A 72089-nucleotide genomic window follows, 5' to 3' on the forward strand; every position below is an offset into this window, starting at 1 on the left:
GCGAATTCTTCAGGCAGATTTCACTCAGGATGCATCTGTATTTGTTTTCTTTGTGTTAGGGGTGCATTTTAAAAGCCACTCTCCCAACTGGCTCAACTTTCTGTGTCCCAGAGCAGTGTCGATGCACTGAGGGTCTCACAGAAATGACACAAAACTGAGAGATGTTCTTCTACTGCCTGCTACCAGCCAGCCCAGCGACCAGCATGGAGCTAGCCCCAAATGCGCAGCAGCTGGCCATGGGGGGCTCCATGCCATCTTTCTGCTTGAGGGATCTAGTGCTTCTATGCACTGCCTGACCTGGTAATCTAGACTTAGTCTCAGCTCTTCCAGCAGAGGTGCAGCCATTTTTTGGGCGCAGCCCTGGTTCATGCACCTGGGATGTGCTACTCTAGCAAGGATGTGCAGAAACACTAGATGTACTCAAAACAACCAGCTTCTGTAAATGGCTTAGGCTGAGATTTGAATGCCTGAATAAAAGAGAGGTGACTTCAGGCAAGGATAGGTGTGGCTGTTGTCAAGGGCTGGAATGGTATTAAAAACCTGCTTCCAGTCCTCTATGGACACAGAGGCCAGTTGTTCCCCGTCTGCTAGGACCCTGCAGCCAGATGGTATCTCAGGACCCTACAAGGATCTGCAAAGCTCAATCACCCTCTACCATTCCTCCCTCCCTTTCTGTCTTGACCTCTCCTTCCCCACTTGGCTCACCGGCACAAGCAGCACCACCCCTGTTGGCCACAACTGGTCCAATCAATATTTATTTGGCTGCCTTTTATGGGGACCTGTTGAATTAAGGAAGAACTTACCTCAGTATAGGAAATGTCTGGGATCAAGTGGTCATACGGTCTTAGGGCCAAGTGACCATCTCTACCCTGGCCGTGCATGCATGTGCACCAGGCGAGGAATCCTGTACCCCGAGGGAAGGGAGAACATGGGTCATCTAGTCAGCAGAAGGAATGACTGCCTACCTTGTGCTGCTGCTGAAGCTCAGTTACTGCACACAACACTGCTGCCCCCACAGGATAATATTCCGTGGGGGAACAGCTGGTCCCCAAGACCACACAAACCTTTCTGAGCCCCATTCCCTTTGATCCCCCATAAATCCACTTACTTGCACAGTATCACCCCTATATCTTTGGATACCCTGCAACTCCACAGGTTCCCTTTTGCTCCCAGGGAGCCTGTCTCCCTTCCGCAAAGCAGAACATCGATGCTACTGGCAAGAGGGAAAAATAAAATACATTAGGATGGTAAAATTCAGTTTTGTTGACTCTCCTGGGAAACTGTAACCAGCTCCAGAGGTTCTTCCATGGCCCAGTAGCCAAACGTTAGTCTATAAAGCAGTCCAACAGGGGTATTTTTCTTAAAGACTACAAAATTCCTTTTGTACATACAAAATTTGTTGCTGATACGGTTTTACAGCTTGACTTAAATCTACTACTGAGCAAATAAGGGCACATTAAAATTTAAGCCACCGAATGAAAGCTTTGCTACAGACATGGCCCTTACTTTTATTCATACAGTGGCAACTCATTATCTTGGACTAATAATGGAGACAGCACAGAATGGATCCCTGAGAGCTGTAAATTAGCAAGGGCCAGATCCTCCAGATATTCCCAGTGGTCACCAGTCTGACCCACTGAAAAGGCTGCATTTCATTTTCTGCACTGCCATTTTAAGACAAACTGATACAACAAATGCCATAGCTGATCACATTCCTAACCTTTATCTATTCGAACGTCTCCCTCTCTTGCTTAACTCTACTGCTAATCTTTAGTAACCATCATCTGTAATACTGATGTTCTTCATGCATTGGTAGAATGCTAGGGGTGAGAGAGAAAATTTTCCCTATATAAAGTGGAAGGAACAAAGCTGATAATTTTATATAACATGTTAAAGCACCAAATGGGGTGATACTAATGCTCTGAGCATGTGTTGATGGAGATTTCCTACTGTTTGTTATTCTATTTCTAGTCTAGTATACTTTCACAGAGACTGCATCTGAGTTGAGTGTGTTCTCTGATTAAGCTAAATATCCAAGTGAAGAAATTAATTAACTTTTTGAAAAGCTGATTCTTACTTACAGATATTTGAAATATTGCTTCTAAGCAAGACTTCAACTTCTAAACTGGTATCTATATCAACTTAGACACTAGTAGCCTCATTTCTCAGAGACTGATTTCTGAAAACAGTTTACCTCTGCTCACAAAACTTGTGAAACCGTGGCACTACATCAGTGGAAGTCAAATACTAATGAACAAAGTCCTGAGACTTCAGACAATGAATTACAGCAGTACCAAAGTTGTTTTTTATTTTTGCATCTTTTGATTTTTTTTCTAAGTTTTTTTTCTGGAATTAGTTCTGCTAATACCTATTTAATGAACAAATATACCATAGTTTCCGTCCTTTGAATTCTCTGGGAAACCATTACATTTCTATGTGAAACACAGTGTGCACATTCGTGTGTGAGTATTAATCATTATAAATTCATACAATGTATTCTGCAAGGTTTATCACGACCTTGCTTTAGCACGGCCACTGGGATGCAGGTGTGACCAACTCTAACAGGTATATAGCTATTTTACTATATGACACTGGATCTGCTTCTGTCATGTTCAGAAGCCATTCAAACAGTGATGAACTTCTGTGAATGTGTCACTGTTTGGACCTTTGGCCCAAGGTAACCATGCCAAACTCCTCCCGATGACAGCTTCTCAGAAAGGAGTCTGACCCTTTGCAGCTGGCGGCTGGCTGGGAAACACACCAAAAGCATGTGCACAATTGCAACGGTGTGCTCCAGGACTTCTTGAACTGGGGTTCTGGCAGGATTTACACAAAGCATGGTAGTTTTAATTTATACATTTTCAACTTTTTGAGTTTCAGTGCAAGTTATGGGAAAATAACTTGCTTTTTGGTTTTTTTTTTTTGTTTGTTTGTTTTTTTTTTTAAATTAAAAATTAGACTAAACATTGCCCCTGCCCCCTGCTTCTGACAAGGGAAGGAATATAAAACCAACTCCAGGTCAAAGAGAGCTTTTTCTGTTCTCTGAGCTATTCTATTTTATCAGTTGAGTACACTTTTTCAACCTGTCTCCTTTATTGCCTGGCCCTGCACTCACCATCAAGGTTAGTACTCACTCATCACTGTACATAGGATGACTACGAGTAAAGCACTGCAGGATTTGGCCACTATTCCTGTATTTGATTAGTTTTACAACCAAGTCTTGGATACCAACATGAAGCCCTAAATTCTGAAAACACTTCTGGCTTTGCATTTCTGATGTTTAGTTCAATAGAGTTACCAGGTAAATGTCATTTTAAAATTGATTAAGTTAATGGCAATATTTTACAATTAACAATAAAAAACCCCCTCCAAACCCAACTCCTTTTGCAAAGACTATTTTAATAAAGGGATTATAAAATACAAAAGAGAGAGAGACAGGTAACCTGAGATGCAATTTTGGAATGCAAACTTTTAGTTCAAATGTGCAAGCTTGAACTTAACAAATGTTTAAAATATTTGAGTTTTTCAAATGCTGCCAAAATAAACCATGTCTTTTCTAAAGACTACATATTTAGCTAGGCACTGGCAATGTAAATCTTTCAACCATTTCAAGTATTTGTTTAAAAGCCTCCCAGAACACGTGTGCTCCCAACAAAACTGAAGAATGAAATGTTTAGACCACTGAAGCTCAACAGCTGACTTGTAATAAACCTAATATGAGAACACCACTTCGGTTTTCTGGACTTATGAATACATTTTATTTACCAATGCATGAGAAGAACAAACAGAGAAAGTCCAGTTCTGCAGAACCTGATGTGAAACGGTACAGCGATAAGACTCAGTACATGTAACGCTGCGATCATAGCAAGCACGGCATCAGAGAAACTGCTGGTCAGTGATTTCATGTGCCTCATGGTTTATTCTTGCACAGAAGGAAAAACTTATGGGGTACAAATTAAAGACAAAAAAACAACAAACCTAACAGCCTTCATCTGGAGTTACTATAAATGAAGAAAGTAAAGGCACTGACAAATCCTGACATTTAGATAGCAAGTTCATTTGTATATGTGGATTAAAGATGTTACAACTTTTGATCACCTGATAAGAATAGTTGTAAAGCCATTTAATTTGAAAATTAAGGTATCTTGTAAAATGTCCCATGATTTGGAATAAATAAATAAATAAATCCGCCTGTAAGAACATATTGATATTACTAAACTATTTCAATGTGATGGCTTATTTATAAAGGCAGTTTTAATATTCCCCTATCTTAATGATTAACTAATGAATCTTACTTTCTTGTGACTATATTTAAAGAGGAATCAAACCGATTTCATCTACAGGATTCCACTAACAAAACTGAGCTGGCTCTGAACTTTTCAAATACCAGCAGTTTTCCCAACATTAGTACAGAAAACCATACCACCACTTTTGGGCTGTGGGCTGAATGAAAAACAGTCCTGAATGACTAAAGGTCCACAGTTCTTTCTGTTAAAGTTGATTTGTCACAATATTGTTAATTAGTGAGGGCTTAGGGAAGGCTTACTATGAATATAATTACAGTGCTGAAAAGCATTAATAACGCTCTTATCCCGAGCCAACATGATGCTATTTACATATTTTACCTTGGCATATACCAGAAATGTCTTCCAATGCATAATGTGCTGCAGGATCATCAAGAGAAACACACAAAATCTCACAGGGGAAGGACGTTTCTGAGTATCTCGGTGTTCTTCAAGGCAGCAGGGACACTAATTTGACCAGTAATTACAACTGTCACCATAAGCATTGCCTATGGTGAGCCACCTTTCATCATGAACTGCTGTTCCATCGGGAGGCAAATGAATTGCTACCCCTGGTACATAATCTGACGCAATCTCATCCTTCTCTCATAAATTAGGACAGAAGTGACAATTGCATTTGTCTGCTGTATATGGCAGGAGCTCTGCGCAGACATCAATCAGTTCTCAATGAATAAACTATATGATAAAAGCCAATTAACCCGCGTTATCATTATCGCCTATTTCGACATGCTAGACCGCAATTCCTGCCCTCGTTACACTGAAATGTAAAACTCAGACTGGGTTCAACAGGGCCAGAAATTCACCCGAGGGCACTAAAGGCTGGGCCTGCGTTACTGGCCCTGTGTGACTTTTGCCGTTCATTTCAGCGGGTGAAGGAGTGAAAGTGTTTTGACGTCATGCTTTTGCAAACTCCCCCAAGGAGCCCACGCACTTCTTCAGGGGCTGCATACCTTTTATGACTCTCACTAAGGGATTTGCCAAAGACCACACACCAGGTTGTTAGCAAGGAAGAGTGAGAACCCAATCGTTTCCAAATCTTCGCCTCTCAGCACAGTAAACTTCCCAAGGTCCTTTTCAAAGAAGACAAACATTTCTAGCTGAATTTTAAAAATTAACGCCGAATTTAATCATGATTCAAAGTCAATTATCTACAGGATGAGAAAAACCCCTAACTAAAAAGCTCACTGAATTTCAGGCTACTTGATACAAGACAAAAGACAGAGTCAGGAAATATTTTTTCACCTTATTTTTTCACAACCTTTCACGTTGTAACGTGTCAAAAGGAAAATTATGAAGAAAATTATCACCTAATTTTACTGAATCAAGTATTACCCACAACCAGACGTATCTGATATTAAGCTTGCTAGATGGCTTTTGCCTGGCCGATCCTACTTTCCTAAACAAAGCCAGCGGACACAAGAGGCTGGAGGTCAAACAGTCTTGCTGTATGAAGCCTGCAGTCACAAGACTATTCACTCAAAGGTGGAAAGATGTGGGAGAAAGTGAGGAGGTCTCGATGCTCCTAGGGGAAGGAGGAACTTAGCACATTCATGCATAGAAAACAAGCCCTCATTTAGTAGACTTGCATTTCCAAAGTAGCAAACAAGCTTCCTCATCAAAGCTGCAAAGGAGGAAGAGGGAAGATCATTGCATGGAGAAATAAGTAGTTCAATGGGTAAGAATAAACATATCATTTTCACAGTGAAGGCAAGTTACCTTACTGTCCTACAGGGACCTTTGCCCCAGAATGCACGCTGTTCAACTTAACTAAGAAATCACCTTGAAATAAGGATTAATTTGGAGATGGTAGTATTTCATATCACCATATTCAGCATGGAGATGCTGATGATACTACGTTAGTGTGAGTAGTAAAGACGAGCTGTGAGAAGAGATGGAGTAGGAGCTCATGGTCACCAGGGAATGCACGGTAAAACAACAGATGACATTCAGTATCCATAAATGCAAAGTTATGCATTCAGAAAACAGTTTTGACTTCATACACCCTATGATGAACTCTGAGCTGAATATTATAGTGGAGAAATAAGATCTAGAGTTGTTATAATTATTATAATAGAATGCCAACAATGATTACAAACAGCACAGAGAATAAAAGAGACAACATAATTATGAAAACAGATAAAGTCACAATTTGTCCATATCTTGAATACCAGGTTCTATCTCAGTAAAAACACTGCAGAACTGGAAAAGAAATAGATAAGCATGACAAGGCAAATTAAAAACATGAGGCAGCTTCTTTACAAGAGACTAGGGATTCTCTCTGGAAAAGAGGTGGTGGGGGAAGGATGCCAAATACACAAAATCACAAGGGACATCGAAAAAATATGAACAGGGAATGGTTGTTCACCGTTTCTCTAATACAAAAAACAGGTTAAAGCAAATTAATAGCCCTGGTTTGTAACAGAGAAAAATATTTCTTCACTCAACGCATCATTAACTGCGTTAAGTCCTTGTGACAGGAAGAAGCACATACTAAAAGTATGTAGCAGCTGGTATAGTGCTGTGTTTTGGGCTTAGGATGAGAACAATGTTAATAACAAACTGATGTTTTAGTTGTTGCTGAGCAGCGTCTACACTAAGTCAGGGACTTGTCAGCTTCTTATGCTGTCCTGCTGGCGAGGAGGCTGGGGGGGGCAGAAGAAGCTAGGAGGGGACACAGCTGGGACAGCTGACCCAAACTGGCCACAGGGATATTCCCTACCATATGACATCATGCTGGACAATAAAACTGGGGGTACGTGGCTGAGGCATGGTGGCCGCTGCTCAGGGACTGGCTGGGCATCAGCCAGTGGGTGGTGAGCAATTGTGCATCACTTATTTTGTATATTCTTTTATCATTATTATTATTTTCCCTTCCTTTTCTGTCCTGTGAAATTGTCTTTATCTCAACCCACGTGTTTTACCTTTTTTCTGATTCTCTCTCCCATCCCACTGAGGGGGTAGTGACCGAATGGCTGTGTGGTCTTTAGCTGCCTGCCAGGTTAAACCACAACACCTGACTTTAGACCCTTTCCTAGGCATCTTCTACTAGTTACTGCCAAAGGCAGTCTTTGGGCTAGGTGGACCTTTGGTCTAGCACAGTACAGTAGTCCTTACATTTTTATCTTTATTCCTTCCTCACCACTTCCTTAGAGCAGAAATGGTTCAACAGCACTGACAGCTCAGGAGATCTTGTCTTTCACTTTTAGTGCACTAAAGCTCAATGAGGACAGTAGGAAAAAGTGCAGCTGAGTTGCCCAAGCACTGGACAGCAGCACATGGGAGATGGTGAAGGGGCTGGGAGCTGGGGGGTGACAGTCCTCCGGTCTGGAAGCATTAAACTTTCTTCCCGCTGAATAGGTGTGGGTGTCCTGATTTTGTCTGGGACAGAGTTAATTTTCTTCCTAATAGCTGTATAGTGCTGTGTCTTGGGTTTTGTATGAGAATAATGTTGACAACACACTGACGTTTTAGTTATGGCTAAGTAGTTGTAGTGCTTATACTGTCAAGGACGTTTCAGCTCCCCACGCTTTGCCAGCGGGGAGGTGCACAAGGAGCTGGGACGGGGCACAACCAGGACAGCTGACCCAGACTGGCCAAAGGGATATTCCTTACCATGTAACGTCACACTCAGTATAGAAACTGGAGTTGGCCAGGGCGGGAATCACTGCTTGGGGATGGGCTATTGATCATCAGGTGGTGAGCAGTTGTTGCATTGTGCGTCACTTGGTTTTGTATATTCCATTACCATTATCATTACCATTATCATTATCATTTCCTCTTTCTTTGCTGTCCTATTAAACCCTTTTTATCTCAACCTGTAAGTTTTTTTTTTCCAATTCTCTCCCCCATCCCACCTGGGGAGGTGGGGGCAAGGTAACGGCTGCCTGGTGTTTAGTTTTTGGCTGGGGCTAAACCATGACAGTGGGGGAGAGACTCCAGCGTCACTGGCTATCTCAGGATTGACTAAACGTCAAAAAGGAGCGCTTCAGAAGTTTCTAGAAGTGACTTGGGTAAATTTGGCTTGGAGGAATGCTACTCATCTCCTTGCAAGGGGTTAGGTTTGGTCAACTGAAACTTGGAGGAGCTTAGGTCTACAGATGATGAAGGTTTAACATGGAAGTGCTTGAAAGGAAAAACAGGCACTGAAATGTCTCCCCCTATCTAAAATTAAAATTTGATTTTGTTCAGCTAGACTGCCCTATTATGACACCTGTACAAGCAAACTTTAAGAGGGAAGACAACATAACATTAAACATAAAGCAGAGTAGGCAAGTGGAAGCCTTATGAGCTACATCCACCCTGCCTGAGCTGTCTGGTCCTGGGAGTAGCTTAAAGCCCACCGTGCTCCTGAGATTCATTACTGAATTTGGGCTGCTTAGAGATTAGAGCTGCCTTCTTGAGCAGGTTTCTGTGAGTACCGAGCTGTCCCTTTTGGTCACCTTTGGTAATGTGACAAAGACATATCGAATATGGGGAGATGTCTGGGTCACAGACACAACTCTAGGTCCAACTCTACTGTATCTGTAAGGTGTACAATGTCTGTGTACCCCAAATTTTCATCCTCACCCTTCAATTTCTCCCCTCCCTGTAGGAGCCTATCCTTCAGCTTTTAAGTTCAGTCCCAGGGCATTTCAGGAGTACACAAAACAGAGGGTTGGCAGTCTGGCCTCAATCCCAACCTGGATGGTACTCCTGCACTGCAGAGCAATCAGAGGTCTAGAAGCAGCAGGCAAAAAGTCTTGTAGGAAAGGGGTGAGGGACCCACGTTACACTGGAAAGGAAAATTCTGAGGTGGTTTCTGAATGTTTGAGAGATTTTCCCTCATAGGAAAGGACAGAGGACTGACTATAAACAATGCAGGAAACCTTCCCCACTATCCGAGATACTGTACCATGTCACAAGGCTTTCATGTTGCAATATATTAAACTGCACCTCCAGTGAAACCTAACTGTACAGCTCTTTTTAATGTATGCTGAAAATGCCATGTACTAGCAGTAGCTATTCAACCGCTGCGTAACGCTACACACGTATCCTTCCCTTAGACGTAGCCACAGTCACTAGTGGCAGTTCAATGGGCTATGAGTAAGGAGGAAAAAATCTCCAATATTCTAGCCAGAGATATTTCTTGAATGTGAACCTACTTTATCAATTATAATAATTATTTAACATACAAATACAGGACTGTTTGCAGTCTCAGAAATAACATAAGGGATTTAAATTTTGAAACTGCTTTGCAGGATTCTGCACCTGAAGCCTGCAGTATTTGAAAACATGACCAAGCTGCGCCTTGCAGCAGACTATAGTCTAGCAACACCGAGAGGACAGACTGTTAAAATAAGCATCTACATCATTTTTCACAGTGCACAGTGCCACAATGCATCTGCTTAAAAACAAATATATGTTTGCAGTGAAACATTTCAACAAATCACAGAACTCAGCAGCAAAGTAGTTAAACATTTATGATTTGATTTTATCTCAGCTTGGAATGTCGCTGGAGTGTCCCACTTCTAACAACTGTTTGCTAAGTTAAGGCTTTAGTGTTTACACAGTGCTGAATGAAGCAGCCTGGTCACCAGATGTGAATGCTTCCTTAGACTAGAGCTTTCAATCAGATCACGGTCCTAATGGTCCCTGCTCCAACCTTCTTCCTCAGGACGTCCACCAGCCTTTCCAACCTGAGAGGGGGCAGGGGAGAGGGAGAGGAGAGAAAAAAAAAGGAAGCTAACGTTAGGAATGTTCTGGCTGAAAGAGACAGTGTTTGCACTGAACCAAGCTGTCCTGGTGGTGGTCACGCTCAGAAACAAAGCACTACTGTAAAAGACAGACATTCAGGGAAAATGCAGACAACTTATGGAAAACTTTTTAACCTACAACCCAACCCATTGGCAGTCAGTGATATATATCAACTCACTTTTCTTTTGTAGAATATGTAGTATCTGAGGTGCCCATAAGGCATTAACACAAAACCCTGTGCAGCAGTCCTGTGGCACATACACGCTTTGGTGTAAGCGGGACATTCAATTCCTGCACTTTTAAAAATATGAGTGGTCCATGGTTCTTGTTAAATGTAACACTTAGCTGTTGTTTCCCCTTAAAAAATACCCTGCCCATTATCCAACAAATACTTTTATTGTCCAGTTTATAAATTTATGCCTAAAACCCCATGTGTTTTATGTCAAAAACCTTTTCAAAATACTCAACAAGCCAAGTTTCTGAGGATGTGGACAATGATATTTTGAAGGTGGCCCGTATGATTATTATGTCGACACAACTACAGAAAAATTAACAGTCTAAATAAGTAGGACAGAGAGCCGCCTAATCCTCTCTTAGTGTTAAGGCACAGGCTATAAGCATGGCCAACATCTCACTGGCTTAATTTGTTCTTTCCTTTTGTTAAAGTATGTAGGCAAATGCAAAGGGCTAAATTTGTTCAGCGTTTTCCATTTGCACACATTTATCTTTAGCACTCCAGTAATCATGCATTCAAGCTATTTCTTCAATTTATCTGTATTTTATGGAATCCTTCAATGAAAGCTCTCTCCCAAATAAACTAACTATACAAAAGCAGACACTGTGTGTAGTAGAACACTTTCAGAGCCATGTCCAGCATATTATACACACAACTTGCAAAATGGATCAAAAGAGTTGCAGGTTCAAACAGCTGTATTCACTGCGGCAAAGTTGACCGCTTTTTCTTACCTGAAAAGACAGTTGTTATTTTTTAAAATGTATTATACAGCATGAGGAATGCAGATAGGAAATAAAAATAACACAGCTTTATCAAAACTGCAAAATCCATTTTATCTCATGGATGCATTAGTAACTTCAGTGCAGGAAAACTAGTTAACACGTCTTGGAGTTATTGCCACAAATCATGACTAATGTACATGGTACGTATTGAAACACTCTTGTTTTCCAGGAACCACCAAGCACCATGAAGCTACACCTTTTATTGTACTCACCAGGTGACTTAATTCCTGAAACAAGATTAAGAATTCACCACCCTAATGTAATTATGAGACACCAGGAAATGTATATGGAAAGTTCAGCTGTTCCACAGGGACTCTAAAGGAGTGAAAGCACAGGTGAAAAACTACTGCTTAGCTACTCCTCTCCTTTCAGTTTTACAAGTATCACTTTTCTTTTTTAACCAACTAGTGCATTTTTGTAACACACATCTACTGCACTTCTTCGTCTTTATGGAGGCAGCACCCAGACAGTCACAACCCAGTGCAGTCAGTCCATGCAGGTATCAAGTCAGGGCTGTCACAAGTTATTTGCTCCTCCAAGTTTTCTCACAGTGGATAAATCAATGTTTTCTGGGTTCTATGGGTTTTAACTCAGTTACTGATAGGACACAGTTTCCTCAGCCTCTCTTACTGAGAAGCTTCCCTGTTAAATCAGTTAGTCCATGTGCAATTTCAGAAAGCAATGGCATATCAGTCCTCACTTTTAAAAGCATGTATGTTCAGAAGCATTGCAGCTTTCTCAGCCACGTTGACTATCACTGGAGGTCTCTCTCTCTCTCACGCTAGCACCCTCTCTAAAGTGCTTCAGCGACATAAAGTGCAGGAGAAACATTTCAAGCTGTCTGGACAAACAGAAGGTCTGGGCTGCAAATTGTCTTCTGGGAGACAGCAGAAAAATAGTAAAATCTGAGATCATGGCTTATTTAAATCACTGCTCAGTTAAAAATACTGCACGGCTTATACAAGTGGGGCAACATGACTTCAATAATTGAGGTTTCTTTTTGGGAGACATAGGTTGGAGGTCACTGCTTACACACTGTCTTGCATCTGCACTACTCTGTGACCAAGCAATGACACTGCACACCACAGCAGAACAAGTTAGCGAAGAGCTGCCCGTGTTTGAAGAGAAATACCACTGGGATGAAAGTAGCTGTCTTCTGTTTAACCTTGAAACTGTCAGGCTTCATTGAAAATAATGAGGCTTAACAATCATAGCTTCTGCTTTTCAAATGAATGATGACTGAAATCATGAAAATGAGGTATCTTGCACCAAATATGAACCGTGCAGGGCTTATTTGCCTTTTGTTTCAGTCATGTGTGGATTTGCAAATTTATTTATTCTTTATTAGAAGAAAGAAAAAAAAAGCAGCAGGGGATTAAGAAACCATACCTTCGAAAGATATTTTAACAATAATGTAAAAGAGAATCTGTAACAGCTATTTATAAGATAAAATAACAGAGGGCAAAATTCACCCCTACACAGACACAAGGCCCAATATACCACTGAAATCCCACTTAAGCCTACAAAATAATGCTACGGGCTGAATCAGTGGTTAATAACTCTTGATACAGGCCTCAGGGGGCTTTTCGGAACGATAATCCTGGACTCTTTGTTCACCCAGGGCCCAACTCTGCCATCCTGACTCACACTAAGCAACATTTTTCTTTGTCAGCAATAAAAGGCAGCTAACAAGGCCGTTTGCCAATGGGGTACTACCTGCAAGGGGTGAGGGCGGCAGAACCGCCCCTGGTCCATAAGGCTCTGTACCCAGCCCGGGGGGATGCTGCAGGCAGCTCTTTTTGGAGGCTGAGCATTTTAATCTGCGGTAAACTGAAGGAATAGTCTTACACCGCAAGATCAAAGTAAACTTAAATATCTAAACAGACAAATGGTGCTGGGAACTACCCTAAGAGTCTCAGTGTTTGCAGAGTTTTATTCAAAATATGGAAGACACTGACCTGAAGAAAGCAACTTTTATCACTTTGTGCAATTATGATATATCTGCCAGTATAATCTCACCATATTTTACTTAACTGAAAGCAGTACCGACTAAGTTTGCCTGTATCCTAAGCCACAGATCTAACAAATTACATTTGTCTTTTTGCTGGTGAAGGAGACAGTCCTCACAGTATAAATTAAATGCGCAGTATGACACCATCTTCTCCTGAGATGTAAGCACAGACACTCACTGAATTTGCATCTCATGAAGCAACCAAACAAGTCATTCAAGAAGAAAGTATTTGGGTTCGTATTTTAGGTCAGACAGAAGAATGATATGGTGGGCAACTCTGCTGCAGTGCTGAAGGTCCAAACGTGCAAGGACAGGCAGACACCTTTAGGAATGTTCAACAAAGCCTCTTAAGGTCTCACTCCTCGTTCTCACAGATTTCAATTTCTTGCTTAGAGATTTTGGAAAAACCCAGTAGGTGACCGTAGCTATTTCTCGGTACTTAAAGAATTCTAGAAAACCTGTCCCTTGAATGAATTCTCTTAGCAAATGCCACTTCAGCATTCTCTACACAATTACTTATGTGTGCATGCAAAATGAGTACAAAATGGCATATAAAATACAGGAACAAACTATGTATTCAGATGGATAGGTATAACTTTGGTTTTATTTATACTGACTTGCACATAGCCAAAGACAAAAAGTGCTGTGTTTTTCAGGATAGATGGAATTTGCGTCCATGAAAAGCACAAAGATGAGAGCTACAAATATTCTTTATCTACACTACCTATTTCTGCTCATCTCAGTGCTTCCATGAAATGGAAAAATAAAAAAAATCACAAAGTAGGAAAGGGGCATCTGATCCATCATTATTTTTAAGTTAGCAACAGACACATGATTGTGAAGAGTCTTGAACTGCAGTGGCTTCATGCTTCCTCAATACAAACTTGGAATTAAGCAGGTAAATCCGTGTTTTAATACAGAAATAAAAAGATTTCTTTGAGGGGCTTGCTGCTATGATATTACCAGTTTGAATATGTACTTTTAAAAGTGTTGCTAAGCTTTAAGAAGGTCCTCATCTTCAGAGGTAGGCTACCTAAACAAGAACATTGCTAGGCGTGTCTTCCCCAGGGCAAATTCGCAACTATTTTCAACTCCTTTTCCAGATATTTCAAATTGTGTTCTCTTACAACCTATGCATACATCTGACAAAATGCCTGTATAGATTGTATGTTGTTATACGGAGTGTTCTTACATAGCTCCTGAACTGTTTGACAATCTGCTGTGATTTTTAGCAAAGCCTTACAGAGCTTTACTCCCTTGAGTATAAATCATTCTAGTTTTACAATCAGTCTCCATAAAGCAGACTTAAAATCCTTAGGGACAGAGAAGTTTGTTCTGGGAGCCCAGGAGCTGGACGGATAGTTGCAAAAATGTTACCTACTGGTCTCTGCCGCTGAGTCTTAGGCGCATTTTTGGCTTGCTCTCCTCTTACATGTATTCTGCTGAAGAAGTCTAGCGCTTCTAGCTCTGGGTCTAAACTGTAGCTTCGGATCAGTAAAAGCTCTGTAACTGCGTAAAGCCACATAGATCAGTACGTTCTCCCACACTGCTCCATCTCTGGCCAAAGGAACTCACCCCAAAAGAGGAGCAGTGGCCTTTATCCACAAGTTCTGAATATGACAGAGTTATACAGTCACAGAGTGATCTTCGAGGGCATCATGCCCCCGAAATAGCCAAAACGGGTACCCAACTGAAAGAAAAGGGCACCCTTCAAGTAGCCTATGTCCTAATCTGCAAAGCAATATATAGACTAGCCGAAAACAATAGCTTCTACCTGCAGATGGAGGAGTTAAGTGATAAAAAGAAAACCCTCCTGGATTTTGAAATGCTATATAAAGGTTTATAAACCTAAACTATAACCCTTGGTTATCTTTCCAGTAGATAAGATTAGGCTCAGGCTATGAAGATGGCCTTACTTGCATGATTTCTGTCTCCTTGTGGAATGTGTTTTGCTAACACTAATTCCCTCTAGAAACCAAGCATTTGAAAATATATTAGGGCAACAAAATGCATTGGACAACAGCATTATAAGCAGTTTAGCAGTAGAGCTCAGTGAACGACTGTTCGGTGAGTGGTCATACAAGCAAATTCACTTAATTTCATCTCAGAATTAAAATTTTCTTTCCCTCTCCTTCCCTTCAGTCTTCCTCTTGGATATATTTCATCAAATCCTAAATGGAGTACTCATTTTCAGGTGTTTTCTAGAAAAGTCAAAGAAACAAATGACACAGAGAAGACAGACTGCTGTGCTACTAGTCTTGCCCAGAAACCAGTCACTTGGACAGGTTCATTTACTCAAGAGGCTGGAGGAAACTGGTTCAGCTCTATTATCTGTATGAGGGAACTGGACCCCAGCTGCTTCCCATTCAAGGGAGTAGCACTGTGCTAACACCAGGTGCTGGGGTGTCTTGTTCTCAGTTTCAAATGTTGAGGCTGCTCCAATTGAATAAAATGCTTAAATATTCACTGGATCGAAGCCTGGAATGTAAGGGTATGACCTCGCAGTGAATGAGCCTATCTACCATGCTACAGAGGCACTGCCCTCTTACCTCTGGGTGGTTCAGTGAATCTTTAATTATTCTTATTCCTCAATTCAGGTATTATTTTTGCCACTTCAAAAACCTGCCTTTCAAATAATAATAATTTTTGATCGACTCACTTAAAAAACATTGCCAGTTGCGTTTGATGGTCAAACACCAGTCTCTAACAACTCCTTCATAAATCATCACAGCAGTAAAGACTACCTGTGGTTCAGATGCACCAGGCTGCCTCTCTCTGCTTAACAAAGTTCCCTCTGCATCTTTGGGATGGGAGACTGGGCGTCTTTCTAAATGACACGCTGGAGTTCAGCAGTGGTTTTGAACCTGATGCAGGAATTGCTGAGTAAAATTCGGTGCCCTGTGTTAGACAGGTGGCTGGACTGACTGGTATTAATAGTCCTTTCTGGTCTTAAAACGCAAGTCTTAGAGACTGATTTAGCAGCATGAGCAAGCTCTAAACCGTGGTAGACCACAGTGTTGAATGTAATCACTCCAGGCACCGCCGCCAATTCCTGCCTGGCCAACACTGTTTGTAATGTCACTCCAAAAAGTATGTTCCATTAAACTTACAGGCCTTAAATTTGGCAGGGCAAACCATTCTGCCTCTGAAAAGCACTGTCACAAAAAAAGCATTCCTATTAAATCCCTTTCAGCGTCTTCTCAACCCAAAAGAGTAATTCTGTATATGATTAAACTTAGAAGTAAATACAGCCAGTTGGGCTCCTGACAGCAGACATATTTCAAAATAAACCTGGCTTACACAGGCCTTGGCTAAAATATTAAGCCTTTATCTGTGGTCCACAATAACTAATCTTGTCAAATTGTTTGCTCTCTACCTTCTGTTTGGAAGATTATGAGCTAGCTCACCATTACTATTCACCTTGTGCCATCACCAGCAGCAGGAAAAGTGAGTGGTAAACACAGTTGGTCTGTTCTGACAGCATTTCACCTTACTTCGCACTGATGTAGGTTGCTCCATGGTACAGGATAATACAAAATCAGGACTTTGCATCTATGCTGGATTTAATGCTACCTTGTGAAAGGTACTGCTCCTTTGCTTTCAAATGCTTTCTCAGAACAGCATGCACTGATTGCCTAAAATAAATGAGCTTATAAGAAAGAAAAATAAACCCTGAAACAACTATGCTGTAACCTCATCTGTATTTTAGTACACTGAGATCTACATCAGGCTTATCATAGGCTCTTAGTATTGAATGGACCATCCACATCTGAGCATGTGGCTGATATTGAAGAGTTAAAAAATTAACAACAACTAAAATGGAGGACATATTGGCATATTGAAGGCCAAATGATATTCATCAGATTATATAATCAGATCATAGAATTTCACCTAATTACTCCAGATTAAGTCCAACAGTTTTTATACCAATTTCTATGCAAAGTTTACTACTCCTATTTGTGCAAGTAAAAGCTTTTCTGTATCTCCTTCCATAAGCTTGAATTAGTTTTAGCACTGACAATTACTGTTTCTTTCCATGCATTTGGAGAAATCCTGACATCGCAGCCTACTCCTTACAGTAACAGCATGTCCACAGAGTTTGTGCCGATATGAACAGGTAAGGGTCTCCGGGATTGTCTTGCCAAATACTTCCTGGAAGTCTCTGTCATCCGCTTAGGAAAAGCTCGCAGTTTCAGCATACGCTATTATATCTTCCCCATAGAAAGTATTCTGCTATAGTGCTTATACATTTGAAGAGGGAAAAAGACTACTTTCTACCAACTCCCAATGAACACTAGTCCTTCTCCTTGGTAACGATGTTTGGTATCATTAGATCGCCACGAATCATGGGCAAGCTTATTCTCTCTCTGAACTGTTTCCCACCTTCTTCTTGAGAGCAAGACAATCTCAGAAAAGCAAATACTCTTGGCTTCGAATGCTCACAACATGAACGGATGGTCAGAACTTTTATGTAAAGTCTTTAAAAGGCAGAACTCAGGTCTGTTTTGCATTATGTGTATTATGTGTCAAGACAGCAAACAGAGAAGTGAAATGACTTGCTGAAGCTCAACATCCAAGAAGACTGAAAAGCTCCACAGGTTTAATTGTATGTATAAGTAATCTTGAGCTGAACTGGGTTCCTCAGGTGCACACACACAAAAAAAATATCCTGCATAATTTGAGCCTAAAATTGCTGGATACAGAGCCAGCCCTTCTCTCCCAGCTTCTCAATCTGTGCTCCAAACCATGTCAAGTGGCAACAACTAGCCAGTTCTCTTTTCTATATGCAGCTGAGATGTATTTCAGAAGATGGAAAAAGGACCTACTTTTTAGAGGATTTTGATTTGTTCTAAATCCCTCTTCAGGAATATTTAAAAGCAATGTCAAAAATCGATTATCTAAAACAAACAGTATTTCAAACCTGCTCAAAGCAAACTGTTAGACAGGATTCCTCTCGAGGAAAATATTCAGGATGCAGGACCAGCAGATTGATATACATTTACGGATCTGTAGAGAATGGGGTTACTAAGAGACTCCAAACTTTAGAAGTACCAGTTTGAAACCACCACATTACACCTTTCTACATGTTTCAAACAAGCCTTCCTTGTAAGGCCAGGTCTGAACTTCTCAGCTGCTTATTCCAAGCCAGTCTCACCTCTTTTGGGCATGTTCTGGTCAAGTCCTGTTTACAATGAGTTTGTAAAATCATAAATACTGATGTACTGCTCAGGCCATTTTCCAAGTACATCCCATCAAAGCACCGTTTTGGCAGACTACCCTCGATATCATAAACAATAAAGACAACATGAGCCTCTTCCTTGATTCCACAAATATTTTACAAAACCTGATTGCAGACTTGCTGGCTTTAGGCAGCTCCCAGTTATGTTCCACCTCCCTGAGGTAGTTCCACCCTCGTGATCAAGAGTAATCTGGAGCTTCTGGAGAGAAAATTCCTTCCTATAAACCACAACCAAATCCCTCCAATTTACATAAAAAAAAAAAAAATTACATAGGTTTGATGCATTTCAATAGCTTTGCCATCCTGGCAGAACTGATGTGGTACCGCCCAAGCTGGAATGACTTCTACATTACTGAGATCAAGTAACGATGGAAATGGGTTTGGATTAAGAGGAAAGCACTTAATTAAGCTCCCACTTGTGATAAGTCCTTCGTAATGGGTTTAGACTGGTAGGTGAACTCCCCACCCTTCCGGTGTAATCCAACGGTGCCCATACACTTCTCCTGGTTTCAGGGCGACTCATACTTAGTCATACTTCTGAAAAGTATTTCTAGAAAAAATAAGAGCAGTCTTCCCTCAGTAGTGGACTAACAAAAAACCCATGGATGAAACATTCTGTCCTCCTTTTAATGTTTGCAGTATATTATAGATAGATGTTATCAGCATGAAGCTTGTCTATTATGGTGATGTTGTGATGGGGTCCCGTATCCAGGGACAAAACCAGAAGAGATGCCTAACTGCTCACTTACACACAGAAAAGGTTTTTTTAAAATACCACCTGAGACTTAGCATCACAAACTAAAGTCTCTTCTACACGTGGGTAGTGCTCCTTAAGATATTTCACAGGCTTTTTACTAAGTTGTCAGCCATGTAAGGACATTAAGGTAAAACCAAGCCTTCCCACTTCTAAGCTTCAGTAACCTCCTTCCAGTAGCTGTCAGTCAGACTGTCTCCAACTGTCTTCTGCACTATTCTAGCAAGACAATTCACATGAGATTTTTTTTCACTGGCCTCCTGGGCCTATTTTGCTCATGCTCCTGCCATCCGACTGGGAATGAGCTTCTCCTCCTGCTCCTGGGAGGCCAGCGAATTCCTGCGCAAGGCTGACTCGGGAGAGAAGCAGCGGGACCTTTGGCTCATTTTGAGGACAGCTTTAATTCTTCTGAACCGGTGAGCTTGCTGACTCAGGCCTTGGTGACAATTCTGCACGGTGGTGACATGAATGGGACTGATTGTAGGAGAAAAAAATTTAATTTCTGCTGATGTAAGCATAAATTCTTCAAAAGCATAGAGTAAAATATTTTCTCAGTGTTTAAAATAGGAGATATGTGAAAGGTCTTTTGTCTGGAGTTCACCACTTAGATATCCCTTTCATCAGATGTTGATGTGCATCGTGTACATCCTTCAAATAATTCATGATTATGTTACCAAAAATTGAGGTGATAGAAATGGATATATTATGAGGCAGAAAATAATGTGCTAAATACAGTAATTTTATTATACATGTCTCCAATACCTGCAGTACGTTCCATTCAAAGGCTGAATTCTAATACTTTCTATGGGCAAAAATTCCATAATCTGAAGCTGAAGTGACAAAATTTTGTCCTAAAGATTTGTGCCTTCCAACAACTCAGTGTTTAATTCTATATCCTTATACTCACATCACATACAGCAAAAATGTAGAACAGGAAAGCTGAGCAACTTGCCAATAAAACAGCAGTGGCAATGATGGGGTTAAAGCTGTTGTTAGCTCTCATAAATACAATTGATGCTGTCTTTCTACAAAATCTTGTTAAAAAAATTAAAAGCCTTATGGAAAAATCTGACTATTAATTAATGACTCAGTATTAGATTAGAAACACGAGCTGGAATTTTTTCTTCTGAGAACTAGCTCCTGCTTCGGTAAAGGTACACTTAATTTTAAGCAGTGGAAAAATTTAAATGATTTCAAGTTTCCTTAAAATTAAATACCTTGCTGGCCTAGTCAGTTATTTCTATTTGTTGCTGTAAAGAACTGTTCCAGCAATTCTCTAAAAGATTATACGTAATTCAGAAACTTCAGAAAGTCTGGGTTTCCTTTTGAGCTTCTGCACATACATTTACAGTATTCAATCTTTTGCATATGTTAAGAAACAGTATGAGTATTAACAGAAAGAACCGCAAATTTATTTTTATTCCTTCAGCCAAGCCACAAATAAATGGCTCTTGCAAACAAACCAAATACTATTTAGTAACGGCAATGTAAATGCCATGGAACTATTTTATTTGGATATAAAATATTAAAGTAAATGATTATTTGCTGTGACACTCATTTTATCATCTTGGAAAAAAAAGCAAGTCTGAGAAAAGTTTTCTTTCTGTTCTTCAAGGAGCACTCAATTTGTTGTTCAAAGTTATTTAATAATTTGTCATAGAATGGTTAACTATAAGCTTACAAATACTGTGTCAGCATGCTTCTTCCTATTGGGCAAACAACTTCAAAATCTAATTTGTTTGTGTTATTGGTCTTACTAAATATTAGTCTTTGCAAGTCTGGTTTACACCATTGATGTTAACTATGCCAACACTCTGATTTTGTTCTGAAGTATTCCACAACAAGCTGATATTATACAATACAAGCCCAAGAGCTAGCTGATCCAGTTTACTGAGTATACTTAGTGTAGTTTGCTACTGATAAATCAATAAAACCATGTTGTAATCTACAAACTTCCATCTCTGTGAAGCAGCTATAAGCAAACTGTAAATGAACACATAGGTCAAAAACGGGGATGCTGTGATTATGTTGACTCTGAAAACATTTGACTTTCATAGAATACATTTTAGTGTTTGAGAAAACGAAGTTTCAGCACTGCTTATATCTTCGTGAAAGGCTGAGATGATAAATATTCAAATGATGATAAATATTTGTGTTTATATTGTATCTACCCATACTTTAAGAAAACAGTATCTGCACTGCAATCCACAATTTACAGAGGTTAAGTAAATGCAAACCATAGCTACACAAAGAAAATACCTGACTTAGACTGTATGCTCAATTTTGCGTTCTTCATCCATGTGAAGCTCCCTGCAGTCAGTGGATATCTTGGGTGTGCAAGGAATGCAGGAAAGGCTCATCTGTCATTCCCTTTGGTTGGGATTTTTTGTCTTCATTCTGTTAAGTATACCACTGAAATAATCTTGGCATTGATCATAAACTGTCAGATGCTAAAGGCCTCACTATAATTCATGACCCCCAAAATATCCATGAGAAGGATATTCCATAATCTGCTCTGGCAATATCACACATTATAACTGTATGAGACTTCTGGTACCACTGGTACCACAAACTGCTCTATTAAGGGCTCTCTTCAAATGAAAAGGTTATGTCAAAAGGTATTATGAATCATTAGTACTGTAAGGGTCTCAGCTGCAGTAATTCTGAACATCACCAAACCTGTCTTTCAGGACTCTGGTATTGAGAACGGGATCTGCAGCTCCACATGTGCTCTGGCCCGGCGCATTCCTCCTCCAGACTGCACAGAGAGCGCGGCAGCACCTCGGGATGGGATTTGCAACAACTAGTTTAAGGAGAAGGGTGGTCCTAAACTAGCTAAATAGGTTTTTTTTTGTTCTTTTTTTAAAAAATCTTAGCCCCTTGCTTTAAGTGTCTTGCTCCAAGCTGCTCAGAGGTCCTCAAGCTGCCCTTCTCTAAAACTAACCTGAGGACACTTGTTTCTTTTAAGGTGACAAAGAAATCAGCAGTGCTACCACTCCTTTTTAAAACCAGTATAAAAATTATACTATCAGCTCGAACATTCAGTCAAGCTAAGGAAACCTTGGTTTTAATCCACATCTGCCACTTCTCAGGAGAGCAGTACACTCCAGGGCTGAAGAGTCTTGTCTACTTCTCTTCCTGAAGCTATGAATTTCTACAGGAGAAACATCTGAAATGTTACTAGACCCGGGGTAAGGGACACAGATGCCAAGGAAGCTTTTGAGAGAAAATGCCTGAGGTCACGCTGCTCTGCGTGGATCTCGGTGCGACCAGCGTGCATCACTCTGGTTCAGCACATGCTTCTTCATTTGGGTCCCCAAGGAAAGCAGAAAAGCTATGAAGTCCATTGTTTTGTATTTTTTCAAGTCAAAAGTTTTCTGCTTATGCTAACCCAAGTCCTTTCTTCTTTGGGCTGGGAAGTTACCAGTATTAGTGGTACAAAGTTATCAGGCACGTCCTCCATCACAGCCTGCAAAATTTACAAAGGATTGTAACCTGGAGTACGCAATTCAAAAATTGGTAAGTGAAGTGTCATCCAATTAAAGATCATATAAACCAATGTGGAAAATACATTTAATTACAGCTTTGCAAAAGTGATGTATTTCCTTTTGTACAACATAAATAATACGTTAGCCTTACCAAGGGAAACAAGATCTGCCTAGTGATACAGGAGCATGGTATACCTACAATAGCCCAGAGAATATGCCACCAGGGACTGAATTTATTCAGCTCACCTTAGATTTGAATACTAGTTCAATATTTTATTTCCTCCAGACCCAGAAAATTGATTTCACACTATATGTTGAATTTCTCTGAAGCTGCACATAACCTCAATGGCTTACTCAATTCTTTTATTACAACAAACAGGTATCTCTGCAAGACTTTTAAATTCATCATTTCACCATGCATATTAGTGCAGTCTGACAGGAATTCTTCTGAGAGGAGTCACTGGTGTTAGCGCAGAATTCCAGGTATTTAAATAAATTCTGACCCTACTATGTACTGCTTTCAGCTAGATCACACATGACTTTCTTCAAACATTTCAATTAGTCTTAATTCGTCACTGAATTCCTAAAGCAGACTACTTCCATGCCTATTGCCCCTAAATCCAATAAATTCACACTGCCTGTTATTGCTACTCTAGTTAACAGTAATATTTTCGTGTATCATATGATATGATTGTTACTAGATTTTGTGTTTCAGACTTTCTCATGTTCCTATGCATGTCTTGCATGCCAAAGACATTTTGCATCAGCTCTGCTGCACTCTGCAGAATTCTTCGGGGTATGTGGTAGTTTTGCGTGTCTGGGAATCTTCCATCTGGCTAGTGTGGGTTTCCTAAACACCATAAAACCCTGCCTGTGGAGATTGTGTATCTCTTATGGGCCCCATGGAGCTTATAATCTGCTTTTAATCATTGCACGAGGCAGCCAACACATCAGTCCTCATCAAGCATTTTTTTCCATATTGAATCTCCTTTAATAACTCTTGATCCAGTTCTGAAAGTCCAGAACTGTTGCTAATTTTCATTGGTACCTTAGGCTGCTACAAGAGGCATCTTCCTCGGCTCCCCGTTTCCTGCCATACAAACTCTGATAACCATTGACTTCTGTGGCTTGCCATTGCAAGTAAAAGATTCTTAGCACTTTGCCCTCACTCGCTCGTCTTTTGAATGTACCAGCATCTGTTTCTCAGTAAACTACAGGTCATATCCTTAACTGGGACAAATGAATGCAACTCAGTGTGACAGAGCTAAGCCAATTTGCTGTAACTAAAAAACTAGCTCTACATCTACATTCTTCAACAAGTCACCAGAACTTACTTTACATTTCAAAATGCCAGCATCAATTAAATTATTCCCCATATGCTATTAAAAGATTACCAACTATTCAACCCCAGCAGAACTTCACTGCAGCACGGAGCACAGTGGTTTGCATTAAAAGTAAGATCACCTTAGACATCTGCTAAATTATTTACTGACACAAATCAGTGAAACTATTAATATCTACGAAGCTGTACTCCTAGCCTCCAGTAGCTAACGTGTTAATCTGACATTCACCAGAATACAATTTTGAAGTAAAAATAAAAGCAGTCTAGTTATTATAGGAATTCTGAACATCTAAATGTAACATTTTAATAAAGTAAGAAATCAAGTGATATTTATTGCTTTGAAAGATGAAAATTAAAGAAATGTATCTCTAAAATTTAAAATAAAGCCAACCGAGTTCTCTAACATTTGGTGGTTCCTCCAAAACAAATAGCTTTAAGTCCCAGTGAATGTACAACTTGTTTCTTTTGTGCAGTGCTTCTGCCTGCAATTTCTAATTAACTGGCTCCATTCTTATCTACAACAAGTGACTGAACGCACACAAGCTGCAATGTATACTTCAACTCAATATATGTAGGTATGATTTTAAAAGGAAGGTAACTAGTTAACAACATTTGCATGTTGCAAAGAGGCTCAATTAATATAATTCAGAAATCTTGCTTTTAGCCTGTTCCCTGCATAGCTGTGCTGTACTGAATACAATCTGCACACTAAAGATATGTTTGCAGTTAAAAATCTCCAGAGACTTTAGACCCATACATAAAGATACTTATTTCACTCTTTTCTGAGACACTGACCTGGATCCTCATTTAAAAATGAACACAACATCTTTATGTTATTAAATCTTTGTTTTGATCTATTAGTATTCACCAAAGTGCCATTTTATACAACCCCGCACTGAATAGGCAAGGCTGGAGGTAACCATCTGCAGCTTTAGAGTCTGCGTTTGAATTGATGAAAAGAGCTTTGTGTTTTCATTGCCAAGTTTGATTCTTCCAGTCATTAGACATTCCCCTCAGATCGCATCAATGAAGCGGACTCTCTTACACCCATGTGTTAAATTCGCTTCTCCTCATGGTTTCCTTTGCCAGCTATACTCCAGAAAGACCACTGGGTCTTAGCCACATTCTTCTCACAGCTGTGTTAAAAAAGAGCATCAGAGCGTCTTCCCAAAATCCATATGTGTATCTGGTCAGTCCCCTGTCGGAGGGTCACCTCACATTGTGGTGTGATTATTCAAATATTCATTCTTGTTCTTGAACTGCACTGCTTGGATCATTCTGGGAAAGATTAGACCCTCCAGCCAGCACTGGAGAACGTCTTGGACGTTGACATGAAATGCACACAGCTCCCGTGCTTGGAAGGCAGATTACTTTTACTTGCAGAAGAGGGGGACTCTAACTGCTTAATAAATGCTTGCTCCTTATTTCCTTCTCTTTTTGTATTCTTTTCAACTGTGTCGAATGCTGGTAAGAACTGGTTGTTTTTGTGGTGTCATCGATCGACCTATTCACCAGCATCAGCTCAGGAACAAAACTAAGTGAGCAACTATGAAAGCAGAGAAAGCGTGTTCGGAAACGCTGGAGGGAAATCCAGGACTACTCAAAAAAGGGTGTGTTCCAGTAACAATGAAAGTTAGGTGGCCAGAAAAATCACATCTTAAGAGGTAAAGCAAATGTTATTAAGGGTAGTATTTCTTTTAAGAGAGACAGTGATTTCCTTTGATAAAACTATCTGCTTATTAAGAAGATTGCTTAGTTTTCTTTTGTACTCAATCCACTGAAGTATCTTATCCAAATCTGTAACTCTCCTGACTTCCTCCTTAAAAGAAAGAAAACCCAAAATCAAAAGAAAAGTTGTCTTTAATGAACAGTTACAGACAAATGTAAGAATTTCTCTTCTGCATCACTCATATATTTGCTTTGTTCATGCTAAGAACTGCCTTGACAAAGCGCGCAAGCAGCGTATTTCTCACCATTTATGCTTATTTTCATACCTCTATATTTTAGCATTGCACCATTACTTTATGGATTTGTGTTTACTTTTAGAGGATTACGCAGAAATTCTACACGCGCACCCTCCACGCTTCCACACACACAGCTCTGTGAGTGTGCAACACACAGACAGCTACGCTTTGTTGAACTAGAATCATTAAACTGTGAGAAAAAATAGAAGCCCTCAATAGACAAATTGCATTAAAATTCACTCCAGCTGCAAAGCTGTTGCAGAAAAATAGAACATTTCCTGGAAAAAACACATCAAAAGTGGCCTCAGCCTTTACCGATAATTGGCTAATATTGATTTGGTATTACATTATAACCTCCTCTGATCTCACTGACATCAGTAGCCACTCCTCAATCCCAGAGGTTCCAGCGGGAAGGACAGTTTTAAAATGTCTTGCTTCCTCTGCTGGCGGAGGCATTAATTAATTCGCAGGCTTTCCCAGCCACCTTCTCCAGGTCAGCCCCATTTCCCTGCTGGGGCTGCACCAGCTGGCTGCTGGCTTCTCCGGCAGGACACACGTGCAGACGCTCCTGCGCCGCGGCCCTAATTCCTTCTTCGTAACCGTGAATTAGAAAACATTCATTAAATACAGAAAATGACGGTCACAGCCGTTCTGCAGAGCCTAGGTTAAAAATATTAAGCGCCGTGCAGATCATAGTAACTTCCTGCTGCATAAGTATGTACTGCGTCACGTGTGCGCATACGTGTATTTATTTACGTACACCGCACAGTTAAAATGTGTATGTGCTTTATAGGCTAGAACAGTGCTCTCTTAGAAGTCTAGTGTATATCTTGTTAATGTTTCAAAATCAAGATAGATTCAAACAAACGCTGCTAAATCCGTGTGGTCGCTCCCTGAGCACCAACATTTTCTGTTTCCCACCACCCCCCCGCTAGGACGGCGACCCATCCTCACCGGCGAGAGCACACACTCGCAATTCCGGTCTCTCGCTGCAGTGACCCCATGTGAGATTTCACTCTACTTCAGTATAAACAGAATTTTACCATATCCAAGTTCTCTATAAGCAGATTCCAATATATCCCCCTTCTGGTTCACAGCTGCCTGTTTCATACGGGAATAGGACCCAGAAATTTCTAAGATGCTTTGTGCCCTGACGGAAAACACAGGACCCCTGTTCGGACTTGGATCTCGCGTTTCGAAAGCAACAATTGCAGGTGGGTACACAAATGGCTGACATGATGGCAACGCCATGGAGAAATTACATCTCTATCTGAAGCTCTGTGTGCTGAATGCAAACACTGAAGTTTTTAAGAATATTGAAAAAATCCTTTAGTGTTGCCAGAGAACAGATTAGCAAAGGCATAGCTGAGCGCCAGTAAATGACGTGGTCAGCGAAGCTACAAAGTACATCCTTTTTCAACATTATTTTAATTGTTCTAATTATGTTCTTTCTTAATGAAGCTCATAATTATTTTCCTCCTCTGATTTTTAATGGTTGCTACATTATTCAGATATTTTACTGAGTAATACTGAGAAACTACTTTATATAGCTGCTAAAAATACTTCATACGTCAGAAATCCATTTTACTTGAGCATTTAAAAGAAGTCAAGAAAACAGATGTTTTAGAGCTCTATTTAGGCTACGAATTGTAGAGTCACATTTTAAATCACAATCAGCATCCTCTTAAGACAGTGCTAATAATTAATACTACCGTAATTAATACTACCGTAATTAATACCAAGAAGCCTTTCTGTTGACAGGTTTATAAATTGTCAGTTTCTTTTTGAAATGTAGAACATCTTCAAAATAAAAAGCTAAGCTAACAAATGAGTTCCTGCCTAATTGCCAAACACTGATTTGTGTGAAGCAGTTGAGGTTACAAAGAAATTGGGAATTCTCAGCCCGGTTTCCCTGCTGATGAGTACGAACTGTCTGTGTAGCTCTCCCAGAGGTGTCAGAGGAATCTCTATAGTGTCACACAAGGGTTCTTAGCTCAAAGTAAACACACTTTCCACAAACTCAGCTGCTTAATCTGTTTGCAGGTTGAATTATAAGATGGGGGTGGATGACTCCGGGTGCTGGGAAGACGCACAGAGCATTTCCACAGTTTCTTGGTAAAAAGGGCATGCCATTGTCATCAAAAGACTTCACCCAATTGTTTAATTTTGCTATAGGCTCAGTGGTCTGATCTTAGCAATAATGAAAACTAACCTGACCAAAATTTTCCCAAGTAGCTGAGCATGTTAAATTGCATAAATTCTTTTCACTATAGCAGTGCATCACCACCACTTTAATTCAGGTTGTGGCTGCACTTCTACTCTAGCCACCCTGGTTACATGGGATTAAACAAGACAGTTTCACTAAAAAAACCCCAAAAGCTAAAAACAATCTTCACTTTAGTATCTATGGTTAGCAAATGTTTACAAATAAAATGAAATGGAATGACAATAAACAATGTACAGAAAGGTTTAGACAATATTCTCTTTAAAATGCTGTAATTATTTTTTGTAGGTTTATTTTTATCAAGCGTGCATCAGCTGAAGTTTCAGCTATATCTAAGTGTTCAGAATAAAGATTTGAATGGTTCTCAAACAACCAGTGGTGGTTTTAAAGAGATCACTTAAAAGATGTATTCACATCTCTCTCTCTCGATCTTAACTATATTTTATGTAGTTACAAATAAACTAAAAATATAAAAATATAATTTCTTTATTTTTTAATAGGATAACTCAGCATGCTTTTTTTTTTTAACAGGAAGAACTCTTGTTAGGTCCTTGCAATATATTCTAAGCCAATTTCTGTCTACTCTGGAAGTATGCTGGGGACACTGAAGTTGAAGACAAATATGGACTGACAGGAAAATTTGCATCAGTTCAGCATCGACCACCTTGGAAGGGTGTGAGAGGGGTATTCTGCAGTTGCTGAATGTACTGCAGAGAAGAAAAGTGTCAGATTGTGAAGAGGCTCTGCCTACACCTTTGCCTATGTCCCAGCAATCAGACTTTCAAAGGCTTATGTGATAGCAATAAATAACAACCATGACAATAAGGACCTCAGTAGAGATGAGCTTTTGGAGTTCAGTAACCTTTCAGCCGGGAAATGCGCAATGGGAAAGAGAATACAATCCCTGTTCACCGACTCAGAGACTTGTTTTGTCTTCTGTGAGATTCTGAAGCCACCCCCGAACAACCCCATCAGCATCTACCGTGGCATGAAACTCGCCAGATACGTAAGAGCCCAAAAATGAGAACCTTAATATTCTACCGTGCAATTCTAAAGGCAAATACTCTGATGCCACAGGATTGCCATGGGGTAAAAGGACAGTGAAAATCATTCATAGGAGATGGAAGCACTTTCTCTGTGTCTTGCATATGTAGGAAGCAGTTTCCATAACAGTAATGACAGGCACACTGACTTGCATAATACTATAAAACTTAAAACGATCGGCTTCACACTGAGCAAATGACGAGCTGAATGGCAGACAAAGAAGGAATCGTTTAAAGGAACTTTTCTGAGTGCTGCCACACTTTCAATCACAGACAAAATACCAGAAGAAACACCTTTTCATTTGGTTTTCAACTGTAATTTTTCTCGAAAGAAGGCAAGTGACTTACTTTTGAACTTTTTCATTGGCCTCCCCTGAAGCCTCTAGGGCTTTCTGGAGCTTCAGCTCCGTGTCCTTTTGCTCTGACCGAGCTTGCTGCAGCTGAGCTGCCAGATCTTCAATCTGGCGATAGGTAAGGGTCACAACATCCTCCCTGCCTTGCAGTCCACCTTCAGAAGTACCAAAAGTACAGTTCAACTGGTCCTTCAGGCTCATTCCTTCGGACAAAGATTTGTATAAGCTGGGAAAACAAAATCATACATGCTGTTAAGTTTCAGTCTAAGACTGAGTTACAAGAATACTACACTCAGTTCAATTAATATTTTTAATATCATCATATATGGATCCACATGCAGTAATACCAAAGTACTTCAAAAGTGACAGAGAACTAAAAGAACATCCTGTTTCCACAAGGCTCTTCTAGAAGCATGTAACAACTATCAGAGTTTTAAAAAGTCAAAAACCTATTCAACAAAAACTTAAAAGGTAGTATTTTTCAGCTGTAGCGTCTTCCTGATTATGTTTGAGCTGCAGCAAAACGTTGTTTACACGAAGTTGAAGTAAGTTACTGATGTGTTATTAACTTGTGTTACACAGGACTCTCTTTTAGCAAGCAGACTCACCAACTAAAGGGAGTTATTTGCAAAATTGCAGATTTTTCAATATAATGAAAGGAATAAAAATGCTACAATGCAAAAACCAATATCATTAGATCAGCAGGATTACTTGGACCTATGAATGATTTGCCCATGCTAACCAATCCTAAAGGTCCTTTGTCAATATCTTTCTGAGAGGAAACTTAAAATATTTCTTGATGCTGGTTTAAATAAGCTAGTAATGCCTGTACTAGAATATACTGTGTCTTAAATAGCCTCTTTATAGTAGACAGACATAGGTTTCCTGCCAGCATCAGGGTTTTGTCATGGGACATTTCAGTATCTATACTGTCCTCCACCATAATTTCTTGCAAGGTGCTTTCTGACCCATTGGTTTGGCTTCACTCAGGCAAAAAGTAGACCTGTTTACCATCTATTTCACACTGAAGTGCCATGGATGGATATTCAACCCATTCAGTTTTACACATGTTTTTGAGGTATATTCATAGATATACCAAATCACAGAGCATAAAAATTATACCCTTTCATTGTACAAACCTGAATACAGTACTACATGCTTTGTACTTATGTGCCAGAAAGTTCTGGACAAAGCAAAGGGAGATCAGAAATTGAAATTGAATAGGGTCTTAAGGCAATAGATTCATGAAGCTAAAAGAAATAAATATGCTTGGATCAGCTAACTATAGCTATGGAAAATAAGCAAAAAGAAGGATATTAGACAGATAGGTTACCTATAAATAATGAGAAGAAATTGAAAAAAGGAGACTAAAGAAGAAGGTGGTGCATCATGTAAAAAATTCTCAGTGAAGCCTGTTGACTGTGGAATTATTTCCCAAGGAATCAGTAAGTAGCCAGCTGCTCGACTTATTAAGGTACAATGGTAGAAATCACATTAATAGCTGATTACTAGGGGAAGGAGCCTGCACCAGCAAGCTCTCCGTGGAATTAACAATGATTGCTTCCCATCTCTTCATAGCCATAATTCATTGGTGAATTTTACACCAGTGGAAAATGACACTGGAGGTAGAAGAAATTAATGGAAGACATTTGTAACAACGGTGATGGCAACAGGATATCATAATGAGCAGTGTTTTTATATAAATAATTGAACTAATTTCAAAACAACTTCATGAATACCAGAAGCTGTTGCCGTATTGACGAATATGACTTGAGACCATCCCTCTGACTGAGAAACAGGCAAACATCAAACATTATTTCAGTGTGGATTTCTAGTAGCAGTGCAGACTCATTACAATACTCAAGACACAGTCTGCATGACAGCTACTAGTATGCAATAGCATATTTTCTTCCTTTCCGGTTTATTAAGGTGTTTGTATGGAAAACACCCTCCATTCTGACAGCCCATACAGGAACATAATATACAAACTGAAATATAATATATATGGACAAGCAAAATGGGGATGAACTAATAGAAATCCAGAAGCTAAAAAGGTCAGAGTGTTGATATGTTATTACGCCTACTACCTGCAGTTGTATGAAAATAATGTGAAGAACCTTTTCAATTAAATGAAGACATATTGAAAATATAAATATTTATAAAGGGACATTAAAATCCCTAGAACAGACTCATTAAAAATAAAATTACTTCAACAGTTGCACATAAAATTTACTGACTGAAGTCCCACCATGGTTGAGCATTGAGCACCACGGAAAAACACAAAGGTATGCAAATAATGCTGAAAGCAAGTTACCGAAATACCACTGCTGCCCGCTTCTTAAACACCTGGCACAAGATTAAAAGAAAAAAAAAAGACAGATGAGAAGCTAAACTGTTCAGTGAATATATGGGTCCCTGATTTAAAGAAAAAAAACAACAGAGGATAGCCTAAATATTTTAACTTGTTTACACCAGCTGAGAGTTTTTTTCCCACAGATCATATGAAACACATAGTCATTTATATAGATTCTAAAATACTGGCCCTGTGTGGCTACAGCTGGGCTCCTTCTCAAAGACCAGCCATGAACAATACAGTATGCAATACACTATTACATGTTTTAACTCATAATGATTACATCTGAGCGATCAATAGATTCTGACATGTATATATTTTGTAGCCACTGTGATTCCTCCAGATAAAGGCACTGTGGTTGATAGATCTTTTAAACTTTTTTCCAAAAGCATCCATTTGCCAGATTTCCATCAATATGTGCTTTGCTAAAATACTTTTGTTTAGTCCCTTTTGATACTTATTAATTTGAAATTCCTTCATTAATGTCATGAAGATTATTTCTTCAGAGAATATTGATGCTATAAATCAAAAATAAATGGGAGTTCTAAGCCTGAAGAATGTGTCACAGAAGCATTCAAACAGTTCCTTGATTTAAGTAATTCACATGTTCTTTACAGTAAGCCTCTTGCTTTACTATGGCAGCATGGTCCCTTTCTTGCTCCAGCTTGGGTCTGAGAGCTTCAAGGGCCCACCTAAGCTGTGTCCAGGCAGAAGTGACGTGATGATGTCACTTATGCAGCTCCTGCAGATAGCAAGAGTTTTCCTCAGCCCCCAAAGTCAGAGCAGCTTCAAGCCTGCTAAAAGATTTCACGACTTGTAACTGCTCCCAGAGGGACTTGACTTTGACTGAAAATCAACTGTATGAAGTGCTGCTCTTGTAACACTTCTCTCCTTGCCAGGCATACTTTTGCTGCAAGGTGGGAAATGATTTCCCACCTGAAGCAATTACTGAACAACACAGAGAAACCTTCCACCTAAAGGAAGAAAAAAACCCTCAGCAAAATCCAAACATTCCCTATCTGTCCCCTCCCTCCTCCCGCACCCCAGTGATAAATATATCCAATGTTCCCAAAGGCATGCATGTCTGACCTGGGTTTTCACCACAAATGTTTCTGACACTCAAGATCTGGAGACCTCTCAGACCTCAGCCTGCACTCAGGGTGGCTTTGAAGAGGGTCCCTTCATACCACTGAGTGCACTCAAGAGCCAGGCAGCATCGATACCTTGGAAATACTACCTTAAAGGTGCCCTTAGGAAACATTGCAATAAAAGGGTATTAAAAAAAGCCCATAAGACCTAGAAGGACTTTGACATTTTGCTGTAAAGCAGAGGATATAAAATGGACAAGTTTGCATGTGAGTCAGGAGCCTGACAGCTGGTAGACTGGTAACTAGATGGCATTGCCCTACCATAGACAAATATTTTACTAGCCTTCCTCCCTCTGTAATTACATAAGAGGACTGTGTCTTCTCTTCAGTACAACCACCCAAACATCTCTCACTAATTTAACTGAAAGCAGCAGCTGTGGTAGACTCTGTGGTGCACAGGCCATGTTAACAACAGTAGTGCATGTTGCGCACAATGCACATAAGGCAGAGTATGTTCTTTGCACTGTCACAGTCCATCACAGAGTGTTGCTCTCTTGTGTGTGGTGTACCCACACATTTTTAGTCCAGGATGAGCTCAGGCATACTCTTTATTTTATATTCTCTTACCAAGCCCAATGATAAGCACTTATTGAACAGAGCCCAACACTGATTTTCTGCTCTGTGGTCGTTGGTGATAAACCCTCAGGATTTTACAGGATAACATGTTGACAGATTGTCACTGACCGTGCATGTCCATACTGTCCAAACTCAATTATATGTGAATATGGATCCACAGTGAGCAGTAAGTTGAGTTTCAGCCTTCTCTCCTGAAATGATCTAGAGAAATCTGTGACTTCTACAAGGGTCTCAAAAGCCTGGACACTAAATGATTCAAGCACAGGTTCATTACCTACAGTGAAAGCTTCAACTGACTATCATCCATCTTAGAATTTTTCAACAAATCCCGGGCTGCATCAAAATAAGCATGGCCAGCAGGTCAAGGGAGGTGATTCTGCCCTTCTACTCAGCTCTGCTGAGACCCCACCTGCAGTGCTGCATCCAGCTCTGGAGCCCTCAGCACAAGAAAGACATGGACCTGTTGGAGCAGGTCCAGAGAAGCCACAAAAATGATCAGAAGGGTGGAACACCTCTCCTGTGAGGACAGGCTGAGAGAGTTGCGGTTATTCAGCCTGGAGAAGAGAAGGCTCTGGGGAGACCTTTTTGCAGCCTTCCAGTACTTAAAGGGGGCTTCTAAGAAAGATGGGGACAGACTTTTTAGCAGGGCCTGTAGCGATGGGACAAGGGGTAATGGTTTTAAACTAAAAGTGAACAGATTTAGACTAGATCTAAGGAAGAAATTTTTCCCAATGAGGGTGCTGAAACACTGGCACAGGTTGCCCAGAGAGGTAGTAGATGAACCATCCCTGGAAACATTCAAGGTCAGGTTGGACGGGGCTCTGAACAACCTCATCTAGTGAAAGATGTCCCTGCTTATTGCAGGGAGGTTGGACTAGATGACCTTTAAAGGTCCCTTCCAACCCAAAGATTCTATGATTCTATGACAATGATATGTGCGTGACATCCAGCACTGCCTATCATCCCTCACGTTCACCACACCATCAAATGGTCCAGGAACCCCACAAAAACAGTTTATGGATTAATAAAGTTTGGTTGAAAGAGAGCGAAACATACATCAACATACTGATGAGTAGAAGGAAACGTTTTTGAGATTTTTGCAGCTGTGGTACCATCCTCTTCAGACACATAGTTAACAGCTTGTAGCTAAGAACTGCACCTGAATTTCCTGACCACATGATGCACCTAGAGCTGGGGTCTCTGTTATCTCTAGTTGATTAATTAGAGTCTAGAAGATAACAACATCACCTTAGCTTTTTTTCACACATACGTCAACTCTCAGATATAGCGCCTCTGAGTTTACAGAAGAGACTAGCATAGATTTTACACTTTAATCCCGAATATTACTTGATACATGTTAACATTAATTATACAACTTCACGGTTCCACAAGGTACTTGTATTAATTGCAAGACACAGATTGACAGGCTCTCAAATTTCTTCCACGAGTTAGGGGACTGTGTTTTCAATATAACAGCAACTACTGTGGGTACTCTTCAGTTCTACTAGACTATGTTATTCCTAGAACCAAGCTTGCCCTAAAATGTTCCTGTCATGTTTTGACAGGGAATTGTCTGCATTAGCATATTCTAGCCTAAGCATTCACAGATAGTACAACTATCCAGCCCTGAAGGCTTGCTTCTAAGTAAAATTAGTCTGAAATTTAAAAAAGAATTTTATTTTGTATGGTGTTTACTTTATCATACTATTAGTTACAAGAACGAATTTTGCTATCTTGTATCTGGTCTTTATTGCCAGTTCATATGCTTCGGCCATTCTTAAATATTTGCCAATGTCTTTAGTTAACAAAACAACTTTAACTTAGTATTTGTAATACTGTAGTTATTCCCTACAGTAATAGATTGTTTAGGTAACACTGCAAATACAGAGGGAACCTTATCTATTAATCGAAGACAGAACTGGCATCAAGTCATCAAGAGTGACCTCAGTATTTGAATATAAAGGATGTTTAAGATGGTGCCAGCAACTCCACGTTTTACCGTGTATCGCAAAACCCCGGCCACTTTCCCCGGGAAGCGCGCGCATCGCGGCTGGGGCTGAGCAGGTCCGGGCTCAGCGGCGGGCAGCCGGCAGGGAGGAGGGGCACAGCCGCCTCAAAGACAAGAAATATTTTCACCTTCCCAGTCCCCGGGCTGAACTGGCAGCCCCTGCGCCTCCGTGCTGGCTGCTGGAGGCCGCTCGGTTGACATGGATCACTGGAGGGGTGTGTACGTGGGTGGTGTAGAGCCAGCGACTCTGGCTTCGGGCCAGCAGGGAAATTGCCTATGTCAGGGATTTGCAGAAATACAAACTTGGTGGAAAAGAGAGAGAGGATCTTGTCCTAAAGGTCATAGCAGTTTATTTTTTATACTTTGAGTATGTTTTTGACAACATCAGTTTTAAGAACAGTGCACCTTTTTCCTCAAAGACAAACTTAATTAAGGAAGCAGTAACTCTGGTTGTGCACTAAAATAGTAAGAGTTGCCGGTATACCAACTAAAACAGGTAGAAAATAGACGCCGTATGTATTACTTTTTTCCTTTTTTTGACGATCCTTGCCAAGAGCTTCATTCTGAACACGGTCTCTTACGCGGAAACCAGGGTATTATGGCACAGATGAACATCAGGCCTTCTGAGCAGTCGTTTCAGGATCAGCTCCTACAGCTCCACACACCAACCTGGTCTGGACGGCAACCCCTTCAGCTGCTGTGGGCCTGACAGTACACAGCAAACCGCTGGCTTGAACCTTTACTCTCCAAAACGCCAACCACGGAAATCTTTGCTCGTGACAAAGAATGTGCACATTCAAGGCTCGGGCATTTCTGCTCGGAGCCTTAAATGACATTGCCTGTCACCGTAGTTTGAATTTAGATTTGCCTGCATAACTAACAAAATCTGATAGAGATTTCTTTGGTGGAAATTATGCATGAAGTTAGGGCTAATTTGGTTTGTGCCTTTAGTTTCCTTTGCAGCTTCTCACTGGAAAGGATTATGGCTTCTGACTTCCATTTTACGTGAGTGACCTACACACAGACAACTTTACTTGAAATGAACAAAATCGTTCTGAAAAAAGTAGTGACACTAGTGAATCACCTCTTGCATTAGAGGTGATTCTAACTGCAACAATTCAGATGAAACAAATAAGAATCCTGGCCCTGAAAACTGAAACAGTCAGTGAAGCATGCACTCAGTGTAAAGGGGTACTTCATATATACACCCATATACATTATAACATAAATCTGATAGTACTGATATATATCATAATGCAGGCATCAGAATCACCTGAAAACAAGCTCAATGTAATGACTATGTGCTGTTGACTTTTGTTTTTGTCTCCAGGGAATAGTGTTTACTTTGCTTTAAAATTTATATGAGTCATTTTGTTATGTGCCTTTTTTTAATTAGTCTGAAGGAAACAGTCATTCGAGAAAGAGAGCGGAAATCAATTCTGATTCGATACTGATAGCTACTGTGCGATGTAAACTGTGTGTTCTTTCTAATTAAATGTAAACATGTGCAGTTCTAAAGTCCAGCAGTGATGACAACAACTACTAGAAAGGATTGCTTAAGCCCTGGTCAACTGATTCTTGTGAACCTTTTGTTCATACCGTAGGTGAGCTTGTGCAATCTGTCGCAGGGTGAACGCCAGTTGTAACTGACTTTATTTTAGGTCATCTTCAGAGAAAAGACTTGACAAGAATGTGGAGCACTCTGTAATACCTCCAGTTACCCATTAACTATGTCCTTCTGATAGCTAATCAATAGCATTGCATGGAGCCAAACACACTGCACTGAACTGCCCCTCTTCCAAAAGCCAAGTCTTGGTAAATATTTAATGGCAGTAAAGGTGTTTTGACTCTTATCAATCTGATATGTTAAAGAACTCTTGAAAGAAACTTTATCCTGCTTCTCTCTGCATAAATAATTTGTTCAGTTACAATTTTAGTCTTATGCAAAAGCACTTAATTTAATGATCTAACGCTTTTAAATCAAGGTTTGGACAGAGAAAACGTAGTTTCAATCCACGTGTCACAAAATAAAGAAAAATCAAAGTTTATTTCCTTGATAAAATGCCAACTAGAAATATACATCAAGGAACCCAGCCCTTTATACTGTAGTAGTAAATACTGCGCCAGACTCGCTCAAAACCTGTTATACAAGTGCACAATTGAGATTTTCTTACAAGGCTTCAGTTTCTGTAAAATTCTTAGCTCTCACTCACATCAAGATGGTGCGGGATTTTTAGCCTCTTTTCACCACGGAAAAAACAACAACTCTAAAATAGTTAGACTAAGATCCAGAGACTTTTTGTTCCCGTACAGTGAATATTCCCATCTTCAAGTGGGTATATTCTCAGCTAATGAGTTTTATTAAGCGTTTTCCGATTTTCTGTTTTTCTGTGCAAAGCAGCTTGTTTAGATCACTAAGCAGAGAAACACTTTTATCCTGATCCTTTTAACATCTAGTGCGTGTACCCCCCTGCCACAGCCAGGCAGGATCCAAACATCGCCTTGGAGACTTAGACAGGTTTATTCCATGCCTCTGTGCTAATGTCACAGGACGGAGCAGTCGCCTGACCTACTCCCCCAGCACGGTATTCCAGCCTTCCCTGCATGATCCAACTTCAGTACGAGCTTAAGCATTTTGAAGAAACTGATTCAGCAGTGGATCCAAGCTTTTTCTTGGAAAATAATCTGGGAATAAAACATTGATAGTGTTTCAGTTTCCAAAATGTGAATCACCATAAATGTTTTCCCAGAAGTATAAGCATTATTTTTTTCCCCCAGTGTTTATATGGCCTCTTTAGTGCTCTTGATGCCATTCAATGGATTTAAAAAATAAAGATCACGGGAATAATTCCCAAACACTGGCATAGATAAACTGAACAGCCTGGAGTTTTCAAATCACTAGTAATTGTCTCTTGATGAAAACAGTATTAATTAAAATCATAAAGGCATATAAATCAATCAAGCAGTAAAGCGCATGGCACCATTCAGGAATGACCAGCTGAAGAAAGCCTGTTACTAATAACCTCAGAAAATATCTTGTACTTAATACAATGTTATCTTTATAAATCAGACATGATCGTGAATTTTATGGCTGTCCTGATTTTCTGTTGTGATCGCTTGGCTTAACTCCCCCACTGAACCAGAAAAGCAAGAGACGAAGCTGTCTTGGACCCAGGGCTGGAAGCCAGCCCTGCCTTCCAGCATGGCCAGGAACATCCAGCTGAGTAGATGGAAGAGAAGAGTCTCTCCAGGAGAAGGCAATTAAAAGAAATACAAAGAATGGAAACGTGTTTCAAAGATGGAATAACCAAATACATATGGAATTTGAGAGAAGGATGATCTCATGGATGAGCTGAGTAGCGCTAAAGCTAGAAAACCTCAGTGTGACTGACCTGGGAAGGGAATTCACATGGGGCTCTTGCCATTCCTTTCTTGCTGAATGATTCAGTTGGTTAAAAATCTTCAAAGGACTTTTAAAAAAAGTTTTTAAATATACCATGTTTTCTAATTTGAGGATACTTCCCCCCTGCTCCCGGAAAATACAACAGAGAGAATTTAAACAGTTTTGTCGGGTTTTTCTCAAAGGTGTTACTGAAAAATGTTAAGCAACTCTGACCAAAGGCAAACAAGGTGTCCTGTGCTCCAGCACATGCCCAGCTCTGCCAAGAAGTGAGGTACAGTGATGAACTCCAGGTGACTGTGCCTATAGCCCATGGTTCCCTCGCTTTCTTGGTACTGGGCACAGCAACATGTACCACTCTGAAAATGGCAGGTCAGTCACTAGGAGGACTGCACGTGCTGCAGCCTGGAAACCTTCCTGCAGACTGGTACAGTGCCCCTAATGGCTACTTTAAAGCTATTATGGCTTCTCCCATACAAAAATGCAGTTGGTTTGGGGATTGCTATGCAGACACACACTTAGCAAGTCACCTCCTGAAAACCATGTGAATGACACAATGGCTACTCAGTAAGCCATGCCTTACCTAGCTGCTGCTGCCAAACCCTTATTCATATAAATCATACAGCTCCTTGGACAGTTAAGCGCTATGAAACAAGGCAGTTAAAATGATGGCTTAAATGATAAAGGGAACGCCTGGGAAATTTAATATAGGGGAAGTCTGCTTCCCTATTGTACCAATGCTTACTGAAGCAACTGGGCAGACTTGTCTGGGCCATTCTCCTTAACATGAAACAAGGACGCATGCTGGGGGAATGATTTAGTGGATTTGGGATCAGAACTCTGTCTTGAATTCCCTCTTCTATTTCATGTCTTCTATGTGGTACTGAGCAAGTCACAACATGCAAACCTCAGTCTGCCATGCTGAAACCGGGAGTAAAGTGCCTTTCCCTCGCTTTTTGTCGTCTTTAAATTCTAAGCTTCGGGGGCCCAAGATTCCTTATTACCTACATGTGCTGCATCTGGGAACCTGAGGCCCTGATCTTGGTTCAGCTCTCAGTGCAAATTACTATTCGTGGAAAGACACAAAAGAGCTAATTAACAGTATGCATGTGTTGGCAATGCACCTCAGCCTGGTTAACCTCAGCAGACAGATCCACAACAGTTTCTCACAAGGAGGCAGTTTCTGCCTCCCCATTGCAGGTTCAGCCACCATTGCCACCATGGGGTGTAGGCAGCGACAGCAGCCTCCTGTGCTTTGATGAGCTGCCATGAGCAGCAAGATCGTTGTTATCTGAGAAGATGTTCTTGGCTACCTCCCAGGCAAAAGGGGCCATCAGCTGGATACAGCCCACCGACTGGAAGCTGAATTGCACAACTCACATACCTCTTGAAAAGTGAGAGATTAGGCTGGTGGCTCCTGGAGAAAAATCAGTGAAGAGAGAGCTCCAAAGCGTAGGGGTTGGAAAGAGGCTGCAAAGACAGCTGAACTCACTTCTGTATCCTAAAACTTTTACATCAGGTTCCCTCACCTCTCTCTTCTATTACCCTCATAAGCTTTGACTACTGGGCTACTGAAATAAAATCTGTAAAAGAATAATATGGTTGTGCATTTTAATTTACCCTGGGTGAAGAAGAAAACAACATTTTTAAGTTAATGAAGCAAGAGTTCACAAGAAAAAGTGCTTTTTGTTTTTGCTAGCATATCATTTCTCCATAACCAGCAGGTAAAAGTGAAATACTGTAGCAGGAAATGTATTGGTTGCACTGAACCAAAGAACTAATTATTTTCTCAGGACCTGACAAGGAAACTGAATGAGTATGAAAGCTCTTGTGAAATCTAGCCGACACTGAATTCAACACTGTTCAACTCCTTATTTGTTTTTTGAACAGGACGAGACAATTATTAGTATGAATACTGCCTACTGTGCTTATACACATTCAACACATATTATACTCTCCTCTGATAGGAGCAGTTACATTGCTCAAGGGGGAGAACTAAAGTCCTAAATCACAATAGTCCTCATTCTACTGTCACAACTGTAGAATTATAATAATATATGACTCTTTTGGTAAAGACAGTAGGGAAGAAGAGCTAAATGGAAGAATAAGTATTTCTTATCTCCACCAAAGACCTTAGGATGGAAGTCCCTTTTACAGAATATGATTGAAACAAACAGAATGTGATGTTATATGAGCCTGGATAACATTAAGAACCTGCCTAGCTTAGAAACAAAAGAAAGATAAATCAGACAATATGCACCTTGTTACCCATCCTTCTTCACACTCCTTTGGGTTAGGGACAAATTCACAGCACTTCTCCTTCCTCTTTGGTGAAAGCTCCTCCCAGTTCAACCTTCTTTGATGATAGTGAAGTCATTAGTGTATTCCCCATTGAGGACCAGGAGAAAGCCTAGTAAAGAATGCCTTGAATTTATTTGTATCAAGAAGCTAAAGGCTGTGGCCTTCAGTAGGTGCTTACACTGTTCTAGTACAACTAAATACTTACTGGAAATCTTACTGCTTCCTCCTGATCTCTGGGAATGGAACACCACAAGAAAAAGAATGCAAGAAAATATTGCTTTATACATCCAAAAAGAGTGGAAAGAAGAAAAAGTTCCTTCAAGAGTAAACAGAAACAATAAATAATCTCCATGTTTGAAATTTTTGCCTTAACTTTGCTTACCTCAGTGACCATGGGATGGATACGACACAAATTCTTGAGGGTAAATTTTGACTGCAATGTACAGAGTTTTTACCTTAATGAGATACGTAAGATCAGAACCTATGAATCAAGTCTATGATACGCCCCTAAGTTATTTTTTCATGGACAGCGGATCAGCGGATGTCATTCCTCTGTTTAATCAGGAGTTAAAGCGTGTACAGTAATTCCTTATTTTCACAATATTCCTTCTGACAAAGATAACAACCATAAGAATGGTTCCCAGCTAGCTAAACCTGACATACAGGTTTTGTTAATAAAAAAATGCATGACTTAATTAATGAAACGGATCTATTAAGACTGTCCCCCAATCTACCACAGTGGCCCCACCTACAGCTGAACTTCACATGACCTATCTTATGCAAAAAGAATTGTAATAACTTGCACTGGAAGCTGTTATAGAGGAAAGGTTGCTATGAAGAAAAAATATGACTCAGAAATGCATATAATGCCCCTAGAGGAGAAAGCTTAGTATTTTCACTTTTACTCAATGTTTTCTTTTACAGTGAATAATTGAAACGATTTTGCTAAACTGTGTAAAATTATTTCAGCAAGAGTAATTACGTTTGATCTATTAGCACCTGATACTATCTATTGCCTAAATTGCTTGCATTCAATCCATGAGTAATGTCAACAATATTAACGTCCATTTGGAAGCATTAGTTGAATAAAAATCATTTTAAAGTGTTCAACATTCTTGTAACCTTTCTCCAGCATAATGTTCAAAAGAAGTATCATTATACCAACATCTTCTTGGATTTTTTTAAAGGCATGTCTTTACTTAAGTCTGCAAGATCAGGGTCTTTAAACTCACACCCAATTTACTTGTTTTGTTCTGACAAGCATAAATCTATACCAATCTACTCATTTTACATTCTTCTCTGTTCCCGTCTAGCTGTCCCACACTAAATGGCTATCCAAATTCACCTCCATCAACTTTGGCAGGCTCAACACCTCCTCTGCTAAACCAGTTTTTTTCCCCCCAATCATAAAAAGCTGCACTGTTACAAACAGAAAGAAGGAACTCTGCAACATTTCTACAACAAATTTATATATATATTCATTGATTTGACAAAAAAACCCAACAAACCAAACTCACCCAAACCCAAACTAATACAACAACTGGAGTCACCTATCTGGAAAGCAGATACTTTTTTTCTTTCTTGCAGCCTCATCATTATTTCAAAGGGTTCCAAATTCTTGCTGCCTTTTAGCAGAGGAAATATTATGAACTGTTTGAGATTACATTCTCACTCAATTCGATGAATGCCACAGTCTTCTCCAGAATAAAAAGCTACTTTCTCTCCTTGGAATAGTAACTTTACAGTAATTTAGAGGAAGCAGGAGAAACAGTTGGTCATTAAACATTAAATGTATTAATGGGGCACTCACACTGTATGGTTTGTCTGGAAAAGGCAGTTCTGTACTTGCATTTCAGGACTGCTGCAATACAATAGCTACTGTGATAAATTTAGGTTTACCCCACTTAACATTTAGCAGAATCTGATAATGAAAACTTAAATTAATGTATTTTCCAAAAAAAAAGCATGAGTAGCACTATTCACATCTTACAGCTACGGGAATCGAGAGGCAAAGAAAAAACATTCCGAAAGAGGCCCTTCATTTCCACTCCCCAAACGGAGACCTTTAGGACTTGGTGTTCACAAGTTTCAGGGACTTGCAACTCTAGAGGAAAACACTGACAAATCAGAATATTCAAAGCAGGAGTCCCCCAAGCACTTCAGCAGCATGTAAAAATCCTCCACTTCTCCAGACTCATGTCACTCGAGTCCTGCTTAGTTCTCTGGAAACCTCAGTCCTGAGGATATGGATGGAGCGTTCGGCAGCACTTTCTTGTTATGTGGCATTGTTGGAAATGGAGATTCTGCAGAGCTCAGAAAAATGGTCCCAAAAAGAAGTGACAAAGGCCATGAAGGACGCTGGCTTGCTTAATAAAAGGTTTTACATAGACTAATAGACTAAACCTGGAGCAGAGGGAAAAGTAATTAATATGAAGTCTGGTACCTTAAGAGATACAAAGAAAGACACAATTCCTAAGAAGAGAAATTCTGCCTGCCCCCAAGACACTGTGAATATATTATAATTTCCTTTCCTAGTGCTAGCTCTTCATGATCTATCGAGCCTTAAAATCACAACGCTTTGATGAAGGCTTTGTGCATCTCCTTACCCTGAAGTTCTGACTCATTTAGGTGATTAGGTCAACTCCCTAAATTTTATGAGGCAGAACAGTAACAGAAATAAATTAAAAGGACCACTTCAGAGCACACTTAAAATCAATGGCAGAACTCTCAACTCCAAGGTAAATATATCTGCTCATAAGGAACCCCAGAAATGGAGACACTAAGAGAAACAGGCATGTACACTATGTTCTCAGCTTCTAGTGTAGACCTTTGTCTTGTTTTGCCTACTCTAAGGAAAATGAGTTCTTAGTTTTGCCTGAGGAAAAAAAAAATTCACAGGAATCTGAAGAACAGAGGTTAAAAACCTCTGCCTAGAGCTAGGGAGAATGTGACCCAGTTCAGAAGTAATTTGTAAGAGCAGAGTAGATGACAGGATTGTTTATATGGTGGACGAAAAGCTTTGGGACACGCAAACCAGATATTTTACAACAAACAAAACCAAAAATCAGTTTGCCAAAATAATCAGAACCCAGAATCTGATGTACATTTATCGAAAGACAGTAACATCTTGCCTATGTTTATGATGAGTAAAAGTCACTGGCTGTTCAAGTTGAAGCACAGGCAAGCCTTCAGAGGGAGACTATGGGAAAGAGAAATGGAGAAAGACATTCTCTGAGTAACTATGGGGGGGGTGTGTGTGGGAAGAACTTCAGTTGCTGGCCTCATCAAGTCCTGACAAAAGGAATGTGAGAGCTGTTCCCAAGGTGAAAGAGGACAGGCTGAACAATTTGGCTAATGGGATCACATTGAGCTAATAGGATCACCATGACTTGCTTTGCTTCTATTGGTGTATGTCAAAACTCTCATGCGTTTTAAAATACATTCTACAGCAGTAGGCTAAATCTTGAGGCATTTTTTGAGAGAATTTACACATTTTCAGATTCTGAGACTTGTGTGGAAAGAGTCTATGGCGCAAGAACACTTCAAGTTCAGAAGTCCGCAGATTGTGAGAGCAGTTTTTCTTCTGTCAGAGAAAGAAAAAGATGAAACAGAAGGCTTGAACTTGTTAATATCTTATTAAACAGACATTTATTGCTGCTGCTGCCCTCGCATACACACGCAGAGGTTACAGACACTTCATATTTGCACAAGCCCCCAGTTGCTATCTCTCACAGGGTGGGTGTAGACAAGAGAATAAACCCAACTGCACTGTAGCATCAAACTATACTATGGCACATTCATATTTCTCAAGCACTGACAACACTAAGGAATGCTGTAAGTAATATTACTGATTTCTAGAAGCTCTGGAAAACTTGTTTAATGATCTTGGTTATGGTACCCTTAAGGTATTCTAGAGATGCTCCTGGGTCAGTCCATAAGGATTAAAAAATAAAATAGAACAGGTCAAAATGATCAAGCTTTGGTGCCTATAGTTAAACCATGCTCCAGTGAGCGACTGGCTTTCCAAAGGGGCACTTGCAGATCCCTTCCCAGCTCCCTAAGTGCAAACTCAGGTGCCTAAACTTAAGCATCCAAGACTGAAAATTTTTGCCACACTGTTTAACAGGCAGATCTGCTGATTACCAGATTTTTTTTGAAAGCCCCATATTATTGGACAGATACTGGCCCAAGTCCAATCCACAACTGTAAATCCAAAGAAACAGCTCAGAGCAAACCAGCAGCCTTATTAGCTTTTAAAGATTTCATTTTCAAGAACTCAAGACCCTTTATTGACTAATGAAAGGTTGGGTCCCCAAGCCCACAGACTGATGTTGCTTGGAACATATTTTAATCATTTTGGAGTGCTAGCAGCCATCTGTCTAAAGAGCTTTGATCACATAAACGCACTCTGAACTGCAGCTTCTTCTGACTCCAAACCTTTTCTGAAAGCCAAAGGGAACCCACAGGCATGGCAACTTCAAGACAATTCAAGGCCGTGCGATGTGATAAAGCTGCTTTTATTATTTAGCACATCATTAGAATTAATGACGCGACAGATAACAGATACACTAAAAAGATACCATTGTCATCTCCTATCTTGTAACGGTAATATCCAACAGTGACTTCACTTTGTTTCTACCCAACGCTTCTTACTTACTATGTTATTTTAAAAGAATAGATAAATGAAATAAAAGGATTTTTTTTCTGCTTCAAGCACCAGAAATACTATCAAAATAAACACATAACATATAAATAATACAAAAGACAAATGCGGACTCTCTTTTTTTCACTACTTTCCTATTTTGTTTTAAAAAAAAAGATACAGAAGACAAACAAATCCCAAACAAACTACTGTATTTACAGTTTAGGCTATTGGCTGTTGGGCAGATACTGTTTGCACATATGAGTCTAGTTTGGTCAGCACTGAATACAAATTTACACTGAAAAGAGAGAGATCCCTTACAGTTACAACTTTTATAATGTTAAAATTTATGAACAAATTTTACACAATTGCCATAATTATTTCCTACTCTAAGTCCTGAAACAATTTGGGCTTATCTAATCTCAAAGCTTATTTTGTGGTGATCAATGTTTTTGTCCTGGTGTCTACTGAATGGTACAGACACATGCTATTAACCCTGAAAGCTTGGAAGCAATAACGATGCTGAGCATGAAGAAAGAGTATTTAAATTATCAGAGCCAAGAAATTTCTCTCAAAAATGAAAGCAGCAGCCTTAAGAAACTGTCAAAAACTGCATAAAAATAGTGCTCTTAATGACAGGAGAGACACACTGGTGGATTCTGCGTGGCAGACCATGCCTTTATTTGCTACAGTCGTCAGCAACCTCAGTGGGTTCAACCCAGGATCACAGGATCACAGGATTTCTCTTTCTTGCAGGTTTCTCTTCCTTCCGAGATCTTATTCTTGGCCTTTTTACTCACTCAGGACACTCGTTGCCCATCACCAGAAGAAAATCTTACTATCACACACTGCAATATTGTATTTTTCAGTTCGCTAAGTGTGGCTAGCTAGCAATGTGAAGAAGGTGAAAGGAAGAAAAAAACACAGCACTTCTGTGTTGCTCACGAAAACATTTGTGGGTGGCCACGCTCTAATCCGTATCACTGATACAGCACAGCTTAAGAGAAAAGATGACAAAAACAAAACATGAAGTGGCTCAGGTAGGGGAAGAGCTTCTTTAAGCTTGTTTTGCTGTCAAAGAAAATACAGCATTGATGACTCCCTCAGCGTAACTCCCTCCCTCTCCTTCTGTGGCTTTTCCTTCCGAACTCATAGCCAGAAAAGCTTCTCTGCTGGTGAGACAGCAGCTCCGTACCGCTGCTTACATGCTTTCTTGGTGGTGGTAGGAAAAAACCCCAAGTTGCTCTGTGCTAGTTCTTCCTGTCATGACCATATGAACTGAAGCTTATAAAAGCGAACTATTACTAACATGTTACGTTTTACTCAAATATTTGAGAGGCTTAGAATTGTGCAAATCCCAGCAGGCCCACTTGTTCACTGGAAAACTGTGGTTGAAACTTCCAAGTCAGTCCTTACCCTCTCTAAAAGTGACAGCCTTCACACCTGTGCTGGAAGAATTACCCGTACCAGATGAGTAACACATCATTAAGCAATGTTGGCCACAGCGTTAAAAACCTTCAGCTTCGAAAACACAAGACCTCTATCCCATTAGTTAGGAAAGCAGCTCGTGGACAAAACGTAAAAACTAGAAAATTTTCCAGTAAAAGGCAGCAGCATGACATGCATGTAGCAATTTAATAAAAGCTCTAACTTAAAAAACCAACTGAATAATGAAAATGCCGTACTCTCAGCTTCTCTCTTTGCAAACACAACAGGTGGGTAGTCTTCAGGCTCGTGTTCTGTGACAGGCAGAGGACTTCTGCCACCTGAAAGCATGGTTCCTAGATGCTTCCTAACAGAAGTTTTCCATTGACTCCACGGCGAGCAGGGTTAAGCCCAAAGTAAGAAAAGCAATGTTATTTCTAGCACTGGTTGAAAATTTCTCACATGGAAAGTCTTCTCACCAAAAAAAAAATTTTTTTTTTAATTGGGGGATGTAAATTCCAACACAAAAAATATGTTGGCTTCCTGTGGTAAATTTCTAAGTGAAAATTTTCCTTTCACCTTGATATTTCAACTTGAAATACTATTTTGTTTCAGTTCTTCAGCTGAAGAGAACTGAACTGAAACACATAAAAATGAACATTTTTTTTTATTATTGAATTGACATTTAAACATAAAAACATGTCCTGTGAAAAATCAACAAAAATGAAATGGCATTTAAAGTCCTCCTAACAATGTTATTACTTTATTCCTAAATATCATAACAAAAGAAACTCCCTTTCATACAACATTTATAGGGCAAGCCAAATTCTTTTTTTGCAGTTTTAGATTTTCTTTCAAACTTCTCTTGGGAAGATTTGTATTTCAAACAGCTCTTATTACACACAGACTTTTCCAGTATTTCTTTAACTTGCTCTAGAGAGGGCTGCTTCTTATCCTGTATCTGTTTTCCTTCCCTCATTTTGAAGTAGGAGTAGTTGCATCTTCATAGTCATAGATCTCTAAAGATGTTATGGAAAACGGTAAAACTTCTTGTTCAGTTTATACTAATAAAGCAGCTGAAGCAGAGGTTAGTGATGTGATTCATCTATATTCATCCAGCATTTCAATGGCAGAATCAGCCTCTGGTCACATACTCTTTCTACCAGGTAATGGATTTCATAATCCTGCATATGCTCTGTATAGATCTTCCAATGTTTCCTTTGAGTATCCTTACCTTATACAGAATAGATATTAACTCCACTGATCTCAACGTCCTAATTTTGCAAGTATTTCTACAGACATAGAATACTTTGGATTACTAATCTACTCCAACGTATCAGTAGCAGTCAGTTGGTTGTTCACAGGTAGTTCACAGTTCTTCCAGAGACTTTAAACCTTCCTTCCAATAACTCCATTTTATTAGGCTTTACCAAATTTGAGAAACAGTTCCTAGAAACCTCTAGCTATATACTTATTCCAAAGAGCACAAAACAAAATTATACTTTCTAGACTTTCAGCTCACTGAGAAACCAAGGAAGTCGTAACAGAAAACCAGAGAGTGGAGGTAAAAGAAAAGGGGCAAGAATCAGCCAGGTGAAGGAGAGCTGCTAACAGAAAGCTAGCAGGGCCATGTATACAGAGTCATGAGAGCATATCAGCATCCAATGCCAAGGAATTCCTCTCCGTCAAGCAAATCCCTGCTCTTGGAGAAGAGCAAAAACTCATCTGAAAAAGTCCATCACAGCAAAAATGACAAGTGTTGTTTTAGTTCACGTTACCCCATGACAGCAAATATGTAGGGAAGACGACTGCTCGAGTCTGATGAAATACAGTACAAGGAGTTGCGGAGCGCTTCTAGCTTTAATGTGCTGGGCACAAGAAGTGACTGCTTGGTCCTCAACTAATCTTAAAAACTTGAGAAAGTTTGCCAATATAACATACCCAGTAACAGAAGCAGTAGCAGAATGAGCACAGTACACGGTACAAACTAAAACTGCATCACAGAGCGTTAGGCACTTTGGTCCATATTCATGCTGCCCACGTTCCTCCTCAGACCTGCTGCTTAGTGTTTCCTATTGGCAAGGCACCTCTGAAGGCCAAGAGCCAGCCCCTGGAAACATTAGCACAAAGATTTCATAAAATGTAGGTCAGACCAACCCATGCCTGAGTCAACAGCAGCACAAGGCAATTTGAGTGTATTACATTCACCTCTGTGCTGGTTGCAGGGACGGCATGGGGTGGCTTGTTATTCCATCAGGTGGCTGGGATCTCTGACAGTTCGGTGCTTCTTCTCCCTCAATGTTTTCATAAATTAATAAAGCTTGTTTTTCCTTGCTACAATTTTTTTTCCCAGCGAGATGGGAAAATTTTCCAAATCATGTCAGGGCAAAGAGAGAAACATTCAAAAGTATTTGTTGTGTGTGTCTCTAAATGAATGAGAGACAGGGCAACCTCAGAGAGCACTCTGATGGCTAAGATATTCCCCTGGGAAGCAAAAAAAAGACATGCCCCCCCCAACAGGTTCAGATACTCCTTTGTCTTTTCCTTGCCTGGCAAAGAAGCACCAGAAACACCAAGGCCCTGGTATATACTGGAGTCTCTCTCTACTATCCCTCTTCTGTGCAAATGGGCAAATATTAATTGGAGTGCAGATGCAAGTCGGGTCTGTCACGCTCCCAAGAAAGTTCCCTATCAACTGATTTATAAAGTCAGTCTCTCTGACTTTATTATTACTAGAAAGTAGAGCAAATGCAGAAGGAGAGATGTTTTCCCTCCTTCAGCAGTCTGATCCAGTTAATGAAACAGCCCCCAAACCCTGCACTTTTATCTCCTGTAACACTAACAAGAGCTGTGATCGCACAAGAAATGAGGAGACAAAGGGAAAGAAGACAGAGGGGCTTACCAGTAGGAAAATGCTTATGGGACTACAGGAGTGAGAAAGAGCCACCAACCATTCACTAAAAATCACTGAAACATCCACGGGTTGCTCGGAGAAGGTGTGGTTTTAACCAACCTGATTTAAAAGACAATTAAAAAAAATTTTTTTTTACTAATTTCAGCAGTCAGTTCAATAAACAAACAGGAAGAAAGCACGCGCATTAAAAGAACCCACAACAACCAAACCACAAGAAAGGGCTAAATCTCCATTCCTAAATCTCCCATAGAAATCAGTGGGACTTTATATGTAGAGAATAAACTAAGAAATAGAGTTTGGATAATACCTGAGTTTTTTTATAATAATGAAAGCCAAACAAAAACCTCAGTGTTCCCTTACAGAGCCACTGTTTTCCATATGTTCAGGGCTGTATCAAATTGCAGTGGGTTAGGTTCCTTCACAAGAAGACATATCACACTGTCTCCCACTGTATAATAGATGCAAGTGCCTCATCTCTTTGATATAAAAGAGAATCTCTCCTCTGCTTGGAAGTGGGAAATTTAACTGGCTAAAGACTCATGTTTGATGTCATGAGTCTGAAGCTCTTGGATAAAATAGAAGTCATTGCTGCAAGGACAGAGAATACTTAAAACACAACTGCCATCTTCTCTCTGGTCTCCCCAGAATCGTTCTGCAAAAAGAACAATACGTTTACAGTGATATCATTATCCGGTCGTTCTTAATAACGACTGTAATTGTACCATGTTACGTCTAAAGCAACTAATATTGAAACAACGACAGCAACTGTCAGAATACCAGTGAGCAGACAAGATGAAAAGAGCAGGAAAATGAGTCAACGGCCATAACTGAAAAAGGGAGATAAAAAAACAGCCATGAAAAGACCAGTTCTCTGAGGTAAACTGCAGGGCCAGGTGCTCAAGGTATCCTGCTATTGCATTAGAGGAAGGACTGAGATCACCACCCCGCACTAGTGGTTGCAGCCTCACTAATCCCACTGTAAACGGGTTCCAGGTCATTTGGACTGGGAAGCTGGATGTTAGAGCAGCCCAATCTTCTGCTACACATCATGTCCCCCTGAGAGAAAGCTGGACTGTAGAAATCTCTGAAAAAGACTTAGAGATGGCAGAACAAGCAGGCTGAAATGTTTGAGCAGAGGTCAATCAGGAGACCGAATATTTAGGCAGTTTTATCCTGACTTGCTACTGCAGTGGCTGTGAACCACATAGAATATAAGACAATGAATATTGACATGTTAGGTAGAATAATTTATAACTTTAAATAGTCCTTAAAACCGTAATGAGACAGTCTAACAGCAAGAATTACACTATTATATATCCATGAACAGAATGCATGGAGCATGGTTGAAATGGTACCATTGGACTATTATACACCATAACACTGGTCATGAAACTACGAGAATGGAAGTAAATTAAACATGCACCACTGTATTCAGAACTTGAAAACAGCCTTTTTTTCCAAGACTGCAAATAATGCCTTGCAAAGTATCTTTTTTTCATCTATTTCTCCTGTTATAGGGTGATTTAGTTCTGTAATTAAAATGAAAATTGAATTTGTCTCTGTGCTTATAAGTCTTTCATTTGAGGAAATAATAAAAAAAAATCTTGATTCTCTTCTCCTTCATGTCTATCAATTTCAATCTTTAAAAAGATGAACCTCCCCATCATTTTCCAGGAGACTTTGTGGGAACAATACACAGACATCCATTAAAAAAAATTGTTATTTAGAACGTTTGCTTGTGTCACTAAAACATGAATTCCAATGTAACTGAAGCATCAGGAGCATTAGAAGCTTCTAGATTAAAATTTTCTCAAACTTCCTCAAAAATTTATAACTTTTCAGAAGCGATACAACTAGATAGGAAGCAACAAAACTGCAGTTCCGATGGAGAAGCTACCCATATTGACTGAATGTCTGATTTAAAAAAAATTAATTTCAGGTCATTGTACTTACTATTACAAGGGGTTTCACTGAAGATACCTGCCTATTTCATGATTGAAAACTGCCACATAACTGTAAAATAAGCTATCTTCTTCTCGCATGCTGGTCCTAACTTACAGATTCCAACTACTCTGCAACGTGCAATTCCTGGGACTGTGACATGCATCTGCCATTAAAACTCCATCCCTCCATGTTACCATGATCTTTCTTTCAGATCTTTGTTTCGTCTCAACTTCAGGACAGTAAAAAATAATTCTAAATTAAATTCTGTTTTAACACTGCAAGTTTTTTCAAATGTCTGTTCATGAGGAAATTTGCTGCGATACATGTATGTTTCTTCCCATTGTGACTTCCAGCCTGCAGCTATTTCTGCATCTCACACATTTCAACATTACAAATAGAAGAAACTTTCGACAAAGATTTTTTGAAAAAGTTTTCACTGTCCCTCCTCCCCTGTGAACATCAGGCTTGGCAAATAGATGGCTTTCTGAGCATTTGATTAAATCACAAAGGAGCCTCTGAAATTGTCACTGAAAGAAGTACTCAAACTTATTAAAAGCATCCCTAAATTTTACCTTAGAGCCTGGACATACCAATTCTTATCCTCAGCAGCTTCATTTAAAGGTGTGTGAACTAACACAGATGTACATATCTTACACAGCTGGACAGTAAACAATAATTTTATTGAATTGAGCATCATTGCATCTGACTCCAATGCAAAAACTATTAAAAACATACTTTTAAGTAAGAATAGACATGTATTTTTATTTTGATCTCCTGTCTTTCTTTGCAATGGGGTTGATATGTTATGCATATCTTTTGCTGTACTAGTTAGAATTTGTTCAATTTATGTGCCTGTGAAAACTCCTAGAGACAGAGATTTTCAATGAAATGTTTTAGACTGTAAAAAAAAAATTGGAAAAATATATATATGTACTTCCCTATATAGAGGTATATTTCTTATACACAGTTGTACTGTTTTAGCTAATATGTGAAAAATAAGCAGTATGCAATAGCTTATGTTTTTGTCAGCATTTTAACATGTGGAAGTACACTTCCGAAGCGCTATCAAAATAGAAGGAAACCGGTTATAAAAATGGACAGACTGTGTAACTGAAAAATATGCAAATAAAAAACTTGTGATGATGTTCAAACAACAGAGCTATGTGAGAAAGAGGTAGTGGGATTAACACTCCCATATACTTCAAAACTGATTATTTGGATATAGCCTTCTTTGGTCACTGAGGATCTATGATTTGCATTAAACCTTAGCTTAAAGAGTACCGTGTTGAAACAATTATATTAGGAAGCCAGAAACTCTATAGTGGTCCTAACTGCCATGCAAATTTTCATTTCTGAGATCTATTTTTGGGTTACTATCCAGAAACTGCATTTTTCCTTTTGAGACATGACACAGAAACAACACAAGAAGAACAAACAGAAGCAGAGAACCTGCCCAACTTTATTCAGAGCCAACTTCCTCTCCCTTCTGTATCTGAACTAGATTCTTCCTCCTTTTCTTTTTCCTCCTTTTCATTTCTCTTTCCTTTCAAAGAAGGCTGGAATTGTCCTGGGACGTGCTTTCTTTTCAGAAAGTCAAAATTCAGATGGAAATCAATGTTCCATCATTTATTCCCAAAAAGGTCATTTGAATTTTGGTTTGGGTCTTTCAGGCCATCCATGAAACTCCAGTTTCAGCTAGGATTCACTTTCCACTTCATCTGAAAAGAACTATGGTTTACAACACAAACTTCTTTCACAGCTGGAGAAAAAAACCTGAATGGCTTCAAACAGCAGCAGCTACAGATCACAGAACTGTAGAATAATTCAGGTTGAAAGTGGCTGCTGGACGCTTTTAGTCCAACCAACCTCCCTTTCAAAGTGGTATCAACTATGAATTGGACCAGGTTACTCATAACTTGATAAAGTCAGGCATTGGAAATCTCCAAAGATGGAGATGGCAAAACCTCTCTGGGCAACCTGTTACAATGATGGACAGCCCTCAGGGTGAAAAAGTTTCCCTTATAACCAGTCTGAAATTCTCTTGTTTGAATTCAAGTCTGTTGTCTCTTACTCTCTTGTCATGCAGCACTGTGAGGAGCCTGTCCTTCTTGATAACCTCCTCATAGACACTGTCAGGCTGCTGCTAGGTTGCCCTGAAGCCACCAAAGAAAAAAATATTTTTTTCCTGCCAGGCTGAACAAGAGCAGTACCCTCAGTCTCTCTTTACACTGCAAATGCTAGAGCTTCCTGACCATACTGGTGACCCTCTGTCAAACTTGCTCCAATTTGTAGATGTCTTACTTTTCCTGGAGAAAAAAAAGGGGAATTTTTTTTCTTCCCTGAAGGTCTCCATTTGTTTCCATCCTTTGAGCATGCCTATGTATACATACAGTTGCATGTTCACACATACAGATATTCTAGACCTAAATATGTCTTTCCTGATTTTGTATAATAAAATTACATTTAGATTTTTCTGGATTATACTAATGTTAGTGAAAGACAGATCAGTATAAAAAACCACATTTTAATGTTACTGTTTATACATGTATATATGAAAAAATTGTTAATATATGAGTACAGTGATCAAACCCCTAAAATGTGGTTGTGTATTAAGGCATGGTTTTACATACCCCACGTACACTTTAACATTAGCCTCTAGTATTTGGTTTTTTTCTTAAATTTGTTTCTCCAAAGTTAAAAGGTGATGTAGAAAGAAATCTCAGTTAAAACAAGCAAACAAAGAAGAAAAGTTTGAGAAAACGCTTTTTCTAAGGCCAAGGAAGACCTAAGAGCAGAAGGAGAAGGTGGCACCGAATGGAGCCAAAATTCCCAAGCTGCTGTCATGCTGGCACTGCAGAGACGAGAGAAGGTGGGAGAAGCTTGCAAAGGGATGAGTGAACAGTAGGTGAAGGAAATGTGCACCCTGCATAAGGACATGTCTCATTGCAGCTCTACAGTTCAGATGAGGAGTGGAGCATGTGTGGAAGCCTGTATTTTGCTCGCTGGGGAGCTCTGAAGTCCAAAAGATAGATAACTCCAGGGAAACGTAGTCTTGAACAGCAAATCATCTAGCTAATGCACCAGGATCAAAGCACCAAACTTCCACCTCAGTCCAAAACACGCTGTCTGAAAAACACTCTCAGTGCTTACTCCAGATTACCATAGCACGGCAAGCAGTAAAAGGAAATAAAAAGACCCAGTAGAAATCTACACAAGCATTCCTTAACTAACCTCCACATATAAAACAGAAAGTAAATTTTCACTTATTTGGGATGGCCTACAAAATGCATTCTCTACTTTGTCATTCATGATTATTGTGGCCAGCCCATCTTGGCCTGATGCAGTCCCCGAAGCTTTACGCACTCATGTCATATATTCTTTTCTAGCTCATTTGACAGGTGTTTAAAGCACTGCCACACTATTGCATGACAGAGGCTGCGGATATTCATGTAATATATGGGAAACTGTAACCGAAATGTTAAGATGTTTGTAAGAATCCTCATAACGATGCAATTAATTTCTAACCAAGGCAAAAGACAGGCATGAGACCTCAAACAATGCTACTTATGCACTTATAGGAGCCCTTCTTGAACTCGGTGAGGGGTGTAAAAGGCAATAATTCCAGGTAGCCTTTAACTTTCCCAGCTGTGTCCCTGTGTGCTTGGACAATGTCTCTATACAGAGAGGTTGTGGAGTCTCCATCCATGGATATAATCAAAACCCATCTGGATGTGGTCCTGGGCAACTGCGCTAGCTGTCTCTGCTTGAGCAGGGGGGGTTGGAGAAGATGATGTCCAGAGGTCCCTGCCAACCTCAGTCAATCTGTGCCTCTGTGTGTCCACTTCAGAAGGCATTACAAAAAAAAATCCTCTAAGAACAATGAGGTAGGAGATAAAATCTTTCTTTTTTGATGTTCTGAACTCCTATGTAACTTGGTAGTGATAGAATAGTTCTTGGCCCAGGGGATATTTAGATGAATATTTCCACACCTTAGGACTAAATCTTGCAAAATACCATCATCAAACTTACAATGACATTCTGCCTGTTCAAATTAGGGGCCATAAGTGAATAACTTATAATGGTACATTCTAATGGTGACCTCTGCAAGTCATTATTGTTAACATTTCTGAGATTTAAAGCATTAACATTAGTAAACTGAGGCCATTGTCTACTACATTTTTAACATACTATATGTTAGTGCAAACTTGACACAGTCTCAAAAACATAACTCAAAAGTCAGTGAAAAACCGTCTGCAGTGCACAGAGAACAACACAAGCAAACTCTTAATTTCTGAAATATCAATACAAAAATTGCATTTCTGTTTTTAAATTATTCTACAAACCCTATTTAAGCGAGTAATAAGGGCACTATAATAAATTATTTCTAGCTTGGTAAATCATACCATAATTTGTGCACACACTAAATGCTGACCATATTCATTAAAAGCAATAATCACAAATTGCTTGGGGTTTCTATTCACTATTAACAGGCTTTAAATAAATGCCTATGAGATTCAGGAACAAAAGTTGGTTTTGAAACTTCCCTCCAAGGTTTTAATAAACTTAATGAGAAGGGGAAACTCTAAAAACCTCTAGAAACCTAAGTATTTTTCACTTGTAAATGCTGAAACACTGAAAACACACAGTTCTGCTACTGCAAATGCTTTTTAGTCATAACTAACTAGTCCTCTTTATTTCCAATGAACATAACATTCACACTACATTTATTATTTACCTCTGCAGCCCACATCCCTCATCACAGACATTCAGCCTTCAGATTCACAATTTTCTGCTGTGCTGATGCCAATTCTCCTGCCTTTAACCTGCTGGCAGCTCTGTATCCCCTCTCACACAGGAGGTCAGGATGAAATGAGAGCTGTAACCCAACATCACTCCATAAAACAACCTAACTCCTTCACTGGACCACACAGAGCTTCTCCTTAGGGACTAAAACCCACTGATCCATGCAAATGTGCAGTGCAGCCCACCTAAATTAATGAGAGAATGGCTATTTCTCTCATTTTACGTACTGCTACAGAACATAAGGAATTAAAACATACGTATTATGTTGGGGTTGAAAAGAAAACACTCTTTTAGAATTACAGATTTTATTATTTTAAAATCTATGTTGATTAAGTCAGGTATGTGCAAACAACCAGGGGAGAAACAAGCACTTATGTCCGCTGGTTCTTTTGTCCGTGTGTTTTTAAGTGAATGCATTGCTATAACACAGCTTTTTCGTTTATATGAGAATCAACTGCCAGCAACCTTTCCCTTCCCTTAGAAGAAACTAATAGAAAATATAGGCTACAAGAACAGGACTTCTATTTCAAAGAGATGGTTGGTGAGCCGTAAAGCAGAAATGCAGGCCTTGATTCATTGATGTATTCACATTTCCAACAAATACCTATTTGATAAGGCCATTTCCTCACTCACAGTCAGACACAGTACAGAAAATTTCCCCTATGAGTCACTGATTTATACTCATATTAATTATTTTACCTGTAATAAACACGCAATGTCTGGATTTCTTCTTCTAATTTTTTGCACTGTTGAAGAGCAGCCTCTTTTTCTTGCTGCAAGGCTATCAAGTCTGCCTGCAAAACAACAAACAAATGATAAACAATTCATTCAGAATATCCGTATTGCTTTGAAAACATAACAACCTTTTATGCATTCATTTCAGTCATGCTTTATTATAATTATGTATATAAAGTTACACTGTTTTGTAATGCTGCCTATTTAATTCTTATGAAAACCCTTTCTTCTTCTAGCATTACAATTTTTTCTAGTTTTTTTCCCCTAGCAAGATGTTTGGAATGGCTACCCACGTGTATACGGTAAACTTTTTGAATGGCTACGGTTAGACCTCCTCAGTCCAGCCAAGTGCTTCTCAGCAAATATATTTCAAATTGATATAATGTTCCTACAGTGCAAAACTGTTGACCAACGTATAGAGAGTGACGCAAGGCACTCAGCCACGAACTGCCGACGCGCAACTCTTGCTCTGGGCACGGCTCTCCAACGGCGAGCCTGTGCCGGGAGCCACGGACGGACGTTACCGGCGGCAGAGCTGCCGGATAACCCGCGCCCTGAGCGGCGGCGGGCGATGAGCCAGCCAGGGCTGCTGAGACTGGCACTGCCGGCTCGCCCGGGGATCTGGGTGCATTCTCATCCAGGATCTGGTTTACAGCGGCGCGAGGGAACCCCTGAGAAACCGCTGTCATCTCCCGCCTGTGAACCCTCCCGGATGTTCCCCCTCCCGTTGTTTATTCACACCCCGCTGTGAAGGGCTTGTGACTCATGGCCATTATGGAAATTGCGGCATGTGGCTGGTAAGGTCAGGAAGGTAGCCAGCCCTGACACGGCCTTATGGTTAAAGAGGAGGTAGGAGAAATGAGTATGCATGTATATTTAATACCGCTCTATAGCTTAATCACCATTAATTTTAAAATGTCCAGTTTCAATAGCACTGCAGGACCCCCTGAGGGCCCAGGTACCATATAAATTATCTCAAAATCAGCAGATGATTAATTATTGCAACAACAAATAAGACCGGGCTTGCACTGCAATTCTTTGACACGTGAGCCTGAGCATTGGGCTGCTTTCCAATGTTATTAATTGTAACAAATCGTAGAGCGCCGAACCAAGAGGCACATGTGTGAGAAACACTGACTACGGATTCTGCCAACTCTTGAGGACAGTGTTATGGAAAAGTTTCTTGGTAAATTAAAGACCTGTTACATGAACGACGAACACATGAAGGGAAATGCACAGTTCAGCCTCTAGCTCTGCCAGACTTGCTGTATAATCATGAACAACTCTGCACGCCTCAGAGTCTCTCTCCTGAAACAGGGCTGCCACTTGCTTCTGTTTCCTGTTTATCTGTTAAGACTGTAAGTCTTCAAGGCAGGTGTTCTACTGTTTGCTGTCACCTCCCAGTCATCTATGGGCAATTTATTCTGCTGGCTGATTAATCATGTCCTGGATACATGGCTGACTCCTGGCAAATTTTATTAAACACTGCAGCGCACAAATACGCTACGCAACCAGCCTCCGCGCCGTGCTGCTCAGCGTGTCGCATCGCACCCAGGGTTCTGCATTAGCGGGGTACAGGACCCACCGCTGTAATCGCTCCTGTAACAGACATTCAAAAAATTTTAAGAGGAAGTTCCCTGGAGAATAAAAACAAACCGTCTTACTATATGGAGGGCTCCTTCAGCTTTAATAGCAGAAAGCGTTAATGTTTAACCTCTGAGTGACAGTGGTTTAGAGCTTCTGATGCTGAAAACAATGTACTGGATGCTGGCAAGCCCTAACTCCTGTCAGCAAGAGGTTAAAATCCTCTGCAGGTGAGCCTCTTGCCCACTCCTGCTTGCTGCCTTGCAAGCAGAACTCACAGAACACAAGGATGTTAGCCAAACCAAGCTATTTTCTGTAATTATACTGTTCTGTAGGTGAAACAACATTCTTAAAAATTGGAAAACACGCTTGAATCAAAGTAGGTGGTTTGTTCTAGAGGCCAATAATTAACATCCTTGCCAATTTTCAGTGTACTGTGAAGTGTGATTGAAATGGTAGACTGGAAGGAAATGTTTGCAGCTGACACACCTACTCACGGAGAGATTAACGGCTAGTCTCTTTGGAGAACTATCATAAAAAATACACCTTATGTTCCACTTGCTTTTCAGGACAAAAGTCAGAAGGCACTAGAGTCTGAAGACTCTTATTTATGTTAGTTTTTCAGCAGAGAAAACTGCACTGATTTGACTGGGGTTTGCACCAGTAAAAATAACAGCAGAATCAGGTGCTTTGGATTAAAAAAAACCCAAACAACACCTACAAAAACAGAAGGGAAGAGAAGTAGACATTTGCTAACCTCCTCAGTACCATGTAGTGGTCTTGATACTAGGGAGCTGCGTGAGACCAACAAAAATTCAAGCACAGGAGTTTCTGTGCACAGCATGCAGCCATGCGACAACACAACCCATCATTCACAGGCCTGAAGAGTGGTAAACACAAATAAATGACTCAAATATCCTCCCAAAAGAGAGATGCCTTCCTTCACTAGAAGAAGGAAAGCAAAGCAGTGCCCATCACAAAGTTAAATTGCTAACTAAAATAATGGTGCCTGCACTACTATAAAATATTTGGAAGACTCCTATAATGTATATTGAAATCCATCCATAGCGCACATGGCAAAAATCCTACATGAGCTCACCTCTAGTAATAACAATAGCTGCTTGGGAACTTTTTAACAAAATATTATTCCTTTGGAAAAAGTCAAGCTGTGGAAATTAGAACTCCTCACAGAAATGGATCAGTTTTGATTAAATTTTTTTGGAAGGTAGGGTAAAGAAGGAGCAGCAAGAAGAAAAAGAATTACACTCAGGTTCCTCTGGTGGAGGTTTTCCCTAAAAAGGTCTATTTAGAGGTGAGGTCAGTCACCACTTTGGTATATGGGTCACCCTCAGTGAAGTTCCTGTTTAACCCTGAAAGAGTATTCTCATCACTGGCATATGATCTCTTTCTCACAATTTTGATTTTCCCACAAGTTCCTACACTTTCGTATTTGGTTTAAAATGGATAGAACCTTCTCCTTTCCCTGTCCCCACCCCACTTTCCTGCAAAAGAGAATTCTTGTTTCTACACTTTTCCCATTTTGCATTTTAGCGAACAGTTACGTGTTGAAAACTTAAGTTTTCTAACTAAATCTAAAAGCTAATTGCTACATATAAAGCTTAAAATAGCCAGACCTTCACTAAGAAAATCTCATTATTGATCCTTTTGCTGTTGCTTTTGTTTCAAAATACTTAAATGAACAATGCTATGTATTTTCTTAATGCAAAGGCTGGAAAAATACAACACTTAAACAAAGGGAAATACAGAGGGTAAAACTAGTTTTTATCTTTTCCTAATTCCTCTAGGGCAAACATAAGCACCCTCAACCCTAATCTAAATCGAAAGAGGTAAGAACACAGTGCATCCTACGCTGTCAGGTTCCCTGTAGGTGAGAGATGGCTTTTATAATGCTTTTCAACACCCAACAGAAAGAACAAGACATTCGATGAACTTGAGTAATAAAGCTTCATAGCTTTGTCTTTTTATTGATTTTTTTCCTCATGCATTTATAGAGAGCATATGTATTATCTATATATTTATACAGAGCATATATTTTTCCTTCTGTACATCGGCTAAACAACCAACCTTTTCTGTTACCTCTCAGTAAGCAGGCTATCCATTCTCCTGATCAATTCAAACCCATCTCTCATCAGTATTCTGCTAGCAGTATGTCCTAACTTCAGTGGAAACATCTTACCTGACACATTCTTGCGTGTCTTTTGTTCAGTCACCCTCAGATACCTGTCTGTTCTCCTGCCCGCAGGTATTACCCAGCTAACAGTGGAAATTCTTATTCATCCTTAAATGATGACACCTTACACTTGATACCATTGAATTCCACCCCACTGCTTTTATTTTTCCACCACTTGAGGCCATTCCAATCTTTCTGCAAGACAGCTTGAACTCACTTTGTCTTAATAATATCTCCACTTTGTATTAATAACATCTCCCAGCTCTGCATCATCAAGCAATTTCTTCAGTACACTGCTGCTCTTCATGCCAAAGGATCTCGACGACAGCATTAAAGAAAACTGGTTCAGTACCAATTGGTGAGAAAGTGGAGAGAAATTCCACTAGTGAAATCCTTCGACCTTAATTTCTCCTTTCAAAGCTGTTTGCTGTTGCCTTCCTGCTAACAAGTTCCTTATTGCCTTTGACTAATCCCTCATCTCCTTCATGGGTACATGACATTTTGCAGACAGGCATGAGCCCAACGTGCCCATCCTTCCAAACAAGAGATGCGAGGTGAACCCAGTTAACAGGAAGCAGCAATTCCCTACATTAAGCCTGTGCCTGCTTGTAAAATAACAATATACACATTCTCCACTGTAATTAATAATTTTCCATATGGCACCACATATAAGTTTATGTGTCAGCTTATATTTAACAAATTTCCTTGCCTAACCAGTTATCATACCAAAGAAGAATTCTTGCGTGATCTTGCTTAGGTGAAAGTTGTATTTCAATCCACTGTTGATGGAGCCACGCTTTAAACACATTTTCCTTCCAAATTTACTCTGAAGCCTGACAATAAAGACTAACTGGTCTACAATTGTCAGAATTACGTTTTTTGCCCTTCTAAATATAGATGCTGCCTCTGCTAATTCCCTATCATATTACACCGAACACATCCTCATATGTTTTATTAAAGAACTTTACTATCATTCCTGCAATTTCAGATACCAGCTCTTTCAGAATTGGGGATGAAAACCATCCATTATCTCAATCCGAGCACAATAATCTATTAAACAGCTATGACGTACTCCATTTCCATACATTCACTTTTCTTAAGCCCTGTCCTCATAGTTGACATCATCATTGCCCAATGCTGAGAGAAAAAAAACAAAACCACACACTTTCGGACCTAATCCGGATTATCATTGATCTCCATACCATTCTCAGAGCGGTGGCACATTTCCTCTTTCCTTGTTCTCATTTCAGTCGTTACACTATTGTTTGTTTTAATTCCCTTTCCAAGAGCCAATTTAGCTTAACCTCTGGCAATTTTAGTTTGTCGCTATATCTCTTGTTTTCTAAGACATAACTTGCTTTCTTAATAAGGACTCTTCTAGTAGAAGAGTTATCCTTATTTTGTTCTTACTGAACAAATTAACAATTAGAACTGACATCCTTCCCACCCAAAGCATATTTGAGATACCTGTTAACGCACAGGTATTCCTTAACTCAGCAATAGTTGCTACCAACAGCTTGCTTTCTGTTGATCCAGGATATTCCTATGGATTAGAAGGAGGCTGGATGAGAAATCTGGAGAGTCTTGAAGGTCATTTCTGCAATCTATGGACTCAATCATTTACACTTGGTAGAGCTGTGTAATGGGGAAAGATGGCAATAAAATGACTTTCTGCTCCTTTGATCCTATGTCATCTGGAGTCTGAAATGGAATCTAGCCACAAATGGACAACTGAGAATTGCCCCTATTTCTCATGGGGAAGAAGTATGTTTCTGCTGATATTAGCAGGCTAGCTGGACAGTAAGAGGTCAGGTGTCTTCTCAGGGCAGCAAGAGACTGGGAGGGGGAACAAAGGTTTCTTTCATTCTGAATTAGAATGAATAAACAAGAAAAAAAAATCTGGAAAAATGTTTTAAAACTATTTAAGAAATCTTTTTATATTACACTATTTTTAATGCTTTTGCATTTTACACATCATGTCAGTAAGAGAAGTATGTACCGCATGATAGAGCAGGTCACGTTGTGACACATTATGACATCTAACTTCTAACCATTCTGTTATTTTTACATTAGCAGCTGCTACTTAGCGCAGATTACAACAGCTCATCTTATTTTCTATATCAAAGTGTCAACATATCAAAGTGTTCCACCAACAACAGAAGCAGGTGACACTTTGATCTAGAAAAGAATATAAGCACGTGTCTTATTACTTAGGGGATCAGAGGTTTTCAGGGTCAAGAAAAAGACTCCAGCTAACACGAGGGGACTGAAAATGCCTAGCAGTCTAATAACACACTAAGTGATCTCCTTGTTTTTTAAATCACAGTGCTAATGTGTCAAACCGTTTCATTACAATACAAACAGGGGACACGTTGACCTAGAAAATTAGATAAAATGTTCCAACTTGCATTTAAGTACCAGCTGCCCTTGATGATTTTAAAAATGAAAAGTGAAAATTAGAACTGGACTACAGTAAATGTTATAAATTATTGACACATCATGAAATACGTAATTAACAATCATAAATCCAAATTTAAAATGTAAAACTTCAATTTTGAAGTTTGAAATATAGTTTCAAGTAGTCACCATATAACACTTCTGGGAGATAAACCTGAGTTGGAAAAGATTGGAATACTAATTCAGTTTTCATTAGAAATTAATGAAACGTTGTTTCTCAACACATCATTTTTTAATGGAAATAGTTTTTAGTAAATTTAACCTTGCGTAAATCAAGCAACCGTATTACTGATCCCTAATGGATCTGTGCTGCTGTGGAGGATCAGTACAGCTAGAAAACTACCCTGAAGAACCAGCTGAGGGTTGTTTGTGTGTGTGAATTTCAGGGTAACAGTGGCAGTGGTGGGAACTCTAACAGCCTTTAAGCTACATCTTCCCCCAACACACCGCCACAACCACACACAGGTTGACACTCCCTCCGGGCAGAAAGGAATGGGATCTCAACAGCAAACATGACCTTTATAAGTTTGCATCAGGATCAAACAATTAACCATAATAAGATTTTACTCTACAATCTAATACTATTGTTGGTCAGAATAAATATCAGTTAATGAAACTTTTTTTTTTTTTTTTTTAAATAAAAGACATTTTTTCACCGGAATAATGCTGTGTCAGGATGCATTGGTTTAGATGGAAATACTTCTGAGGAATGTCAGTGTCCTGGTTTCAGCTGGCACAGAGTTATTTTTTTCCTAATAGCTGGTATAGTGCTGTGTTTTGGATTTCGTATGACAATAACCTTGATAACACACTGACGTTTTAGTTGTTGCTAAGTAGTGTTTACACTAAGTCAAGGACTTTTCAGTTTCCGATGCTCTGCCAGTGGGGAGGTGCACAAGAAGCTAGGAGGGAGCATAGCCAAGACAGCTGACCCAAACTGGCCAAAAGGATATTCCATACCATAAAACATCATGCTCAGTATATAAATTTGGGGGAGTTGGTGGAGCAGGGGTGACAGCGCCTCAGGAACCGGCTGAGCATCAAACGGGTGGTGAGAAATTGTATTGTGCATCACTTATTTTGTATATTCTTTTACTATTAATGGTGGTGTTATTACTATTTTCTCATCCTTTGCTGTCCTATTAAACTGTCTTTATCTCAACCCACGAGATTTACCTTTTTTTTTTTTTCTTCAATTCTCTTCCCCATCCCACCGATGGGGTGGGCAGGGAGTGAGCAAGTGGCTCTGTGGTGCTCAGTTGCCTGCTCGGGTTAAACCATGACAGGCAAAATTTCTGATGGAAGAGAGAACTCCTCCCCTGCCATGTGGTTAGGTTACTCATTTCGGATGCAGGAACGTAATATTGAGTCCCAGTCTCCCGCGTTAACTCACTCAGGACACGGCAGACTCGCACCAGCAAGAATACCCTGCTCTAAATTCACGTGAATTACCCATGTTTCTGGTGACTTCCATTGGTCTATGTCCTCTCTCTGTGACTGGCACAAATAATCTTTTATTAAATTGCTAAGTATGTGAAAAGCAGATTCCAGATCATGGTCAAGGAGGCTAACTCCACAGCCCAGCCACCAAAATGTTTGAGGGTTGCCAACTTGGATCAGGGAGCTGATATAAGTGTTTTCACATACACGATGCGAGTGCATCAACACTGGCTTTTTAGCATGTATAGATGCATCTTTTTCAGTTACTTTACGAAGAATGTCTTAATGTTTTCTCTTCTTAGAATTAAAAATAGTAACCCTGTCATCTCCCTTTTATTCCCAAATGGAATTGTCATTTTCAAGAAGTGTTGTGCTGCAAGTTTACCTAATGCCACCTTCCCCAACTCAGTCTTCATCCTATCCCTAATTTAATATTTTTAGGGACCTTTTCAGAAGACTCGTAGAAGATGTCACTATCTGAGGTCCAGGCTCCTGTCTTCATCACAACAAGAAATTCCCCAGTAAGAAAACATGATCATACCATATGAATATTGCTTGTATGGACATTCATCTCTGAGAGGTCCTGTTGTGACTGGGATAACAGCAACAGGCCACAACAAATATTATGCAGATTGTGCAACCAGAAAAAAAATAATTACCAAATAGCTTTTCATGGCTCTGTCAAAGAAAATTAAAGGATCCAATACCATTTTTGCCCAGACTAGGTACATTTCTGGTTCACTTTATTACAATAAGAGCAAACTTAATTATCTACTAATTATCTTAAAGCAATACCAGTTGAACCATTATGCCTGAGATGTGAATGCCCCATTCTTGTACTGCATGGTCACATTACACTTGGGAAGCGCACTGTACTAGCAGTATTTGACAAGCAGTTTACTCCTTCACCTAATGATGTGCCCAAACGAGCACATATTACAGGCAGATTCAGTCCATTATCACATTATGCAAGAAAGTGTCTATATGAAATGCTCATGATATTTTTCAGTGAGAATTAAGAATTTGCTCAACTAACCTTAGCTATCACATTGATACAAAGCTTACATCATCTGCAGTATTAATTTGTAGTATCCTAACCTTCTTCCAAGCAGTATATGGAATATTGAAATTGCAGGAAAAATTAGCTATTCAAAGGACACTCCAAGGCATGCGATGAGTGTGTGAGACTAATACATGGAACCATTTTATTGTAAAGAATGATTCATAGGATGAGGAAGATTAATTTGAAATTCTGCCCCTGTGAGGTTGACACAAAACTGTAATTGACTTCCCAGGGTCAAGATTTCATTTATGGTTTCCATTTGTTTGAGTACATAGCTAAAAAACCCAGAGATACCATCCTACATACCTACTATGTGCATATGGATAACTACCTAAGGATATCACAAAGCTTATTTCAGGTGAGATATAACCTTAGCGACAATAAAAAGACTCCTGAAAGCTTTCGAGGATGACAGCTCCAAAATACACATGCATAGCTGGACTGGTCTTTGCACTTAAATAATGTCATGTGCAGAGATGCTGACCTTTTAGTAGGAGGGATTTTATTAAGAACACAAGCTGGAGGTGCTTTAAAATAGCAAGTAGTTAGGTCTCCATATACAGATAGATAGATACTTGTCTTACTACTAAACCATGATGCACACTGTGAAAAGAAAATCAAAAGAAAACAATCAAGAAGACTTCATTTGAACAGAGAAGCAAAAAGCCATTCACAACAGTTATTTTTGTATAGTAGCTATGGCTTTAGAATCTATAGGAAAATAAAAGTAGTAAGTTAATTCCTTTACATCTCAGATTAAAGACTGCTTACAGCTGTGGGCATGTGGAAAGGGCACATTTCTCCATGTTCTCTAATTCAGGTTTGGCCTTTGTGCCATCACACACTTTGTTTCTGATCTAAAAATCATTTGGAAAAATGCAATTTCAAATAAATAATGGAAAGACATCAGCAATACAGAGAAACTTGTCTTATGTGAAGGGCAAATAAAGTACGTTGTTTTGGGCATAGTGTTTACTGTTTATCTGAGGAAGCCTTCTTAAGTCCCCCTTCAAGGCTGCATAGGTAACTGGACTAGAAAACAGACACATCCCTTCTAAGCCAGGCCAGGTTATCAAATGTAGGCTTAAAGCAAAGAAAAACCCTCTCTGATCTACTTTAATAACAGGCATCTCAACTCTGAGAGACATGACTTGCTTCACACGCTCCATGAAAACTATTAGACTTTATAACAAACTTTACTGGCAATCTCCTTAGGGGAAATCAAGAAGGAAACGACCGTGTACGCTGGAGTGAGCTGAAGAAGCCTTCCAGGTGGTGTCCGAGACCTACTGGCAGATTACTCTGGGAAAGCTTCAGACGTCAGCACCCATGATAAACCTGTTGTCCACACAAATGACTTTGGCCACTTACACATATCAAGTCAGTATCTGCCACAAACAGCAAGTCATCAGCACAGGATCCAAAAGGTAGTGTTGTAATGTTGCCTCAGAAGCTTTGCGGTAACAAAGACCCTATTCAATTAAAAACAACGTTCCCCTCAGCCCAAAAAGTGTCCTATCCAGTTCAGGGCGGAACTGAACTGGCAGAGGAACAGAAGAAAGTTCGTGTTACAGCCAGACATGTTTTATCTGTGCTGCAGCCAGAAACTGTGTGCACTTTCAGGGCTCTCCGTCTGGCACATTTTCAGACTCCGCTAACAGACCCCAAACTAACCACAGCAGTCACACCTATATTGCTAAAAAGAACTGGCCAGAAACCATGCTCCTACTGGCATGACCTGCCTTGTGTTACCATGTCAAAAGCTCTCTTCCATCCACCCCTAAAAGGAAGGGCTGCTAACACCAGATTGTCTAAGGGGAATAGGCCCTGGTACACAGTATTGTTCAAAGGCATTGTCCGGGAAAGTGGGTTAAAACCGTGCCAGGGAGCTTTCTAACAAAAAGCATAGATGATTGCATGTCATTGTGCAAGCCCATGCCCTGATCCTATTTTAATTGCTAGAGTAGGTACAGATAATTGGTCTTGTCAACTAATAAGGGCTTAATAAACTTGACCAAGATTGATAAACCTGACTTAATGAGTTTGACTGACAATTTGCTTCTCTCACTCCCAGCAGCCTGGTGAGGAACTCTTGACTGTTCAATGGGTGTCACCCACAGCTCCAGCCGAAGGATGCAGGAGTAATTCTTGCTTGGGTAAATCTTTCTAACCTTACTTCACTACCCAACCTCTATTGCAGATGCCTCTTTATAATAAAGCCCTTGGCTTTGACTTTTGACCAGCTATTGACCATGCCCTTCCACTGCCATTTGGACTTGGCTACACTTTCACTTCTTTGTTATGAGACATTCCTGACCCTTCTCAGAAGGACTTAGTGGTACTAGTGGATGAAAAGCTGGACATGAGCTGGCAATGTGCGCTCGCAGCCCAGGCGGCCAACTGTATCCTGGGGTGCATCAAAAGAAGCATGGCCAGCAGGTCAAGGGAGGGCATTCTGTCCCTCTACTCCACTCTGGTGAGACCCCACCTGCAGTACTGTGTCCAGCTCTGGAGCCCTCAGCACAAGAAAGGCACGGACCTGTTGGAGCAGGTCCAGAGAAGCCACAAAAATGATCAGAAGGATGGAACGGCTCTCCTATGAGGACAGGCTGAGAGAGTTGCGGTTATTCAGCTTGGAGGAGAGAAGGCTCTGGGGAGACCTTTCTGCAGCCTTCCAGTCCTTAAAGGGGGCTTATAAGAAAGATGGGGACAAACCTTTTAGCAGGGCCTCTTGTGATAGGACAAGGGGTAAGGGTTTTAAACTAAAAGAGGATAGATTTAGACTAGATCCAAGGAAAAAATTTTTTTCCAATGAGGGTGGTGAAACCCTGGCACAGGCTGCCCAGAGAGGTGGTAGATGCCCCCTCCCTGGAAGTGTTCAAGGTCAGGTTGGACGGGGCTCTGAGCAACCTGATGTAGTTGAAGATGTCCCTGCTCACTGCAGGGGGGTTGGACCAGATGGCCTTTAAAGGTCCCTTCCAACCCAAACCATTCTGTGATTCTACAATTCTATGATTCACTTATTACAGATCCTTACCCCTGATTTCAGCGTGACACCAATCCAACTGAGACACTTAATCCAACTGAGAGACTATAACATTTCACAAGTCTCTTTTCTGTAAGAAAACATGTACATTGAAATCATTCATGCTTCATAAAAGGGGCAGGAAAAAAGCATACAAGGCAGTAACTTGAGCAAAAACAGAGTTAACAGTTTACGCTCCAAAAGCTTATAACGATGCTATGTGATAATATACTCCAAATTATAACCTTTCATGCAAAGAGACAGAACAACTGTTACCTCTTGACAGACGGCACTTCTGCAGAAGGCAGCAGTGTCTAATCCCACTATCAAAATTAAACTACAAATCTTTCATAAAAGGCATGAGTCTGTACAGGATTATAAAAATAAACTGTCCTAATTACTTCAGGGGGACTGGTTTGGTCCATAATTCTTCCAGGATTTGGAAGGAAAAGCAGGAAAGAGCTTGAGTTAATATTTAGTACTTCACCTTGTGGTCTTCACCTTATGGAAAATGAATTACTAGCAGGTATACACACTCAAATTTATCTGATATTTTTGTACACACAGAAACTCAGAATCGAAGTGCTGAATTCAATAGCAACTGTTACACTTAAGAAAAGAAAAAATCATTATTGAATAAATGTGTCTGTTAGCAGGTAAATTAGGAATAAGAAAGAATCCATGAGTGTATACCCCACACTGACATGTCCAGACGTTAACTACCAAGACATTCTCAAACCAACTTTGAAACTGGCAAGCCTGTTAATACTTCTTCTCCTTTGGTACCTGAAGTTCTCATCAGACAACGTAGCAAGACAATTTGGGCTCTTTATCTAGCCGGATTAATGTTGTGCCTAGCACTTTTGGGGAAAAAAGACAAAGCTGCATGCCTGCTCCTGAGGCTGGCTGCAGGTTTCACTACTTTGAGCCACTTGTACAACTGGAGTGACCATGAATTTCTGAGACACTGTGAACAAGCTACCATCATGTCTCCTGTGATGAGAAGGATAATTTAGAACAGCTTCACTCTCAACCTGTGCAATTCTAGATGTGTAAAAGGTATCAATCATACAGAGTCTGAATAGCTGGTGCTGATTTTGACCAGAACAACTCCCTGAATCTTGCTTTCTCCACAGTCTTACTGCAATGTTTTCAACCCAAGTAGAACTCAGACTAAGGATTTAAAATTAAAGTAAGAAAAGTGAATAGAGGTGTTTTGGAAAATATACATTTAAGTCTTTATAGGAACTCATCTGTCTGATGGAAGAAGTACAGGAAAGGATTCAATACACGGCACCTTCCTCTTGGATCAGCAGGGGATACCTCCATGGATTGCTGTGGATGCTACAGTGTTAGAAGAGATCTGTTGATATAAGTGAGTTACCTTCACTCAGAATTCAAAAGTATGTTCTGATACTAAAGATTTCTGGTCCTTCCTGATAAAAATCTAGTTACTAAATTTTGTATGAGGTAATCGTATTTCCCCCTACTGCATATCTATTCGATTAGATTTTGTTCGATCTTTGCTGTGAGCAAAAGCATTCTTTTCACTTCCTACCTAAGTTTTGGTGCATAGGTGCAGAACACATCTAAACTTCTGGTGCAACTCACTCAGAGTCAACTACATTTTAACTGGAAAAAGAGGTAGTTGCTGTATATCTGGTAATTCTTGTAATCATCGGAAGAAGGAAGAGGAAGGGAAGTGAATGAGAAGAGTGATACGTTACCCACAGTCACTTTCTTTAAGATCCTAACTTGCAAAATGAAACAAAATAACACACTGAAAAGATAAAAATTTTTGTCAACTCTAGCAATTTTCCGCCGTATAACCTAATGCAGAGGGTGTATTTCTTTCCTCTTATTTGTGCAAGACAAAAGAAACCATTTCAATCACCGAAGATTGTTGTGTACAAAAATCACATCCTGATAAACCCAGTCAGTAAACACTTTTCTAGGTTAATATCTTACAGTTAGAATTTTAGCCAATGCTTTTGGTTTTATTTGTTCAAAGTGTATCTTGTACTTTTTCACTGCACCTATTATATATTTCTTCACTTGAACACCTGTTGAACTAAACTTGTCTTGCCAGAATATTTTAATTATGCAATCTGTGTTCTGTCAATAGCAAGCACTTGGGTAGAATTTCTTATATACCTTTCAACATACCCAGCAGACAATTAAGAACTCCGTGTACAGAAATATTTGTCAACTGAAATGTTAGTGAGACAAGTTTAATCAAGTGATCTTGACTAGCTTTTAGCAAAGAATCACAATATTTTTATCATCAGTTTACCACTTCAAAATACCACTTTAAATGCTATTTCTTAGAAATTTTTATTGACCCAGTCATTCACAAAATCTGCAATACATGCCTGACTTGCATAATACTTCAGGCAAAAGTTCCGTTAATACTTTAACACTTTAATTTCATGGGTAGCATAATGAATGCCAAATTTATCTCCAGCTTTTAAGAAAATTCGGTTTTGCAAGGAAAATCCTAACCCATTGAAGCCGACACAAGTTCACTGTTGACTTCAATGGGATTAACATTTCCCTGTATTTGTATACATGCATTCTCTCTATTTAGTGTTGAGTATTCCAGTTATAC

General features: G+C 39.8%; 1 protein-coding gene across 1 annotated transcript; it reads right to left on the reverse strand.

Moving 5' to 3' along the window:
• Nucleotides 1-9438: 9438 nt before the first annotated feature.
• LOC104625147 (mirror-image polydactyly gene 1 protein-like) lies at nucleotides 9439-58410 on the reverse strand. Its single transcript, XM_010292697.1, has 4 exons — nucleotides 58114-58410; nucleotides 57686-57780; nucleotides 29468-29698; nucleotides 9439-9979 (listed from the first exon to the last, which is right to left on the reverse strand). Exons 1-4 carry the CDS (start codon nucleotides 58408-58410, stop codon nucleotides 9913-9915), a joined length of 690 nt encoding a protein of 229 aa, XP_010290999.1. The 3' UTR covers nucleotides 9439-9912.
• Between the last annotated feature and the right edge of the window lie 13679 nt (nucleotides 58411-72089).

The sequence above is a fragment of the Phaethon lepturus genome, unplaced genomic scaffold (genome assembly GCF_000687285.1).
Source record: "Phaethon lepturus isolate BGI_N335 unplaced genomic scaffold, ASM68728v1 scaffold19908, whole genome shotgun sequence".
In the NCBI taxonomy this organism is placed as follows: Eukaryota; Metazoa; Chordata; class Aves; order Phaethontiformes; family Phaethontidae; genus Phaethon; species Phaethon lepturus.

What these genes read in the sequence shown, in the direction of transcription:
- LOC104625147 (XM_010292697.1), bottom strand. Translation starts at nt 58,410, where the DNA reads ATGACAGCGGTTTCTCAGGGGTTCCCTCGCGCCGCTGTAAACCAGATC. An exon ending in TTGGTCAACAGTTTTGCACT is followed by an intron (nt 57,781 to 58,113) that starts GTAGGAACATTA and finishes GTTGTTTTGCAG; the next exon opens with GCAGACTTGATAGCCTTGCA. An exon ending in GCCAATGAAAAAGTTCAAAA is followed by an intron (nt 9,980 to 29,467) that starts GTAAGTCACTTG and finishes GCCCCCTCTCAG; the next exon opens with GTTGGAAAGGCTGGTGGACG.